Genomic DNA, 59995 nt, shown 5'->3' on the forward strand with positions numbered 1-59995 from the left:
GTGAAATGTCACTGAAGCCTTAATGATAGCAAGCGTGAGAGAGAGAGAGAGGAATGCAGACTTCGGTTAAGATAGAGTTCCTGCATGGCTGGAGGGTGGTTTTGAATGTCAGCCTGAAATAAGTAAAACACTGTACGACTGATCTCAGATCATCTATGGCCAACACTCAGATAAATGAAAACCAGATGATGTTTGAAGCATACATTAGGGCCCCACAACAATTCTGTATCTATATAAAAATTATAGTATATGAACTTAAAATACCTTAAATTTAAGGGTTCAATGTTAAATGTAAACCTGGACGACAAAACCAGTCTTAAGTAGCACAGGTATATTTGTAGCAATAGCCAAAAAAACACTGTATGGGTCAAAATTATCAATTTTTCTTTTATGCCAAAAATCATTAGGATATTAAGTAAAGATCATGGTTCATGAAGATATTTCGTAAATTTCCTACCGTAAATATTAAAATTACATTTTTGATTAGTCATATTCATTTCTAACTTCATTTGGACAATTTCAAAGGTGATTTTTTCAATATAATTTTTTTATATTGTCCTATCCCAACAAATATAGCAATGGAAAGCTTATTTATTTAGCTTTCAGATGATGTGTTAAGCTCAATTTAAAAAATAAATAAATAAATAAATAATGACCCTTATGACTGGTTTTGTGGACCAGGGTCACAAATAAAGCTATTTTTTGGTAAATAAGTAAATTGCTAAATTAACAGAAAATGTTTCAGATTTGTAGTAATAATAATAATAATAATAATAATAATAATAATAAATGATGATGATTATATAACCAGCAGTGGATGAACCCATTAGCCTGTCTCCTATAAACCTGATGACCTCCATGGAACAAACGAAAAACAAAGGGATTGCAGTGAAAGAGCACCTGAAACGCGGTAGTTTAAATACTTAATATTATTCACTTTTGTTACATTTGGCTTTGAGCCAAGAAAATTCCTAACGGAAACGCAAACCCATAACGCAACTGGTACTGTAAAAATCGGCATTTTTGTGTTTACAGTTTTATTGAGGTGCATTCTGGGAGAAAATGATTGACATCGCGGCCATTTTGGCTCTGGCCGCTCCGCTCCCATTGTGTGTGAGATAGTAAATACTGACACTGCCAGACAAGCCGAGCACATATTTCACTGCGCGAATTAAAACACGTTCACCTGAGGTAAGTGCCCCAATACATCACTGTCTCCTCTCTGAAATACTTTTCAACAGCTTTGTGAAACTTTCCTGTGGAATAATGTTTATTTTAAGCGTTAAAACGTTAAAATCTCATCGTCTGAAAATGAGAAAGCCGATGGCGAGACGCGAGAGAAAATAGGCTCTCCTTTTCGTGTCGGAGGACACACTGAAATCCGTCCCACTTTCGTATGGCTCTATTTACTTCGGTTAAACGGCGTAAATTCGCGGAAAAATTCCCTTCTAAGCGGTTATTTAGTTACCCAAGGATGCCTGCTACCGTATTGTGTTATTAGTTTTGCGTTGCATGCATTAGATTTTGAATTTTATTTCAAAGTTTACGTCCTCCCCTGTGCCTCAATGCACGGACTCTCTCCAGTTGCCGTTCAAATTGCAGCCATAATCTTGCGGTTAAGGGCGGGGCTTAGGCAGGCTGATCTGCCCCCACAACTGGCAAAACGGCCTGTGATTGGTTCGTTTATTCCGCTTCTCAATCTCTACTGGCTACTGCTTTATTGTTGTTTTACAGGCGTCTGTGATTGGCTGAAACACCGTCTTAGCCCACGCTGAGTGGTTACTTTTATTTATTAAGTTTAATGTGACGTGCTGGAGGAAGTGGCCTGAAATAGCATATGGGGCAGGGAGTCAAATACCAAAACAAGTGTAAAACTAGAGACGCTATTTTTAGCAGAGATTTACTCAATTTAATATCTCATCTGTCTGTTTGTGCTCAAGACTCAATGATGTATATTACACAGCTATGAGAGTAAGCATGATAACTTACTCCTAGAGTTGTTTTACATTCCTGCCTTGTATGTCATAACCCGCCCATGATTTACTGACTTAACTGTGCTCTAAAAATACTCTAAAGATATGTTCCTTTCTCTCAGGTGATACTGACTAACAATGGCCCGTACTAAGCAGACTGCTCGTAAGTCCACTGGAGGAAAAGCTCCTCGTAAGCAGCTGGCTACCAAAGCTGCCCGCAAGAGCGCTCCCTCGACTGGAGGAGTCAAGAAACCTCATCGCTACAGGTGATATTCCAGACTTGTAAACGTACACAGCGAACAAAAGAGTTGTGAAGACCCCTGTTTTAAGCGTTTTTGTTATCTGCAGGCCTGGTACTGTGGCTTTGCGTGAGATTCGTCGGTATCAGAAGTCCACTGAGCTGCTCATCCGCAAGTTGCCATTCCAGCGTCTGGTTCGAGAAATTGCCCAGGACTTCAAAACTGACCTGCGTTTCCAGAGCGCCGCCATTGGTGCACTGCAGGTGCGTATTATGGTTATTAACTTTTTTGCACACATTCCTGTTTGAGGATTTGGATATTCTTTTCCTTTTTTTGCTTTCTTACATGTTTATGCCTAATGAACTGACCCATTTTTGTGTGTGTTCTTGCAGGAGGCCAGTGAGGCATACCTGGTCGGTCTGTTTGAAGACACTAACCTGTGTGCCATCCATGCCAAGCGTGTCACCATCATGCCCAAAGACATCCAGCTGGCACGCCGCATCCGTGGAGAGCGCGCTTAAACTCACCCCTTCTTTCTATCGCCCTCTTTATTTCTTTCTGTCTCTCCACTTGTTCTCCTCCTGCTTTTCTTGGTAGAGTTTAGAGTATCAGTGATGGGGAGTAACTGTGTCTCAGTCTGCTAGTGCTGTCTAAATGACGCGTAGGGTACCTATATGTGCATGTAACAGGTGCTGCTGATCACACACACACGTGCACATACACACACGCACTCTCACACATTCACATTTGGAGCGTAAACGAGGTCCACCCATGCCCGCTTTAGGGCCACACATTCAACATGCATGTAAGGAGAAGAAGTTTTGCCCTGCGCTCACACTTACTCCGCTGTCCAGAGAGAAAAACAGGGTGGTGTCTGGGGTCAGTCTGCTTAAGGGGAGCGGAAACTTCCACAGCAGGGTGCTACTAAAACTGCCTCAGTCCACCTTATTGCCCCATTCCTCCAACTCACATATGTTTTGTTAATCACCCTCCCCTTCCTGTCCCCCTTGATCCACTTACATGTCCTGCTTGAATCCTTACTTGGCCCTTCATAGTGGAGGTGAGTGTGGGGTCAGACTTCTTCTCTGTGTGAGTGTCTGTGGGTGATGTGATCAGCAAAGCAGAATCGTATTCAACTGCAAACCAGCATCTATTGGTTAAAAAGTTGTTACTTGTAATATTGATGATTACTATTATTGTTGATATGGTGTCTTTTTTTCTTTTTTTTTTTTTTTTTTTTTACTACAATGCATACATGAAATGTTCTTTAGAAAAAAAGGATTAATCCACAGAGAATCAGTTTGAATTCGTTTTCTTTTTCATATTGTAGTGAAAGCCGATCCTGCTCCTCCTGTTATAACTTCAGGCAGCCACAGGGGGGCGCTCTAAACCAGCCTCTCATTCAACCTCACTGTTCAACTAACATCCTGCTCTCCCTTCCTTTCTTTGTCTCTCTTCCTCTTTTTCTGTCTCTCGTTTTCCACTCTTCCGATTCCAGTTTTGTCAAATTAAAGATCGGCATTAGAGTCACAGAGTGTAGCAAAAAATATTCTTTACGTTTAGTACTCTAGTACTGAGTCTTTTACTTTGTTTGGGTAGAGCTCCTTCCCTCTATTCGTGATACACAATGTAACCTCATGTTTGTGCTTCTTTTATTTTTCTTATTCGGAAATTTAAATAAGCTGATCTTTGTATTTTCCAAATTTCTCATATTCTGGTGGTAATAAATAGATGTTACACAAATGGACTTTTAACTGTCATTTATAAACACACCCAAATGCATCATGGCCTAGGCCTATGATCTAGTGTTTAGAAAATCCTTTAAATTTTAAAAGATTTTTAAAATTTTTAAAAGGTCAAAATTGAATCATGCTAATTAAAAAAAAATCCAGCAAGATAATAATACTGGTATGGCAGTAAACCATACAACGTTCAGCAGCTGTTACTGTAACAAGCTGAAATTGCAAATGCATTATTGATGAATAAGGATGTGAAAATAGTTATTCCACTGTGGAATTTCTCTTCGTGAAGCAGTATTTTAACATTAAAACAACTGCACATTAACCTTAAAGTTTAAAAAACAGATTCTGCGGTAAGAAAAAAAGGTTAAATTAAGTCTGTCTGCATTTTATTCGAGTCTCTAAGATGTTGCCAAATCCGCGGTTTTCCCGCGAAATTTGTCTACTTTAACACCGTTGCCACGGGTTTAAACGACCCCAATTACGTGATATTTTTCCACTGGAATGCGAATTTTACCAGTGGAACCGCGCCAAAGAACGTGTATTTTACACGCCGGAACGCGACTGAGGCTAGTTTTGGGTTTTTATGAAAACCTGGCAACCCTGAGAAGTTGCACAGCCTAATCATGAGAATGGTGGGAAAATAACATAAAAATACATAGTACTCTAAGCTATCGAACTTACTGTAAAGGCATGCTAGAGGGTCCACAAATGTGGTAATTAATAAATAAATAAATAAACAGTCCAGTAGGCCAAAAAGCTCAATGTGGGTGCTCCACCACACAAGAATTTGAACTGAAAAGTCAAACTTTTCACACCACAGCTGCAGAGATAGAAGATACTTATGTTCTCACCAAGATGAGATGGTGAGAACATAACTAAACATTTTTCTGTCTCTGGAGCTGTGGTGTGCCTGCTTTGATTTTCAGTTCAAATAAATAAATAACAGCAATCAAAATTTAGAATGCAAATTAATTTACAGAAAGAAAGCAACTTGCACATACAGTTGTTCACCATTCTGTAGGCTTCATTCATATATTAAATATACGCATTTGACTTTCACAGCAACTAAAACACAGAATAAATGTCAGTTACAGGGATCCTTAAATATCAAGGTGTTTGCTGGTTTAAACCACAGGCTAAACCACGATATTGACGTACCTTCACTGTTTTCTGTAATATTGTCACAGTTATAACGACCAGCAGAGGGAGCTGTTTCTTTCCAGCGATATACACAGCATCAGAAAGGCAGACAGGTACACTTTTTCGAAAAGAAAATTTATATCTAACACCTACTTTACTCTTCGACAACTGAGCTTATGCGTTTGCCTTCCCGTAATACACTGGTAAGGGAATAACTAAATTAAATTATTTTACTGTACACATTTTCATTACCGTTAAACATGAGCCTCAACAGCCCATGTAGCTAGGCCTGTATGATTTAAACGAACAGAAAAAAAAGGTTTTTTTTTTTTTTTTTTCAGAGTTTTGTTTTTGTCTAGTCCCTCGCAAGGTCTTTTTAGACAGAAGCAACTGTAATTTAACCTGTAACTACATTAACACACACCTGTCATTCAAAACCTGTATTGCCCCTCCATCATCTTAAATCAGATGATCATTCACAGTTGCATAGTTTCAAGTCTATGCGTGTGAGCGAGTCTGTAATATGCTAGAGTAAGTAATGTGTTTGTCAAGTTAAGTATCATATGCATCTGCATGCTGGTTTGTGGGTTATGTGTGTGTGTTTGTATGTGTGTGATTTGTTAGATTTGAAGGCTCAGCAGATTCTCCTTTTGTCTTCTTGCATGAACTACAGACAATCTGTCACAGAGAGAGATTAATATCTGGAGAAACAGGGGGAGGGTGAGAGGAAAAGAGAGTTGACTGAGAAAGACTAGATAGATAGATACATACATACATACATACATAAGTATATAGATATATAGATATAAAGTTAAAGAGGCAAAAAGTGAGGGAAAGAGACCAAGCAACTACTATATAATTTAATTTTTATAATAATAATTTTCACTTATTCTTTTTTAAAACGTGTTTTACACACAGAGAAATAAAGTAAAACAATGCCACTTTATTTCTTTTCTTCTGATGTATTTTCAGAAGAAAAAAATATGTTTATTTGTGACCTATACGTAAACATTTGCACACACGCACACACACACACACACACCCTTCGTCCTGGTAACAGTACATGTGGTTTTATTCAGGTCAGAGTGGGATTATGAAGCACTCAGGAGGGGTGGAGGGGTGGATGGAGAGAGAACAAGTGAGAGAGGGCATGAAAGATGGCACAGAGGAGAGAGAGAGAGGCCTGTGAGTATGTTTAGAGTTACAGAACTCCACATCCTTCACTTCATACAGGGATACTCATAAGAGATGTACATAAACAAAAAAGGGGGAGTGAGCAGAAATTAGAAAAAAAGAGAGAATAAGAAGTAATAAGAGTACAGATGGAGAAATCAGATTAAACAGATCACACTTAATAAGTCTCAGGAAGAAAAATAAATGTTATCTTATAAAATAAGATTGAAAACATTGTTAAAATTGACCCTGATCAATTGCAGTAAACACTGCATGTTTGTGGGCATTTTGAACTTGGTTATACTCTATAAAATGTTATATATCTACCAGTCAAAAGTTTTTGAACAGTAAGATTTTTAATGTTTTTTAAAGAATTACCTTCTCCTCGCCAAGCCTGCATTTATTTGATCCAAAATTTAAAATATTAATATTTAAAACAGTTAAGTACATTTTTTTCAGGATTCTTTGATGAATAGAAAGATCCAAAGATCAGCATTTATCTGAAATAAAAAGCTTTTGTAACATTATACACTATACCAAAAGCTTGGAGTCTTGGATATTTTTTTAATTTTATAATTAATTAATACTTTTTTTTAGCAAGGATGCTTTAAATTGATCAAAAGTAATGATAAAGCCATTTATGATGTTACAAAAGATGTTCTTTTTAAATGATAAATGCTGTTCTTCTGAACTTTCTATTCATCAAAGAAACCTGAAAAAAATCTACGTAATGTACATACAGTATATACTTTTAATAGTAACAGTAAAACAATGGCTAAATGTGAGAAACGGTTTAGAATAATTTACAATTAAATAATAATATTTTGTATCTGGTACAGTGACACTGACTTTTTTAAAGTCTTTTGAGGGGCCATTGTATTACGAGCTAAACATTTTCTCTTTTTTTTTTTTTTTTTTTTTTTTTTTTTACTTTTACTTTTACTTTTACTAGCCAGTTTGATTTTTAAGCAATTAAAGTTTTTTTTTCAGCACATTAACTATAGGTATGTTGCATTCAAATTTGGAAACCAGATGTCCAAATGCTTTTTGTTTTAATTTCGTCTGTTGTGAAATTGTGAAAATATCATGAAATGTAACTAACTAGTATGTTTGTGCTATATTGGGTTTTAAAAAGCACTTAATGTGACATTTTGTCATATAACCTAATGCAAAGAAATTCACACATTTCATTTTTTAGATGATAGTGTCTAAAAACTTTGGATTAATGACTGTAACTCTGATTGTGGGACCAATATGCTGTGATAGATGAGGAACGGATGATGGAATAGTCATAGAATAGTCATGGCAGACAGAGAGGGAACTGGAATCAACAGGAGGAGATGCACGGAGAGGTGTGGAGGAGGGAAAGAGAGAGAGGGAGCTTCAGTAATCCTGTTTAATTGCTTTAGGGTAGTATTCTGCCGACAGTAAGGAGATTGAGGTGCTCTCTGGGTCATTGGCTAAAATAACCCCACACACCCGGCTACATGGGCGGGGCCACACACACCACACCATCACAGCAACACGATTACCAGACAACATCATCGCAACCACCTTCTGGACCCCCAGATGCCTCCTCTGTGTGGGCCACCTGTGTATCCAACCCCAGGGTGTCACGGTGACTCAAGGAGAAGATGGTGGAGGAATGTGTGCCTTGCCCTTCATATTTCTAGACCCAAAGTACTGAATTTTTCATCCGCTTTCAGTTTAGTTGGTCAAAAATCAAGTTTGTTACAGTTTGAATGGCCATTTCCCTCGCTAATAACCAGGAAATCTATTAAAGACATGAATATTGTGTGCATATTGTGTTTAATTAATTTAGATTTAGTCCTTAAATATTTTTTTAAAGTAGCTTCTAAATTTGTAACTATTTATGCTTGTTCAGTGTGAGGGACTGACATAACCCACCTTATTAAAGTTCAGTTTGAGGGGATTTTTCCTCCTTTTGTCATGTCAATCATTAGTTCTGTGTGCTAATAAATTCTCCAGCCATGTTTTTATTAATGACAGTAGTACTTCATCTTGAATATTCATCGAGAAACAGAGTTAGACAACTCTTGTTAGACAAATCTTGTTGAACAAAGCCACATTTAATTATGTAGTTAAACTAAGAGAAAAAAAAATAGCTCCCATCTGAATGTATTCGCTCAAAGCAATATAACAACAATTGTAAACACCAACATTTTTTAACACAAGGTCACCCAAATAGAAAATATATATCAACAGCATGCATGTAATGCCATTAAATGAAGTTTAATTAGTAACGATTAACTAACAGAAAACAACATTATTTGATATAAGTTAACGTAATTTAACAATACATAAATAACAACAAGCTAAAAGCACAACACAAAAACTTCTAAAGCCTCCCAGTACAGACAAATCAAACCAAACTTATGAAAAAAGTAGAAAGAACTTTGTCCCGTTAAGAGCTAATTGTATCTGCAGAGAAACTGAGAGGTTTCCCTCCAATCACTGTATGTGCCTGTCTTTGTGTGATATGTGTATGCACGTGTTTTAGTGATATGTACTTCAATATGTTTTGAAATATGTTCTAATGTATGTGTTTGTGTGTGAGGTAAATGGTTAATAATGATGACTGATCAGTAGACTTGAGGAGTCCCTTCACTCTCAGCCAATCACAGAGCAGGTCTGGATTACAGAGGAACAGTCTTCACCTGTTCCAAAATGGGCACCCCTGTACACCTCTGAGATCACATGAATCCTGCTGATTCAGTCCTGTTCATCATCTGAATGTCTCCAGCATATCAAGCAATAGTTTTCTTTCATTTATTCTTCTTCCATCTTCTTGTTCTTTCTCTTCACTTGCTCACTTTCTCTTCTACAGCACCTGGAATTTATGGTCGAGGCAGTCCACGGTGCTGAAGTTGAGCTTCCAGGCCTGCTGGTCCTTGTAGTCCAGGCAGTCTACGGAACTGAAGCCCAGCGATGAGGTGCTGTATCCTTGGGAGGAGAGGGAGGGTGACTGGCTGAGTGAGCCACCCATTGAGGGCACGGTGAGGGGAGAGAGGGCGCCCCCGCTTGCGGACAGCTGACTGGTCATGGGAGAGAGGTACGGGCTGCAATCCAACCCACTGAAGTAAGGAGAGGAGCTGTAGCCCTGGCTGTAGGTGGTGGGCTGACCGTAGCTCATAGGATAGGGAGCAGGGCGCTGCACGCAGGGTGTGCCAGAGCCACACAGTGGGTCAGGAAGTGGGGATAGAGAGGTGGGACTCCACACAGAAACTGGTGCTGTGCCTGTGCTGGCACTAGGGGGCATGGCTGGGGCGGGGGCGGCCGCCACTGAGGAGCTGGCACCAGGGTCAGAGGTCAGCTCAGGGGGTGGAGAGGACTTCTTTTTAGGGGGACGGGGCTTGGGCTGACCGCTGGTCTGCTGTTGCTGTTGGCGGCATTTAGCGCGACGGTTCTTGAACCAAACCTGAGGGAAATAAGAGTGGGGTTAAAGGTGGAAATTTGGCTCATTTTGCTAAAAAGATCAAAATGGACTTGTTTCTTTTATATACTGTATCTCATGCTAGATATTCAGACCTGCAACATTAAATGGTCTTATAAACACAGACTGTCAGAGTTGTGGTTATTTTCAATACTTTGAGACAACAGTTTAGAATAGAGTCAACTTTAAATGCACACACTATTTAGTGAGTGTTAGATGCTGTGATGAATGTACTTGAATCTTTTGTATTTTACTAAAATCAGACATTAGGCCAGATGAGTTTAGAAAGATCAGTCAGGGACTCTGAGAGGTGTCAGAGAGATCACATTTGTCAAAGTTTGAGGTAGATAGGCTCACCTGAACTCTGGACTCGGGAAGGTTGATTTTCAGAGCCACCTCTTCTCTCATGAATATGTCTGGGTAGCGTGTTTTGGTGAACAGGGCTTCCAAAATGTCCAGCTGGGTGCGTGTGAAGGTAGTGCGCTCCCGACGCTGCTTCCTCGGAGTGGCTATTGGAAAAAATGAACATTACACGATAAAAAAACAACAAAGTAATTCACATTTAATCACAGTAAAAGAGAAAACATTTTGTTTTTACATGTAGATAGTATCAGTTCTAATTGTTTAATGTGAGCTTATAAGAGTTATAAAATATGGTTAATTTTGGTGAGACACGGACTATTCATTATCATCATACAACAATGATAAATAGATAGATAGACATAGATAGATAGACAGATAGATAGATAATTGTATTGTGACTGACGTCTGTCAGTAAGGACAAGTATATCAACAGTTTCTGGCGTGTATCACATATTTTATATGTGAGTGCTTTATTAATATTTACATTCTGAATCCATTAAGCTTTGCTTTTATTCTGTATGCTATACAATTATGATCATTAATTTATTTGCTACAACATGGAACCAAACGCGCGACTTTAAAGCTGTAATTAAACCGTCATGATTCATAATTGGCTATAAAGTAACTTTACATAATAAACAAGCAAACATACGATCACTTTAAAATTAAAATTTAAAATTCAAAATTCTGGCTAACGTTATACAAAATATTGACTGCGAAAAAAAGTTTTTGAGTTTTTTTTAACATTTTACAAAATACCCAAGATGAATTTCAAATATGTCTACATTCGACGTCGATTTTTATATAGTTATTCTGTGTTACATTGTGGGTAGTGCGTTTGTTACTACGTGAGCAAGTCCAGTTAATGTGGCTATCAACTGGTTAGGCCTATATTATATTAAATTCACGTTGCTTCAACTGTAAGGAAAAACGGGGAACACATCAAAATGAAACGGGAAAGACGAGGCTACCTTTCGGTTTTGCTTTTCCCTTTTCTCTTGAGTTTACTGACCACTAAAAATTAATCAAATGTCTGACACAAACATATTATAAATGATTAATGAGAATGGACTGACCTGGGTAGCCGACGGCGGTGTGGAGCAGGTCCATTCCTGAGGCGGACAGTGTTAACCCGTTCACAGCATAATGGGGCTGCTTTATGTAGGACATCATTCTTGGGACGGCCGCGTCTCTCGCACACTCTCTCTATTGCTCGCTCTCTCTCCCTCCCTCTCTCTCCCCTCTCTCTCACTCTCTTTTTTCTCTCTGACGCTTTTTTTTTACTGGTCGGGGGTCGCGCTCTGCTTCTGGTGGCCGCGTGTCTGAGCTCGCGCCTGGCGCGTGCGGTGCTCCTTCAGTGTCGCGGCTCTTCAAACACCTGTAGATTCTTTCCCGCTTCTCAGAGTCTTGAACGAGCTTACACTTCTGCCAGAGTTTAACAGTGGCGTTAATATCAGCCTGAATACAAAGACAGAAGTACTCTTCAAATGTGAGGTAATCGTAAAAGTAAATAGACTATTATACACACAAGTTTTAGACTCTGTCAGAGTTTTGGCGTTGGTTAAGGCGCGTGTCTCTTGGGCAGGACCGGACAGGAGCCGGGACACTATGAGCAATAAGACACCGAGCAGCTAATCAAGGGGCATCTCTCTCTCTCTCTCTCTCTCTCTCTCTCTCTCTCTCTCTCTCTCTCTCTCTCTCTATCTATCTCTCTATCTCTCTCTCTCTCTGTCCTTTGACGTGTATCTTAACACGTGGTATGACAATAGACGTTTATTTTTTTTACTTAAAATATAAGGTAAAATTGCAAAATCAATAGAATAGTGCCTGGATCTAGGTGTCTGGTTATGACACGTAATTCGATTTTCAAACGTTTTGTTTAAATTAAACAAATTTCCTTTTTTAGTTTTAAACCAGTGGAGTAACAAATAAAAATTATGATGGTATATCGACATATGGCGAATATTGCCTTTAAAACAAATTAACAAGGCTCCGGGCAAAAATAGACTACTAAAGGAAGTTTTAAAATGCAGCAGATATTTAAAATATTTAAAATGTTTAGATTTTTTAAAAAGACTGTAATCAAAAACATATTTAAATACATGGTATTTAAAATGTTGTGTAGGGTTGTTTTTAATTAAAACGTTTTTTTTTGTTTTTGTTTTTTTATCATTTAAGCATTATAAATAAATACATGTAACACACAGTAAATTAGATGTGTTAGAAAAATTGCCCCTCACAATAAATATACCCCTGAAAGTCAATTTCCAAAATCGTTCCCTAATAAAAAAGTAGGCTATATAAAACCATTTTATTTCTATTTTATAAATTGGTGTGGGTTTACAAATTGCGCACATATTAACCATTCCACTTGAATTTGCTGAATGTTTTTTCTTCGTTTCTTAATCGGCGCTGCGCAATTTTTTAATCTTTAAAGAAACCGCAATTGTTTACAAGTCAGATTTTAGACGAAAGCGCCATTTTAATCACATATAAGACACGAACACTCTTAAATTTCGTTCGTTTTTCGAATGTGTCAGTTGTTTCCGGATATTATGTAAGCTAAGTGTATCTTGTGACATTTTTCTTGTTAAGTAACACTTCTGCATAACAACATGCATAATCGAAATAATTTATTTGTATCATCGTTTATTTGAATATTCATTAATTAACTGCAGCTAGGCTACGTGGTCAGCTTAAAACCCTTTAACATAATTTCATGTCTAAACACAAAAACATATGAGCAGCATAATACCACAAAAATGTGTAACACCACATTTGGCATAATTATTGTAAATTTGTATTTGTTGTATTTGTATTACTCTTTAAACTTTATTTTTGAACTAGACACACACATGTACATACAATGCTAAATTAATATAATCTTAATATGCTTTATGTGAGAGAGGAAAGAGAGATTTCTCATCAGTCCATAAGAGGAGAGTAGGATAGACCTGTAAAAACCACATGGAGAAAAAAAGGGAGAGAAGAAGAGCTGGATGAATAATGAATAAAACAAGATGAAGACACAAGGATGAATGTTCTCTTGACCAGTGATGGAAGTCTGATGAAAGAAGAAAGGATAACAAAAGTTTGTTTATTAGTTCCGATGCAGGAAAGGATACATATGTACTAAAATGGAGCTAGAATTACGATGTATTCTATAGACATTGAAAATGGAATGTTTTATTTGAAAGTTTTATGTGTTTGAGTGTAAACATGTTAGTGACAGAGAGAGGGAGAGAGGCTAGAGAAAGGCGTCAAATGGCACTCAAGATGAACTGAGTGTGATAGGTTGGCTTAAAACAGACACAGTGCAGACAGGGTTATTTGGCTGTGAGTGAGGTAGATGTCATCCCTCCTAAGCACAACACTAACTCTACAGCCAAGGAACAAAGGGCAACAAATAATCTTCAGATTCCCCTAATTTATTATGACAAGCTTTTCTCTAAATATCAGAAATAATAGATGTATACTGTATAAGTACAACTGAAAATATACTTGGAGAAAATATGCCTTTATTATCTTGCCTAAAGATGCATGTACTGAATACAAAAATGAGAGACTAAAATATGATTTGCAGGTACTGTTGCTTTGAATTCTATCAGTTTGCTTTTTGACATTTTTTCTTTTTTAAAGGTAATTTGAAAAGAAATATGAGATGGAAAGATAGCTCAACTGAGTGGTCAAATGTTAAGAGGAAATGCAAACTCCTTTCTGATTCAGAGTCAGGATTATTTTGCGATACAAAAAAGCATTTATATGGGTGGGCCATCACCTAAAAAAATCAATAATGTAGACAAAATGATCAGTTGTCCATCCCTTTAATCAACCTCTAACCAGTGGTTCTCGATAAAAAATATATTCCTAATATATATTGTGATATTTTGTGAAATATGCAAGTAAAGCCTTGACAAACAATTACTTTGTTTGTCAAATTTCAGGACCTACAATTCTACAATGTCAGATGGATTTAGAGGCTTTTGCATCTGAGCTCTTCTCATATATATATATATATATATATATATATATATATATTTATAGCAAGAGAGCAGAACGGCGAAATACACTATATAATTTCTGTGGCTGTAAATGCTGATGTAAAAAAAATTGTTTTGACTCAGTAGTTGGGCTAAACTTCTGGGTAGGTTTATTTAACTTAACTATTGCTTTAAAAAATCACTATATTTCTTGCTTAAAATCAACCCAAAATAGAACATTTATTAATAAGTTGAATAAACAATAATTAAATAATAAACATTTTTTAAATTGCTTGTTAAGAAATGTTCACCTTTTGATTATTGCTGATGTGTCTAGTACTTATGTGTCTGATTTTTAATTTCCAACCTATTTTGGGTTCATTTGAATTTAGCCATACAGTATTTTTTAAATAATAGTTGAGTTTAAAAAACTACCCAGAAGAGTGGGTTAAACATTTAACCCAACTGCTGGGTCAAAACAACCTAGTCACTGGGTTTGTCCATATTTCATCCATGGCTGGTGAAAAACTAGTGAAGTATTTCAGCGTCATTCAACACTGAATTAATGAGAGGAGGATGGACAATATCATTCCCAAACAGCAACTGTTTATTTAGGGTGTTTGTCTTTTTATTTGTGACAAACTAATCATCAGTCAAGTTTTCTTGTCATTTTTAAATCATTTGCTCAGATTATAAAATGGTAGAACATGCCAGTATTTTAGCGGTTGTTGTTGTTGTTTGTGTGAAAGCAGTTTTAAAAAAAGCAACAATTTGTTGTTGTTGTTCTGTGTCAGTATAGGATGTTTGTATGTTTATGTGTTCAGAATCTGGGCTTGTGCGTTTGCAGAAGGGTAAGTTTTGTGGAGGGTGGTGCAGTGGGGGGTGGGGGGGACCAGTCCGTCCATCTGGCAACAACCAGCTACGCAGGCACAAGAGCAATTATGGAAGTGGACTAAACTCTAATCCGCAGGCACACACACACACACACACACACATACACTGCAGAACACATTAGCACAGAAATACACAGCCGACACAGTGACACCGCAACAAACATTTAATCTGAGTGGAGAGTTGGATAGATGAAGTAAACAAAATGTTTCTACAGAGGTAAAGGAAAGAAAAATGTGAAGATGGATTGGGGTGAAGGAGGGCGAGTGAGGTGAGAGATAGAGAGAAAGAAAGAAAGAGAGAGAGAGGGAAGGACGGAGGGAGGGAGAGAGAGAGGGGTAGTGGGCTGCATCATTGCAGGCACACTGCATCAGTTAATCCAGATTAGGCAGTCTAAAAAGGAGCGGCTTAATCTGCAGGCCAGCCAGTAATACACAGACCGCTGTCAGCACCAATCACTCACACAGATCTAATCCCCAAAGAAACGCACACGCCGGACACACGCACACATACACACATGCTCTCTGAACAATGTGAGTTAAGCATGCATGTATAAAATATGATTCACAATCAGACAACAGATTCATCAACTTCGAATATGTGTTAAATATGTCTACAAAACCTTTTTCAACTACTATAATCCCTCACAAACCAGTGATTGTAATCACTGTATAATATAGGTATCTAAAACAACAGGTGAGCAGTTTCTAATGCAGTGTGTAGATGTGTTTCTACTAGAAGATGTTGTGATGAGGCAGTTACTTTCTGATAAAAACTATATGTCCTGTTGTGCAGACTTTGGGTCACAGATTAAAAAGGTTTTAATGTCAGTGGGACTGTATGCTGAGGGCCCCAATAACTGGTTGACAGTTTGTCTGGCCCTCTAGTGGCGACTGTCCATTTATCTCATTTATCTCAATATTTCAATTCCGTTTAGTTCATTTCAAGCTTTGCTGATATGTACATAAACACTATTAAGGTAATACAATTCAGTAAGTTATTGATATGTACATAAATGTGTTCAAATATTGTATCTAACTTTGCAAAACATAATGTTTTTTTTTTTTCTGCAGTTTACTTAGTATCAAACCTTAGGGGTACTGGATGTCCCATAATTCAGTATCTAATTAATCTAATTTGTGTTTCTTCGGGATATCATACATAAGACAATACCGAATATATACAACCCATTTCAATCAAACCTATCAAAATAAATGTCTTTTTTAAACTTCAAATTATGATGTTGTTGTACTATTTATTTATTTATAGATATGACAGACAGACAGACTGATTAATTGATTGATAGACAGACAAAATTGTCTGTGATAGCTGCTAATTGAAATATCGTGTTTTAGTTAATTTGTGGTATAGTTTCTTGCGTATACAGGCACATCTGTGGCATTTTACAACAGTATACTTGATTAAAAGTAGGGTTAAATAAAGTAAATGCGTTAATGAATGTAATTCGCCCCCTGTAGGAGGCCACATTTCTTCTTCATCGGAAATATAAATAAATTATTAGCACAATAGCATTAGCCTCCCACTGGTTATGCATCTCAACTAATGAAAAATGGACAAAAAGGCAGTGAGCAAGATACAAACCGCTGTGCGATATTTGCGTTTAACCCTTCTCACGTAAGTTTAAAAACTTAAGCGTTCATAGAATTGTCGGCGACAGCTGATGACGACAGCCTCATGTCGAAATCTGATTTGTTAAGCGTTGCGAAAAACGCAGATGATTGGTTAAATTTACTCACAATCCCGCCCACATACGGATGTTGTTGTTTTTTTTTGTCACTGGCGTGACAGTCCAGTACAGTCCGACTGAACTTCGATTTATTTTTGGTTGTGATTATCTGTAACATGTTACCGGATATAAAAGGCATGTGCCCATTTGTGGAAGACAGTTTTAGTCGTTTTCCCTCGCAGAGTAACATATACGGACTATGTCGAGCTGGAGAGCAGGAGTTACTAGCTGCGACTCTGAAGGGGAAAGTAGTGTGCTTCAGATACCAGGACCTGCAGAGGAAGATCAGACCTGTAGCCAGAGAGATTCAGTTCACATATATACCAGGTGACAGCCAGCTCGTTTGCTTTAAAAGTCTTTTGTTTTAGCTGTACAACGTAAAAATGTATCTTCTTTCTGTAAATACAGTTGATGCAGAAATCGTGTCCATTGACGCCTTCAACAAATCAGCACCTAAAAGAGGACTGGTCGTAGGAATAACCTTCATTAAGGTGTGCTTCATCATTAAGTAACATAAGTAACGAATTATTACAAGCTGGATGAAAAACGTGTGCATGTATGTCTTTGTTGTTTGTATCTTTCTGTCTTTTTCCTCTCAGGACTCAGGAGATAAAGCAACTCCTTTTCTTAACATTTACTGTGATTATGAACCAGGGTCAGAATTTAACCTAGAGTCTATTGCACGTGAGTCTTATAAAATTATTCTTTTAATTAGCGATGCATTGATGTCTTGAGACCAATACACAAATTATGTGTGGTTTATACCTATAGTATCTTAAATTATACTTTAGATCAAAAGCCAGTGGTTGAAATGACACTTTATAGAAACAAATGACACCAAAATGTCATACGGAATAATCTGAGGCTTTTATCCTGTTGACAGAGAGCTGTCTGAACCTGGAGCTCCAGTTCACCCCCTTCCAGCTTTATCACACTGAGTGAGTGTGACATTTTGTTTTTTATTTATGTTTCTATAAAGGAAGCCGTAAGGTTTATATGGACTTTTTGAATAGATAAAACTTTACTTTTGAAAGTTGAAACTATGTTGATGTTCACGTTTGATTTGCAGGGTGCATTGTGGAGATGGATCCAGTGAGACTGTGTTTCTCCTCAGTGGGCATGATCAGCGCATACATCTTTACAAAGAGGTCAGCTTGGCTTATAACTGTAGTCAGAGTAATGGCTTGTTATTGTTAAGGTTTTGCTTTGTCGTACTGTCATACTAAAGATTTGAATTTCATTCTCACTGTCTGATAGTAGAATGCATCTCTGCACCAGTTTGAGGAACAGCCAGTAGAAAGACTCTTTCCTGAACTGCAGGAGCTGCCAAGCAAGTGAGCGTGTTTATTTTTCTGCAGTTCAAGTTTGGATAAGACATGATTTGTAAGATGTTTAATGATAATTAGAAATGATATTGTTTACATTTGCAGTGTGTTATGGTTAAATGTCTTGAGCATTGATCAAAATCGGCGCCTCACCACATTTGGATGTCAGAACGGTTCTGTGGGACTTTCTCTTGTCAACCAAAAGGGACCTGGTGAGAAACACACACGTACACAGTTTTTACTCTTAAAAAGTTATGTGGTGATGATAAAAGTTCTGGCTTTCTTTGTACGTTTACCTTTTTTTAGAGATTCTCCAAAACTGGCGCGTGCAGCACGACAGTCCCATCTCCACTGTACTGCTGTTCCCTTCGAAACAGCAGCACCAGAGCAATGACACAAACAGTGAGTGATACAGCCTAAATGATCCCCATCATCAGTTGTACTTAAAGCAGGGGTGGGGAATCTTGATCCTGCATGGCCGGTGTCCCTGCAGAGTTTAGGGTTGGAGCTAAACTCCACAGGGACACCGGCCTTCCAGGATTGAGGCTCCCCAACCCCTGACTTAAAGGGAACCCCATGTATTAAGACTTGTATGGCTTAATATAACGTAAATGATGTCTCTTACTGAAATATGTAGTAGGAAACCGATGAAAGATTTACATATTTCTGTGTTGTGCTGCGGTAAAACTAGCAACAGGAGGCGCCAATCACAGAGCGCACCCATTTCATATTATCGAAGTAATGATAGTCCCATAGTCCAAAATATGTAAAATAGCGCAGATCTTTCATGGGTTTTCTGCTACATATTTTAGTAAGAGATATCATTTATGTTATATTAAGCCATAATACTCGATATTAAGTTTTAGGTTCCCAAGGTTTCCTTTAAAACAAGAGTATTTAGGCCTTTGTCTAACAGGTCTAGAGTAGAGTACACTAGCTGTTCTCAATTTAAATCTATTTTAAAATGTAATTTATTCCTGTGACGGCAAAGCTGAGTTTTCAGTCTTCAGCATTACATGATCTATCAGGAAACATTCTATTATCCTGATCTTCTGCTCAAGAAACATTTCTGTAGTAGCCATGATGGATTTTTCAGGAATTTTTTGTCCAAAAACATTTTTAATGACTTTAGCTTAATTTTTTTTTTAATTCAAGGTTATTAATAACTGGTAAGGTCTCTTGTTATTGATCTCCTTTATTTGTCTTTTTTTTACAGGCAGTCAAATGGAAACATTTAATCTGTTGGTGACCAGTGCAATAGAAATGGCTGTTGTTTACAGGTTAGAGGGTCATTAGTCTGTTGCTTGTTCTGCACAGTTTGGTTGAGTGCAAATTAAATGCATGCATGTGTGTGTTCAGGGATGTGGAGCAGTATGGACTGAGCAAACAGCTGTGTTTGGCAGAAAGCGACCAGTGCGATGCAGTTCTCTGTGCTCTTGTTGTTGATCTGGACTTTGATGGACAACATGAGCTGTTGCTGGGAACATATGGACAGGTAGAGTTCTGGATTTAAAGTACAGAAACACTACAGAACAAAAGTATCCCACAGTTAAAGAGTTTAAACACATAGTGTTGGTAAATTGAAATTCAATTATGTGTACAATTTGTGATCTGCAGGACCTACTGTGCTACAAATTTCATCAACCAATGGGAGCTTTTGAAGATAAGTTACAGCTGCTGTGGAAACGAAGTTTTAAAAGTCCCCTGCTGTCACTGATTTATCTCGACCTGGATGGTGACGGACTGAGAGAGCTAGCCGTTCTTACCTTAAAAGGCCTGCATGTCCTACAGGTAACTACCACCGAGTTGTTTTACTATTATTATTTTGATGTTATTTTGAGTTAATTAATCCTCTGATTTTTTTCCCCTTCACAGCACAGTCTGAGAACAACCGCTGATCTTGTCCTTCACAGATTGTCCACTTTAGCATCAAGACTGCCTACTTCTTCAAAAGACCAGCCAATCAAAAACCAAGATAGCGAAGAGTCCATTTCAATCAGCAATGAACAGAGAACTTCAACCACCTAAAAATGACTTGTTGACCGATATTTATTTTTTTCAAATGTGGCCAAGGAATCCATCTAAACTGCTAAACTGCTCTTGCCTGAAGAGTGATGTCACCCTTCAGTAATGGATTATAATGCCAGACCTACTTTTCCTCGAATTTTACACCAGTGCAAAGACTATAAAGTTGATGCTGTTATGTGATGTATACACTGAAATGAAAATTACTTTTTGCTGGTGTTGCCAGACTTACTCAATCTTACATCCTAGTGATCACAATTGTGTCTACTGGCTCTGAGCAACAGGTTGTTCAGTTAAATAAACATCTGACAGAAAAATATATAATTTTGCCAGAACTTTGAAAGACACTATGTACAAATTTGACAAACCTGGTTTTCATTCCCTTGTTGATGAAAAAACTTTATTTCCTACTTGCTATTGCTAGTTGGTAGCAGGTGGTATTAATAAGACAAGTCATAGATATTGTTGCTCTGTTTTTAATCTACTGAAAGTTAAACATTTCATTTGGTTTCATGAGATTTCAGGCAATGTCAAAGCTTTTCAGGAAAGCGGTATTGTGGTTTTGCTGTGTTTCCAGTAGAGGGCACCCTCGGTTGACATTGTATTAGTGTCACAGTGCATTGAAAAGAGCCTGAGATCAGGCTTGTCATGTGACCTCTGTTTTTGCAGTCTGAAACTGCTGTACCAGTTGACTGTGTGGGTCTGCAGTTAGATACTATTTGACCCCCAGCAGTTTCAGACAACAATGTCTTGTGCATTAATGATCTGAGGATGTGTGGATTATAATAGTTGAATAAGTCTTTTCCTGGCTCTTCAGCTACAGATTTAAGAGTTAAGAATCAAGCTGTTTGGGAGTCAAACCGTTAGGCTCTACAACTAGATACTCTTGCCCTCTCAAAGAGTAGCTGTGAGAAAATGATAAATCGTCCATTTCTATATTTATTTTTAATGTAACTATATTTTGTTATACAGTGGTCTAAGATTACCAGGCTGACCAGTGATGATCATGTATGTTGCAAGAATACTCAAAGGCACATTACGTATTCTGTGAAGTTCTTTTATATGGAGAAAACACCTAGTACAATTACAAGACAACTATCATTCAAAAGTTTGGGGGCTGGTAAAATTTAATGCTTTCAAAAGACATTGATTTTGATCAAATAAATGCAACCTTGGTGAGTATAATGTAAAACAGTAATATTGTGAAATATTACAAATTAAAACAACTTTTGTTCTGAAGCAATTAGAGCCTTCTGTATAATATGATGCTTCAGAAATCATTCTAATATGTTGATTTGGTGCTCAGGAAACATCACTTAAAATTGTGCTGCTTCATATTGTTTTTGAAAGCCATGACGTATACATTAAGATTATTTAATGATGGAAAGTCAAAAACAGCATGTATTTGAAAAAGAGATACTTTGTAATAAATGACTTTACTGTAACTTTTGGTCAATTTAATGCATTCTTGCATAAAGTTAAAAAAAAAAAAAAAAAAAAAAACATCTTACTGATACCAAACATTTTAACTTGTGTACAAATGTACTACACTTCAAAAACAAATTTTATAACTTAGATCAAAGAGGTTAACTGAATTCATGCAAGTGGTGTAACCAAAATTTGAGCTCAACATTTTTGCTTTTATAGCCTAGACTACCATGTCCAGTGTATGGCCTTACTGTAACCATATCACAAATGTGTTGATCTGCAGGATTTTGTGCAATCCCACTGTTACAAGCCAACGTGCACAAGACACAAACTCTTCACAATGATGTCTTCACTAATTTAATACATTGTCACACAAATTTACTGTTATACAAGACCGGTCAACTGAAGAAAAAAAAAAAAAAAAAAGTCATAAAAAAATATTAAAAATCAAACAATACAAAACATCAAAGTCCAGTCTTATTCTGGAAATAAAGGTCATCTTAGTCCCATTTCTTTACCTCCAGGTCAAGAGTTAAGACATGCTATGGTGTTGAGCTCAAAAAGTTACTGGGAGTCAAAGGTTAGTGGTTGTTATAACGGGTTCAGTTGGCGTGCTGTGCGGTTGAAAAACACAGTTTAAGAGTGTACGGGTAAGGCCCACCTGAGGGGAAAGAAAAAAAAAGATACGATTTAAGTAATGTGATTTATGGTTAGAGCAAAATTGCTCAAACTCAGAACAGTATAAAAATGCGCGGCAGTCAGCCGGTAATTTCACTTACTAGGGTTCTTCATCTGGTAGTGGTTCATCATAGCAAGAGCCTCCATAGCATCATTTACCGACTCCCACTCCAACAGACCAGACGAACTTCTCTCACCTGCGGTTCCACCAACACAAGAAAACACACACATACAAGTGTATTTACATAGAACCAAACACACATACCCCACCTACACACTTTACCATATAATTAACACACAGCAAACTGATTGTTTACAGACAAACACATTAAACTCATTAGTAACTCACTCTTGCCAGTGAACAGTTTAACGCTGACTGGATTCTTGATTCCCAACTCATCACAAATCTGTAGAGGAAGATGCAGAAAAGATTATTAAACTAATTCCACACACACAGACATCATTAAAGCACAAGACACTTTTTCTCCGAATTTAAAACAGAAATTTTATCAGTAAAGCTTCATCAGGAAAGTAACATTAATGTTTTTAATTAAGACTACAAACATTTAAAAAAGAAAACATTCACAGATAAACAGTGCAACACTCAATAAAAATAAGAATTTGACTGACCTGACTGAACGCTTCAACAGTGCAGTCTGGTTGACCGTTGAAAAAGTGCAAGACGTTGCTGGGCTGCTGGATGCGGTTCTTGGCTGCCTGCTCAGCGGTGGTGAAACGGTTGTTTCGATTGCCATGGAAATCTTTAAAACTACAACTGCCATCTTCCAGTTGATACGACTGACCTGGCATTATGGCCTGCTGTTTGGATACACTGCAGACAAAAAGACAAAAAACAAAACAAAAAATGAACAATGTAGTATACACATGCAAATTTAATTTTACTCGTCTTGAACAGAGAAACAACTTTGTGGTCAGGCCCATTTACTAATTATAAAACTGCATACTCAAAAAACACTTGTATTGTACACACCAGACATTTAGTTTTTGTCCAAACAGCATGTTGTTGTTCAGATGTGAAATGGCTCTATCAACAGCATAGCAGTCTCCCATCTCCACCATTGCAGCACCCGGTTTACTCTTCATAAATTTCACCTAAGCACACACAGAAATTTTCAATACAATACAAGACAAACAACTACATGCACTACCACACAAAAATGTCTGGGGTTAGTACGAGGACAAGGACAACAAGGACAAATTTGGTAAAAAGAAATAACATTAAATGTATTTGCTCTTTCAAATAAAATGCTATTCTTTTGAACTTTCTATTCCAAGAATCCTGAAAAAATAAACGTATTACGGTTTATACTTTTTAAATGTAATTAGTAGGGCCCTATGATTTCCGCAATGCAGAAAACACAGACAGAAACACAGAACCCAGTCATAAAACTGAAATTTACTGCATAACGTGGAATGTCACAGAATTTGCCAAAATTTGGATTAATAAATCGAAAGTTGGTCAGTACACTTTAATCAAAATGTGATATGGACTAGTGTCTGTGAATATTAAGCCGCAAAAATACTATTTAAATATGAATCCTGCATGTTCTACATGTCTCTGTGTGAATGCCGCAATTGCACGTTTTCATTTACTACATACATACTGATTCTGATTATTAACATTGAATGAAACCAAGAAAATGGAATCAAGAAAATTACTGAAAATTACTTTTTGTTCAACTTTTTAATAAATGACTTAAATTGTGTATGTTTCATGATTTCAGGATCCAGAAAAATTAAAACAGAAAAAAAATGAAATTTGAAAAAAAAAAAAATTACTACCTAGATAAGAAGTCTTTCTTGAGCACCGAATCAGCATATTAAACTGATTTTTGAAGGATCATGTGACACTGAAGCTTGGTGTAATGATGCTGAAAAATCAGCTTTGCCATCACAAAACTATTCAGAAATTTAAAATAATTTTAAATTGTAATAATATTTAACATTACTGTTTTTACAGTATTTCTGATCAAACAAATGCAGCTTTGGTGACCATAGAAGACGCTTTTGAAAGACATCTAAAGTTGAAAATTATGAACTTTAAAGGTAGGGTACATTAAACTATGTACAATCCCATCACCCACTCACCCTTTCCACATTGCCGTATAGACAGAATATGTTGAAAACTCTGTCTGCATTGATCTTGGTGGGCTCAAGACCGTACACCATGACCACAGGAGAGTCAGCATGAGCGCTGTATTCCGGCGGAGGAGGCCCGTGTCCGTACTGTGCCCCACCATACCGAGGTCCGCCGCGGCCACGTCCCATTGGGGGCCCCATGCGCCTGCCCTCATAGTGAGGGGGTGGAGGAGGTGGTCCATAGGTGTCATCATAGTGACCATAACCACCCTGAGGGCCACCTAGAGACAAAAAAGAAAAGAAAAAAAAAACAAAAACAAAATCAAAATGAATATACACCATAAGCAACTATAATGCAAGAGGAACTGTGTTCAGTGCTTCTAGTGGAACCATTTGTGACCCTGGACCACAAAACCAGTTGTAAGGGTCAATTTTTTTAAATTGAGATTTATACATCATGCATTAAATAACTACATAAATAACTACATACATAAATAAACTTTCCATTGATGTATGGTTTGTTAGCATAGGACAATATTTGGTTAAGATGCAACAATTTGAAAATCTGGGGTGCAATAAATAAATAAATAAAAATAAAAATAAAAATAAAAATAAATACACAGAGAGATCTGACCAATCGCCTGACCAAATGAAGTTCTTAGCAATGCATATTACTAATCAAAAATGACGTTTTGATACATTCACGTTAGAAAACTTACAAAATATCCTCATGGAACATGATCTTTACTTAATATCCTAATAATTTTTGGCCTTAAAGAAAAATCAATAATTTTGACCCATACAATGTATTGTTGGCTATTGCTACAATTATACCCGTGCTACTTATGACCGGTTTTGTGGTCCAGGGTCACACTTGATAATGTCTATCAGACTGACCATATTCAGGTGGATGATCCCCCAGCAGTGCTGGCTGCCTCTGCCTCTTGTTTGGGTTAGCATTGGGGTCTGAGAGCGAGAGACAGAACAACAATACAATATCTCAACTACTGTGAACATCAAGAGTGCAAAGGCTGTGAGGTTCTGGAAGTGACATGCAGTGAGCATTAAGTGTTAACACTACTAAGTGACTGCAATACTAAGCCATAATGGAGATTCTGAATAACATACCAGGTTGACCAATGAGAAATTTAGCTATATTTACATTATCTAAGAAAATGTTTCATTCTCTCAGACCTCACGACCAAACACACACCTTGTGAATTGTTCCAATTGCCATCTGCATCGGTATCTGCACAGACAGGTATACACAGATTAAATTAAGTAATAAAATTATATACACAAACATAATAAAATGAATATATTTCGAAAATTAAATATGCATTACTCTTGGTTCAGACTATAAAAACCATAGGTTCCAAGAGGAATTCAAAACCACAACATGTACTAATAAAGGGTCTGTTGCAGAAATAAGTGGTCTTAATGAATAAGCAATAAGCAACAATTTGTCTGCCTGCAAGACCAAGACAAATGGTCTTGTCCAATAAAAATAACACCCAAACCACATCAATGTCATTATACAAGCTTTCACAGAAAATGATAGCATAGCTAGTACAACAATACATAGAGAAGCACATTAACCTACATATTTTAGACACAGAAATTTAAATGAACACAGAATGAATGAACAAACATTTTGCTTACATTTTATAAAATACTAAAAACTTTAGGAAGGTTTAAGGGTCTTTATGTTTAGGTCATCATGAAACCTTGTTGCAACCCATTTTACTTTCTTAATCTGACCTATTCCAATATTTCGGATGGAAATAAAATGTGCATTTGCAATGATGTGCACATAATACAAGCCCAGAAAAGTGAAAAAAAAAAAAACTAATTAAAAAAAAAAAAAAAAAAAAAAAAAAAAAAAAGAAAAAGGGGAAATGGGTGTCAATTTTGATTTCATGTTGACTTTAGCTAGAAAAATGGAAAAAGCTGCTGATTTAACAAGGTGGCAGGTATTTTTAAAGTTAAATTTTAAAAAAATGGAAGTAGATATTTTCTCCCATATTGTGACAACAGTAAAACATATAGCTAGAGAGAAAAACAAAAAAAACAAAAAAATAAAAAAAAAAACAGAAGAATTTGGTTCAATCTATTCATTTTTGATTGGAAATGGGCAGACCAAAAAAAGAGATTGCATTTAAAGAGCTTGCTTTAAATGGACTGAATTATTGCAAAAAGTCCAGCATACATCACCAGAGAGAAGTCTGTCATTTTAACGAAAGACAAAATTATGATATTTTGATTAAAACTTAAACGATCAAAAAAAAAAAAAAAAAAAAAATTAATCAACATGTGCACAGATGAATTGTTCTCAAGATTAATAACATGCGTTTAGAAAATAGAAAGAGTGAATTTTCATTTCACATCAACTGAAAAATGCTTGATCAGTTAAACTAGGAGTACTCCAAGCTTTCACTTCCACAGGAATTGCTACCTGCTAAAGATGAATGACATTAATAATATCAGTCAATTATGCCACATCATCCAATCTGAGAGTCAGAAAGGAAATTAAAAAAATCTGCATATATCCACTCATCAAGGCAAAAAATAAAAAAATAAAAATAAATAAATAAAAAGACAGGATTCTTTGTTTATGCCTAAAAGGCCACACAAGAGTGTTACTCAAAGGTCTTCATTTCATGCCAAAAGGGCATAAAATATCTTACCAACAAAGTTCCATCTGATCCAGCCTGGACAAACAGTTTGAATGAGCGGGGAAGAAAAGCAAACAAAAAAACAAATGCAGCAGGCACCATGGTGGAAGTGTGATGTTCTTTACCAGTCACCCCACTCCTGATGATTTAGTTTTCATTCAGTTCCTTGGGATATTTCTCCCAGTCCGCTGCATGCGTTTTTGGTGCGTTCCAGGCACGTCGGCGCTTACCGTAGAAGTAAAGGTGGATAGCAGACTGCAGACGGTGCTGAGTTTAGAAGAGACGCCACACCAGCGGTCAGACTAATCCACACCTGCGTCACACAGGGGGCGTAACACAGGGATCAGAACACGGTCAGCCGTGCCCAATGAATAAAACAGATTCAACACAGAGAGGAAGAGGAGGAGGAGGAGGAAGAGAAGGAGGGATGGAGAAATGAGAAATAGAAAGCACTTCAGTCCACAAAGAGACAGGGCTTGGGGAGGGAGAGCGGAGGATCTGACTGTGTGATCGGTGGGCAGCTGCGGTCCTTCCCATGTGTTACGGTGGTGTATTGTTGCTAATGTCGCCCATAGTGTCTTGTCTGGTGCATTTCACTATTTTTTTTTTTTTAGCAAGTTGATTTAGCAAGATGTGTTCGCGACACGTCACGTTGATGTCAGAGCATGTGGCCTGTGAACATGCGGTTTCGGATGTGTCACGGTGCGAAGTCGATGTCATCTCTGTTAGTTACGCTTTGACAAATATCTGCTCTTTGCTGGGTGAGAAGTGACGATCTCAACTTGTCGTGCTGCGCGCAACGAGACCACTGCCGTTGTGTTGGAGCAATCTTGACTTGTGTCGTGATGCGCCGATCTCTGCATAAATCTCAAACAATTTGTTTGTTGGTGTGTTGTCATGGCAATGTCAGTTTGGCATGTTGCCGTGGCAGTCTTGTGTTGTAGCAATCCTGATCTGGTGTGTTGTCACTGTTATGTCAGCTTTGCATGTTCGCATGATGTTCTCAGGAAAGAGGAGAGAAGCGAGAGCAAAAGTAGCCCAAACACCCAAGAAACATGACGACATTAGGCAGGGAATGAGAAGGAAATGTCTGTGTAACTCTTCTCTGTTGTTCTGTGTATCTGTACCACTTTGCTTCATGTGTTTGCTGCTTGATCAGTCGATGTTGATGTACGAAGGTCTTCGGTGATTGGCTGTAATGTATTGTCCAAAGAAATTAGACCCATTCCCCTAAAATGTGTCATTAACTCAGAGATGTCCGCCACCTTTGTAGAGAATGGAGATGTTAGCTGAATGGAAGGATATCTTGAATGTTTTTTTAAATATCCGTGTGACTTCGATACGTGTGAAATTGTCGCCTTTGAAGCATTTAAAGTTGTTGCGATTCCGTTTCATTGTTCCATGTGGCCTGATGATTTGCTGCGAGTGTATCTTGCAGAGAAACGTAAGTACATGGAAATGTTTTGTTGGATGTAAAATGTGCTCAGCAGCTAGTTCAAGCACAGGAGCTTAACGTATCACAACTCAGGAGTAAAAAAGCTCAGCAGTTTTACCCTCAGAGACCTGATACATAGACATTTTGCATAAGGAAAAAGTGGAGAACATGAAAATGAGCCACATATGGATCTCAATAAAGCTTCGGGAGTTCTAAAAATCACATTGTTTAAAGGGGTCATGAACTGAGAAATCAAAATTCCCTTAATCTTTTGACATATAAGAGGTCACTGCACTATAAAAACATCCTGTAAGTTTCAGAACGTTCTTGTTAGTCCAAAATCAGCCTATATTAAAGCCAATCTGCCAAAATGACAGGTTGTGAAATGTGCCACTTTATTGCACAAGAGCGTGGCTAAACACACTATTATATAATACTACTGTAGCCAAACACACTACCTCCGCAGAAGATGATCAACACCTGCTTTGCGGTCACTGCCTGTTTAGCCCCGTCTACCGATTCACGCCTGTGGTAAGTAAATAACTAGAGGGGCAAACACAGGTCTACACGGAAACCAAACGATAAAAAATGCCTTCCTCCCAACATTAGGAAAGAGCTGATGAACTTTATTTTTAAAAAAGATCCAGACCACGTCAATAAGAACTTGGTCCTTGGTTCACTTCATTTTACTGCAGATTAATTTACAAACAAGGCACAATTCGACGCAGGATTCTCAAAAAGATTGAAACTAAAAGATGATGCCGAGTCGACTATACTGGATCCGACAGTAATGCCGCATCACACAGGTGTGAGTAACTTTATTTATTACGTGGTCACTATTGCTTTGTTTGTTATTGCAGATCGTTTGATGTGTTGCGTATTTATGCGCTTTTAACCTAAAATCACAGCAGCATCCATCTATAAAGGATGTAGGCCAGGGGTCACCAAACTTGTTCCTGGAGGCCGGTGTCCTGCAGAGTTTACCTCCAACTTTCCTCAACAAACCTGCCTGGAAGTTTCAAGTATACCTAGTAAGACCTTGATTAGCTGGTTCAGGTGTGTTTCATTAGGGTTGGAGCTAAACTCTGCAGGGACACCAGCCCTCCAGGACCGGGTCTGGTGACCCCTGATGTAGGCTGTCAAACATGCACAACTGTCAGCCAAAAACAGCAGTGGGCGTCTACAATCTGCCACTCCTATTCAAACAAAGCATTCTGATGGGGGGGGGATAAAACTGAATTGTGAACTTTGAATTGTGACATGCACATTCAGATTCAGATAGCACATTTGCACACCATAGATGTGTGAATTTTGAGGTGCGACTTTGCACATTATTCTGCACATTTTGTTTATTGTCTTGCTCATAACTGGACTTGTTTCTGCATTCCACTTCAATTCTTTATATTTTATTATATTTCTATTTTTTTATTATTTTTATTCCATTTTATTATTTGTATGTAATGTAATTCAAAAGTCTTTTTATAGTTAAAAGTTTTTTTTTGCTATATTCCTCTTTGTTTCTAATTTGTAAAATTATATTTTTCTTCCTTTATACTGAAATGTTTCTTTTGAATGGTTAGGTCATTAGCAGTCGCATAAGCATTTCACTTCAAATCATACTGTGTATGACTGTGTATGTGACAAAAAATCTGAATTTGACATTTTTGAAAAAAAAAACAGGGCAGGAAATAGCCTATTACTTCTAAACTATGATGTTTTTGATGTAACAATTTGGAAGTGGACCTCAGAGAACAGTACAAAATAATAAAAAAGGCAGTTCATGACCCCTTTAAAGATTTACAAACATGTTCAAATGTGAATTTGATCCTACAAAGCAGAGCATTTACATAAACTCTGGCTAAAGACAAACAATAATAGGCTTGAACAAAGAAAAGCTAAATGCAATATCTACAATAGAACAGTGAACCTTAGGAAAACTGGTTCCTGAGTGATCCATTACATTTTGCATCTTCAACATAAAACCTGGTTCTACAACCACGTTCAGTGAAGTATTTGCCCTATTGCTGGGGTGTACAATCCTGCTCCAGGAGGGCATATGTGACCCTGGACCACAAAACCAGTCATAAGCAGCATGGGTATATTTGTAGCAATAGCCAACAATAAATTGTATGGTTTTGTGGTCAAGCGTCACATATGTCCAACTTCAAATTCCCCCTGCACACCCACTAGGAAATTTCTACTGATCCTAAATGGTTTAGTGTTTAACTGGGAATTCGAGCTAAACTCTGCAGTTTAGCTCTAATTGTATGCACCCTGCCCTATTGCACAGCACAAAAACGAAATCTCCATCATGTAATACGCTAGATGCAGTGTCATGCTTAGTGAATACAGGTGAAAGGGTGCCTGCTTCTAAGGATTTTTGTGTATATGACAAACACTTGTGCTTTAACACGAAACAGGTGACATGCGCAACAGACAAGTGTATGTCAATGAGCTAAAAAGGATGTGCGCTTCTGCCATCAATATGATAATCAGGCCGTCTCAAGTGCATGTCTTTGGTTTAAATGAACGGATGTGTTTGGTTTATTTTAAGGGCGCGGGTTCTTTTTGTGTATGTGCAAGAATGCGCGTTCATGTAAGAACGTCTATATGCAACTACAACTGTGTAAATATTTGCATTATAATCCAAACAGAAGGAACGCAAGAATGAAGCAGCATTACTAAAATAACATCCTTGGGAAAAAATCTGCTAGAGTGGTTATGTTAAACTTCCCAAGATGTCACTTTAGGATGCTTGTCCACACACCCATCCCCATAAACCATAAGAAGCACAGACAGAGTGCATGAGCTGTTATGTACCTTGGCCACTCAGATTGGGGTTGGTGTAGTCCCAAGTATCCTGATCGTTTTTGAAGACGTTGAGACGGGTTGGCTATACAATAGAAAGTGAGCTTTCATCAGTAATCAGGGTTAATATTGGTACATTTGAAATGCCTGTGACTACTACAGCACAAGAGGTATCATACACAATCTTTTGGCATACTAACCTTGGCATACTCAATTTTAAGGGTGCAGCAGCCCGAGTAGATGTCAGCTCCATTGAGAGATGCTTTGGCTCTCTGTGCACTCTGCACCGAGTCAAATGTAACCAAAAGTCAAGGAGAACAATATTTTGATTGTAAATAAAAGCATGCAGTGCAAACTATATTCTGACAGGGTTTAAGCTTTGTGATAAGCCCCATTCACTGTGCAGAAATCATTAAACCACATTAGAGGAGATTCTGTTAAAAGGATATTCAACCATGGCTTGAACTCCATTTTTCCTGAAGATCACAATCCTTTGCACAGGCCCGCAGTTATTACAAATGGTGTAGAGAACATCCTACAGACAAGAAATAATAACAATGAACAGAGAAAAGGATGAGGACAAGCTCAAATGCAATAGTAGACGGCTAGAGAATAGAGTCTTACCGTGGTAATGGGGTAGATGGGGTTCATGATAGTAAGGAGCAGTACATTGTTGACGCTCCGTGTATCATCAGAGTTGCTGGGTCTTGAGATTTTCTGACTGGTAGAGTAATTGATGTAAGATGGCCGGCCAGCGATGTAGATTTGATTATTGTTAGCATACGTCACTGCATTACAGGAGCCGCTCATGTCCTCAAACTCCACCAGTGCCTGACGCTTCTTTGGCATTAACACAACATAACTGAAAGACAGACGAATATATACACAGACTCTTAATAACAACTCTGAATTTCTATAACATTTCTCTCAAAACAAAATGCAAACCAATGAATAGCAAATTATGAACTTTATACAAAAATTGCCAAACGTAAACTTTAATACCAGAGAAGACTTTATTTAATATTTTTATAATCAACTATTAAATTCATTTTCAATTCAAGCAGTGGTTCTCAACTCAGCGGTATTAGCTTTCAGCTTCTAAGGATGATTTAAAATGATTCAATTACGTTTTTAAAAATGAAAAAATAAACTAAAATGTTAGAAAAACATATAAACTCTAATCAGAATCAACTTCTTGAATCGTATATAATCATAAGAATCATCGCGCTGAATCAAAAGATCAAAATTACCAGTTTCGGTGAATTAAAAATATTAAAAACAAACAGTGTTGTCATAATAACAGCAAAAACAATAGAGGAAATGTCTCAGCCAGTATTCAAAGAGGGCCTTCGAATATTGTGTTGGACAACAGGGAGAATTGAAGTCAAAAAGGTAGAGAGCCTCTGGTTTAAAGGAACTTTTGTTATCCCTGTTCTAAATTCACCCCAAATACACACTTTTAACTTGCTCCTTATAACTCACTGTCAGCAAAGAACAGACTTAAATGTGCACCACAAGAATCGAGGATGCCATTTGGCATTGGGCCGAATACTTTCCACCATTTGCGTTACCTTATGGTGCCAAACTCCTGTAGCGCCTCCACCAGGTCAGCTTCGGTAATGCCATCAATAAGCCCCCTTACATGCACCACAAGCGAGGGCAAGGTCTTGTGCGGGTCGTCATAACCCTCCTGAACATACAAAGGGAAGAGCGAAAGGTTAAATCAAACAATCGTGTAAAACCAGAATCCTTGTGAATGTTTAAAGCAAATATATCAGATATTTATTCATCTGTTTTATTACAGCCAAAACGATGTAAAATTCAGTATACTCAAGTAAATAAAGGTCGAGGCTAGCAAACTGAATTTAATCAGCATCAGACTCAGAGTACAGAGACTTGTCCAAGCTAGGATTAGTGTTTCGTACAAAAATCAATTCTTTTTCTTTAAAGTTTCGAGCACTTTGCAACATTTTCCATTCAATAAATGAGTAAAAGTCTGTTAACATACAGTACGAACGGTTTACAATACAGGTTGATCTTACTGACCAGAACAATGAATGAGCATTGAATAAATCACTTCTAGCCGAGCCACAGATACCCGTAAGATGTATTGGATGCTGTGAATTATATCTCTTATCTTATTGCTAGTACTTATCATGTTCTCTGCAAACGCATAATTACTTCTCATAACTGAACAGACGAACTAGCGTTGGCTACAAGCTAGCCTTACAGCATCAACATACTGAATAAAGGAAAAACGCGTTTCACGAGAAAAAAAAAATCAAATCTAACGCCACAAGCGTGGAAAATACAAGAAACTGAATAAAACGAAAGTACCGTGGCCATTCCGTCGCTTTCTGTTTTCTGTCTTTTTGTTGCTCTGCCTCCGTCGCCGTAATAATGGCCTGCCGCAGCAGCCATGTTGTCTCAAATGAAATGTTCTAATGGAACACAGTACTGCTGCAGCTACGGCAACCGGCAGGAGGAGGGGGGAACGCGAGAGGAAAAGGAATCTTGGGAAAGGTTGCGCTTCGACACCTACTGAGCAGCCTACCTACACACTGTTTTAGGGCTTTGTCGATGCGTTTGAACGGGTCCGGTCCATCAAATGCCGGTTAGGCTCACAGCTTTACTACTGTATTACAATGCAGTGGCGTCAACCTGATTGCGTAATAACTTTTGTTTCTCATTTTTCTCGACTGAGCCAACATGCAGGCAATGTGTTAACGAAGAGATGTCCTCAAAAATCACTGTTGGGTTTTAAATGTCTCCACACCTTTCTTCTCGTCTTCAAAAATGGATATTACAAACGAGAAAAATATATATTGTTAACTGTACAAAATATTTGGTTTATTTAGTTTCCGTCCACCTATACAATTTAAGCTGCTTCATTGTGCCTAGAATATCTAGAGAACGTATTTTTCCCTTAATAGCAATACAGACTACATAAATAGTCTCTGATGGACCATTTGATGTTCTACTGTTTTGATTAAAGAAGTGCAGTTAAAACAGTGATAAACACCTTTTATTTTTTTAACACCCATATTTGAGCACTGAGGAAAAAAAACATACCTAGACAGAAAAAGAAAAGAAAAAAATCCTGGGAAACTACAGTATTACCCAGGAGAAATGCAAACCCACCATGACTAAAACCTACACAAAACAACAAGAAATAGTCACAATGATGTAACTATAATTGAGACGTTCAGATGCAGAGCCATTTGAAATTTCCTTCTAAAATGAGCATTTTTATCAAGGCTCCTATGTGTAGCTTAAGTAATTTCCCTTTTTAATGGCAATGAACAGGTTATTTTCATTGCCATTAACGTGAACTAACTGAACATATATAGAAATTGTTTCTAGAAGATTTCAGACAGCACTTGGATGCTTTTCACATCTAAACACAATTATTTTGCTCAAAATATAGCTTTTTTTTTTTTTTTTTTTTACAACCTCTGCATACCAATTGGCACCACTGCACAAACTTGGCCAGAGAAAGAGACCAAACAGCTTCTGAAGGCATGTAAACACTCAGTAATATAAACAAATGGGCACATTTCAAATCAATACAAACTAAAAGCATAATATATTTTAAGTATATTAATAGTAAAATTAAACTGGTTGAAAATGTCACAATTTTTCCATTTACACTAGTATACCCCTACCTCATAAAAAATGAAGAAAACTCAGGTCAGGAAAATGGTCAGCAATAATTTTGCACAGAATCAGTTGGGTTTGTAAAGCTTTACTTTATTAAAAAGATCATTGCCATTTTCAATGCAAAAAAAAAAAAAAAAAAAAAAAAAAAAAAAAACCTCTACAAACAAACAAATCACAGCGTACTCTTCAGCTCATATGATACACTGACTAAATCACAACATAGCTCATTCACCACCTTACCCACAAATCACTGACCACAGGACACTGGCTCAACACTGAAATTAAAACAATGGAGCTCTTTAAAAAAAATATTTTTAAAGGTCTGAAGGAGGGGGAAGAAAAAAGGGGGAATATGTAGGATATGTAAAAAGGAAGAAAGAAAAAAAAAAAAAAAAAAAAAAAAAAAAAAAGAGCTGCTTGAGATGACAGTGATGCATTTACAAGGAGCTTTCATTAAAATGTGGGGCGGGAGAAGAAAAGAAATAGCTTTGTAGCTACAGTAGAACCAGTATTAAAATTATGGGGAGATAAAATGTATTTTAGCCCTGAGGCAAAGGTGGGGAATGGGGGTGAAGCATCAGTATTCAGATCAGTCAGCATCCGGTGTTGGACTTCTCCGTGGGCTGGCAGACCTGGAATGACTAAGACAAACAAAGTATCAGCATCTGCTCATTTTCTACAGGAATGACACAACAAAGGCGCTACTGTGCAAATTTGCATTTACCTGTCTTTCTTGTGACTGACCGAACGAGACCGAGAGCGAGATCTGGACACACTACGTTCCCTCTGTCTAGAACCAGATCGTGAACGGGAGCGAGAGCGACTACAAATAGAGAAACAAACAAATTACAACACTAGTACATCTCATTTTACACACGTAAACCTGAAAAAAATAAATAAATAAAAATTAGCATGAGCAAACAAAATACCTGTCTCTACGGACAGGTGTTCTGGATCTGGACCTGGACCTTCGGACAGGGCTTTTCGACCTGCGCACAGGTGAACGCGAGCGCCGCACTGGGGTTCTGGATCTGGAGCGGGCCTGAGAACCTGACCTAGAATGTTTAAAGGCGGGAGGGAAATTTAGAAAGATCCTACAGAAAGATTGCTTAGAGTTGGTGGAAGTTAGTGAAGCTGGCTTACCTGCTTCTGCGTTTTGAGTATGAAGGTGAACGGTACCGCCTGAAAAAGAGTGGAAGGAAAAAGAAAAATTATGAAATCAGATTGATGCATCTAGACTGTAAATCTTTCCAGACACAGCTGGAGCATGAGATGACTTGCCTTTCATTGCTACGGCTACGAGAGCGGTAACGCCGGCCACGAGATCTGGACCGAGAGCGAGATCCTGACCTAAAAAGACACAAAAACAAAATGAAAGGTTACCAATAAAACAACAGGGTCAGGCAGCAATGCAATAAAAATAAAGAGATTGACTAAAGTACCTGCTGCGTCGACTACGCCGCTTGCTGAAACGATAACAGTCGTAGGCATAATGACCACATTCCCCACACTGGTAACAGCGGTCGTTGGGGTCAAACTGTCTGCGACTGGGACGGCCATAACGGGACTTTCTGGACATACCATTAGACATCTCAACTCTCACGCGGGCTCCACAAAGCACCCTAGGATATTACAGATCAGAAGGTTATTTGTTTCTTTATGCCAAACAAAAGTGCACTCATACGTGTGACCCAGCAGTTGATGAATCCCAGCCCCGCCCCCCTGATATCCTTGTTTTTTCAGACCCACATACACACTTCACCTATTTGCAGGCTAAATTCAGATAAACTAGGGAAAAAAAAAACAACTGAACAGGATAATACCACATAAGTTGGGGCCTTTGTGAGCGGAAAAAGAACAGTGATAAACCGCCGACACTCACCCCTGCGGGTCTGAGCTCCCTGAAGAGGTCAGGGGGTTAAATGTGCTGCAGTAGCATCATGGCAAATGTAGGCAGGTAGAACTCAAGTTGACTCACTTTCCATCCATCCCCTTTACGGCATCCTCTGCATCTCTGGCATCCTCATACTCTACGAAGGCGAAACCTGGAGGGTTCCGGGCCACCCACACGCTCCGCAACGGTCCGTAGTAACTGAAGGCTCGTTCCAGCTCACCTTTGGCTGCACCATTGCCAAGGTCACCGACATACACCTTACAGTCAGTGGCGCGAGAGGAACTCCGAGATGAGTAAGACATCTTGCACCTGTAATACGGACAAAAGTTAAGAAATTAATTGGTGCCTACTTGAATCTTTCAGTAAAAAAAAAAAAAAATTGGCAGAACTTAATTTTAACCCTGCTAATGTATCATGCATGATAACCAATATCACAAATTAACACACATTTTTACTTTTTACAAAAGCTTAGAAATTAGAGTTTAACCATGGGGTTAAGAACCACTAGGGGTTTCTGAAGGTCAATGAAGATGGTATAAAAACTATATTTCAAAATATAAAATATCAAACTCACAACCTATTCAAGGGACAATCCACCAAAAACAAAAATTTTAAATTTTACTCAATTCATCTGTATGACTTTCTTCAACAAAACACAAATGTCCTATTTTGTCTATACAACAAGTTTTTGTTCTACAAAAGAAAGAACAAACATGAGAGTACATGACAGCTTTTATTTCTGGGTGAACTTTACGCATTATATAATGCAACTAAATGGCAATGTACCTAAGATTACTGTAAAGTCACTGGTTCTGTCAAGGTTAAACCGCCCTGCGGTAAATTTGGAGTTTCTCATAGTATTAATATTGCAATATCTTGTGTATATCATTGATCAGCCAGCGTGAATGAAAGTACGCTGGTCAAGTATGTAGTATAACCGTGCATGTGCTAAAAACATCGCAACTGGCGCTCAGCTGTTCCCTTATCACATGCATGCTTCCAAATCAGTCAAAACTTAAGATATGAAATCTATTAGGACATTACTATTAAGAGTAAACGTATGCATTTCCTCAAGCATTGTTTTAGTTTCGCTTTCCTCTGTAGCACCAGTCGCTTCAACTGTCGAACTACCGCCATGATTGACTGTTCAATCATGTTTATCAACACAAACAGCAAAATTAGCAAGACTCAAACAACCAAATCCACACCAGACAATAACACAAGAGCTTATAAGCATGATATGAATGAGAATGTAGCAAGTGGTTTGATTGTTAGCTAATAAACAAGATTAACGCCATTAACAAGTGCGCCAGAAACACAGGCCGCTCTTTGTTTGGCACGTTTTTGAATCAAACGATACACCTACCGAAACACAAAGGGCCATCAACTGGCAAACCAGTAAAACCCAGAGCACTCGTACAAGGTTTATAAACACAAGCGAAGAGAGAAGACGTAAGGCAATACACAATAAACAACGCCGTCAGTTGCACGCGGACTTACTGTGTGACTCGACGTCCTCGGTTCCGTGTGAGGGCGCGTGGACGTCTTCTTCTTCCGGTTGATTAAAGGCGCTTCAACCAAACCTTGGCCGACAGGTGAAACAGCGAATAAATACAAGCAGATACAAATCGGAAAATCACTGCAGCCGCTAACTGATTAAAGTCGTAGACATTCACATCAAAATAAAGCTCTCACCTAATCTCTTATCTCATGCTCCTCACGCTCTTGGCCCGGAAGCATCACCCGTCACCGGCTATACGAGCGCGGCCTTGTCGACTTCTCACTTCCAAGAAGGGGCGGTGTCTTTAATGCTTGAACGTGATTGGCTCTCACTGATGTAACTCAACGTAAAGGCGCGTTTTCCACTGGTTTTTAGTGGCGGGTATTTTCATTCATTCCAGTAGCTCGCATATTTTGAATCAGTTCACTACAAAAGATTCATTCATTCATTGATACAAGCAGGTTATATTGAATCTTTCACTTAACTGATTCATTAAAAACATCCATTTGTCTAAACGTCTCACTCACAAAACCAGACATAAGGGTAATTTTTTTTAATTAACTTAACTAATATTTATACCTAAAGCTAAATAAGCTTTCTATTGATATATGGTTTGTTAGCATAGGACAATATTTGGCCGAGATACAACTATTTGAAAATCTGGACGTGGGTGCAGGAAAAATCAAAATATTTAGAAAATCGCCATTAAAGTTTTCCAAATGAAGTTCTTAGCAATACATATTACTAATCAAAAATTAAGTTTTGATAGATTTACGGTAGGAAATAAATAAAACATTTTCATGGAACATGGTCTTAATATTTAGTGATTTTTAGCATAAAAGAAAAATCTATATTTTTGACCTATACAGTGTATTTTTGGCTTTTGCTACAAATAAACCTGTGCTACTTAAGACTGAAGCATTTATGCACCTAGAAAATTGTACTATATAAGTACATTGTACTATTGTAAGTATATATTATTGCTGTTTACTGTATATAAATAGGAAAGGGATAGACTTCAATGAAGGAAATTATCCATCTTATTTTCCCATAAGAGTGGGCACAGTAAATTTTATGGGACTGGCTTCCGGTCTCATCCACGTCCAGCTTTTTTTAGCTGTACAAAACTGTGATATTGCAAATTGGTGTGTCTTGCCATATTATTTTAATGTATTATCTTAATTATGAACACACTGGTTTGTAGTGCAATCAGTTTTACAGCTTACTGCACGTTGTTATTATTCTCGTTTTTTTACTAGAGTGGCTAGTGAACTGGAAGTATTGCCCATACGCTAACTTCCGTGTTGAAGAATAAGATAAGTGAATGAGAATGATTCAAGTAATGGTTCTTGGGAATGTGGTGTTGGGATCATTACTACATTATGCCAAAATAACTGTAATTTCATTTTTCATTTCTAAATGTAACATGCTTTAATCAAAACACCAAGAGCATAATAAGAACAAACATTTCAATTTATTATTGATTTTACTTACATTTAAATGCTGAAATAATACATTTGAGTGAATTAATGAAGTGACAGCCTACAACTCATTATTTGAGTAAATATATTAATGTGAATTATGATAAAGTGAAACTGGCAAAAGAAGTTCCGTTTCACTTGTTAAAGAGTTTTTGGTCATTTCTATGAAAAGCCATAAGTGCCTTTTCTCTCAGAGAGAGGCCTAGCATCTCTTCACAGGAACATCAATTACTGGTCATGAGTCAGCATATAAAATGACATTACAGTTCTGTCAAAAAAGTCCTACATCTTGCGGTGTGTTAAAATACTCCATGCCACTGAGGGTCTGGTGGTGCCAAAAGTTCGAAATACCCCAAATGCGCTTTGAAACCAAAGCCGAACATCAGTTAGAGACGTCCCTGACAGCAGTGCTCACTCAGTCGTTTGTTTCAGGTACATTTGTTTACACAGAATGTGATATCTACTTTATGTACATGTTACCATGGAATATACAGTACATTGCGTATTTCTCTCATAGCTCAGTTCTCACGTAACTCATTTCAACGGAATGCCATTAGTATAAGTGTCCCGTTGTTTTGTGTTTCTTTTTCCGTCCTCAGAAGCCAGTGATGTGACAGTAGGCCTCTAGGCTGGAGAATGTGATGTAGAGAAGCCACAAACCGATGAAAATAGTGAAGTCAGGACCTTTAGCATTTTGGGCCCACCCAGCTCTCCGCCCACCGATGGCCGCCGCCGTAGCATGAGCACACCGATGTTGATGAAGGCGAAGATGGTGAAGAGTGTGACAGAGAATGCAAGCGAGCCGGGCTCTACGTGAAACACCTGACCTTTGACCTCCCAGTAAATTGCTGAAATGGACCAAGCCACACCAATCCCCAGGAAAACATTAACCGCGTTGCTACCGGTCACGTTTCCAACCGAAGCATCTGCATACTGATCCTGTTTAGCAGCGACCTTGCTTGCAAATGTATCTAGAAATAGGAAGGGGAGATAATGGTTAGTTGGTTTTCTTTCCCATAATCAGTCACACAAGCTATGACACAGATTTACCTGGTATGGAGGTTCCTAAGGCAACGAACACTACAGCAGTGACTGTGTCACGGAGGCCCACTGTGCAGCCGAAATGAGATGCCAAATCTCCAATGACGGCGGTTAGCAGCCCAATGACCAAAATGGACACAATAAAGCAGGCCCAGCCGTTGCAGTATTCTGTGGGTGGAACGAATGCAAACAGAATCTTCCAGAACACTGTAGCTGTGTGCATGAAATAATCACAGCACGATGGTTGCTGCGGCTCCCCTCCTTCCTCGTCACCTTCTCCTGAAAGGAATGAGAGAAAAAGAAAAAGGTAATAATAATAAAATCACAGAAAGAATCTCTAAAACACAGCATAAATCATTTCACATATATAGAAACACGTATAAACACTCAAATTATTTGATTTTACCTGCACTGACTGTTACCGCCTCAATGAACTGTTCTCTCCAGGAGTGTGTGCCAATTACTTCAGCAAGATTAGTATCCTTCAACAGGCGGTCTACTGTATTCTAAACACATACACACACCATAGTGGGGCTCAGTGATTGAGAAATATATCCATTCAACAGCAATCAATCAGACTAATCGATTGCATTATAGAAGTCGGCACTTTTTTTTAATTCCTGTTTGTAATATTGACAGTATTCATGAATAATTTGCGCTAAAGAACAGTTCATGCTCAGTTCTTGTTCAGTGAAATTATCATTTTGTTTAAAGGGGTCATCGGATGCAAACTTTACTTTTACACGTTGTTTGAACATTAATGTGTGTTGGCAGTGTATGTACACATCTACCCTATAATGATAAAAATCCATGCGGTGGTTTTTAATTAATCCGTAAAAATAATATCCCCTTTTTCAAATCAAGTCATTCTCAGATGCCTGTCGGTGTGGCGTCACACTGACAGAGGCCGCTCCCACGATAGCTGATTGACATGAGCGTCTTACCTCAGATCAGCTGTAACAGTCCGACCTCTATTGTTTCGATGTCGGAGCAGGGATGTAAGTTAGACAAGAATATCTCAGATTGAGGTGTTGCGTTGCTGGATGTAATAATGAACATAGTGGTCGTCATTTACTCCCGACATCTGAGCCGTTGAAGATGCAGTGGATTACATTTGTTTGTGAAGGGAATGCGCCTCCCGATCTACATATATCCGTCTATGTTCGCACAAAGCATCCGATGACCCCTTTAATTGAAAAATCATAGGATACACTAGGTTGTGTATAAAGCTTTAGTTTTAAAGCTTTCAATTAAAGTTCACTTTTCAGTTAGAGTTCACTTCCAGAATGAAACTTTCCTGATAATTTACTCACCCCCATGTCATCCAAAATGTTTACGTCTTTCTTTTTTCAGTTGAAAAGAAATAAAGGTTTTTGAGGAAAACATTCCAGGATTTTTCTCCATTTAGTGGACTTCAATGCTGGCCAAGAAGTTGAAGGTCCAAATTGCAGTTTCAATGCAGCAAATTGATGTACTTTTTAACCACAAATGCTTGTCATGCACTAGCTCAACCTCATGCATTACATAATCATGCACGTGTGATGTAGGCGGAAGTACCGACTGTGTTTAAAAAGCGAACGTGCAAAGAAAGACAAACGCCCCTTTACAAAAAAAGGTAAAACATCCTTGTCAGACGAGAAGAAAATGACATGGAGTTTTTCGCCCTACCCTACGCCCTATCTTTTAACCCAAGGTACACAGACGAAGAACTAAACTAACTACTTCTACTAAGTAGAACTAAAGTCACTTTTCCAATGTGATTACGCAATACACGAAGACACACATGCACATTGCAGAGCTAGTGCAATATGAGCATTTGTGGCTAAAAAGTATATACATAAAAAAAAAAATAAAAAAAGATTAAAGATCCTTATTCTTCGACTGGGATCGTGTAAAGCCATTTGAAGCTGCATTGAAACTGCAGTTTGGACCTTCACCCCATTGGCCACCAATGCTCTCCATTATATGGAGAAAATTCCTGAAACGTTTTCCTCAAAAACCTTAATTTCTTTGCGACGGAAAAAAGAAAGACAAGAACATCTTGGATGACATGGGGGTGAATATATTAGGACATTTTCATTCTGGACGTGAACTTCTCCTTTAATAAACAAATTAAAACAGAAAGCTGAGATTTGTGATGAGGAAATGAGATTGAATTGCAAACGTCTACGATCTCCATGCATTTAGGTGTGATTCAGTCAGAGAGTGTTTAAAGGCTGAAGTTTAGGGAAATCTCAACACACTTCACACTGAGGCAAGTGGTCTACTACCGCATCTAAGACTCCATTAGGGGCCATTCCCTGTCGGACCTATGAGAGGGAAGGAATCAAAGCTTATACGGTTTCTGTCTGCCTGACAGACTAAATTGGGCACTCAGTTAATGTGCTTGTTACAGAAGCCCTAAGATGCCAATAATAAAAATAATCCATGGCTTCACAGGGCTTCCGCAGTTTGTTCCTGTATGTATACATATAACGTGTGTGTACCTTGAAGGCCATGCTCTCCTCTATAATAACCTCTAACTTGCTGTGTTCTCCCAGAATGGGCTTTCCTTTCTCTGCTATACGTCTGGCCTCCTCCACTTCTGGACCAGGGGTGGCTGGGGAAAACAAGAGGGAGAGGAAAGGATAAATATTTATATTAATAGTAATAATATGCTCACATGTGAGGTTTAACAATACTTTATGTGTAAAAAACAAAAATGTCATATACACTGCAGAATAAATGTACAAAGAGTTAGTAGAATCACCTTACCCTGATTCAAAAGCAGATCTATAAGCAGCATGTAAGTAGAAAATGAATCAATGAATGAATCAGTCAATCAAATAATACATGAACTGTTCATCAAGGCTGCATTTATTTGATCAAAAACACAGTAAAACAGTAATATCTATCTATCTATGCACTTATCTACAACAGTGCTTGGTCAATCGTTAGATTAATGAAAGAGGTTCCAAGTGGCTGATTTGCTCACTAATGAACCTGGTGTTAATTCTCTCTTTAACATTCACTGTTATTCGCATATGAGCTCATATTACATACACACACAAACGTGAGGCTGAAGTGTGTGTGTAGGTGAGTTGGATCTAGTTACTGTGAGTGACGCATGTCTAGTTTGTCCCCCTGTTGTGCCGTTGTTATTGATCTGAAACCGGACACTGGTCATAGAAATGTGTGTGTGAGAGAGAGGTGAGTAGAAGGCTATTGGAATCTCAATAGCTTTAACAAATGAAAATATACACAAGCATTCTTAGAAATCTCCCACACAGAGACTAATTTAAATACCGTAACATCTGTGATGATTAAAAAGAATAGTAACACACACACACAGACCTGAGATGCCTCTCTTGAGCCATTTGGGTTCTTCAAGGACAATGTAGAAATTTTCTCGCTTCTCATATTCCTGCATGTTAATGATGCGCACCTGCAGTGTCTTACTGTGGACACACACCCACACAAAGAGCAAAGGACAAATAATCATTTCCTCTTGGTTTTACCTCTGAAATATTAAAGGAGACCTCAGCATTTAAATCACATCAGAGTTAGGCCTACATGAATACTTTAACACACAGTGCATAAATAATTAACCCACACGCAGACGAACTGAGATGAGCGTTCAGTTGTGTACATGCTCTCCTCTCCACAAACCACTGCTGCATTGAGCATTTAAGATTTATGTCATTTGTTTTAACAATAACAGTACATTTATTCAGTTTCCATAATGTGTGTGTGTGTGGCATGATTTTGGCCTTTGTTTGTCTTGTGCTCTCTGAAGCATTGTACACTTGACAGCACAGATTTCATCTCATCAGATTTCACTTTCACATACTAAATTAATAAATAAAACCTACTAAATAAAATCATGTCAAAAGCGGATTCTAACCTTTTAAATAAAATCCTGTTGAGTTCAAATGTTTAAACATTTAAAATGTAAATATTAATGTGAATTTGTGGCCAATTTTTCATCAAAATACTTGTACTTTTAAAATACAAGATCTCATTTACAATCTAATGGGGTCACTATATATATCTCCAAATGAACTGAACTGAAGAACCAAAACAGAATTTTTATGAGAATACAGAGACAGGTGAAATTACTTTGTGTCAATGTAACCTTTCCAACCCAGAGTCCTGGATTAAAAAAGATTTTTAACAAAAAAAAAAAAAACTTTTGCTGCTCAGAAGCCACTGCTAGAATTTTGGGACTGAGAGCAACTTTGAAGTCGGAGTGGGATTCATCAGAGCACCTGTCAAACCAACAATCCAAAGTTCAAACCCACAGCAGTCCACACAGAAGACTGGAGAACATAGAAACGATGTGGTACACAAACATGTTGGGGTCTGAAATGATTAGGCAGGGATTAAAAAAAATAGTAGTAAAGGTGTCAAAAACAGGCCTTTACAACTGATACTTTATTACTTGTTCTGGGGTTGAAGAGACCTCTAGTGGTACAAATAAAAAGTGACTGCATAGTGACAAATACTGGTAACAGAGGATGTTTGTATGCTGAGTGATGTTTATGTATAATGAGATTTAATATTAGTGTATTACAGCTCAGTGTAGTATTTCAGAGTATTGCATTTTTGACTTAAGACTTTCATAATGCTTACTGTGCGTTTTGAAAATGTCATTAAATCAAATTCAAAAACATGACATATATATATTGACATACACTACCATTCAAAAGTCTGTATGTTTTCTTAAAGAAAAAAATATTATATTCAGCAAGGATGCATTAATTTGATCAAAAGTGACAGTAAACAAAGTTACCAAAAATTCTATTTCATATAAATGCTGTTCTTCAGAAAAACATTCATCAAGCTGTCCACAAATATATTAAGCATCACAAACTATTTTCAACATTGATAACAATAAACAAAATCAGAAATGCATTAATAGCTGAAAATGTGGCTTTGGCATCACAGTGATAAATTATACATTTTGAAAACAGTCATTTCAAATTGTTATAATTAACAATATTACTGTTTTATTGCCTAAAGTTTACTGTCAAATACATGCAGTCTTGGTGCACATTAGATAGTTTCAAAAACCTTTTGAATGTTAGTGTATGTTCATTTATAATACCTTATAACAAGCCATAAATGCACTACACATGTTAGTCACTAATATGTTTTTAAGATACTGAAAAATGCACAAATGTTAGGCTGTGTCAAAATTTCTCCAGGGCCCCAAAACCCCTTCAGACCCCAGAGGGTTAATGGGCCAATAAGCAGAGCTTTTAAGTGCTACTGTCAGACTGCTTATTGAGATACTTACCAAAATACTCCACAATCAATATAATACACATGCACTTGTGCATTAAAGAGCATTTACACTACATTTTTTACATATATCCACCTTATTCCTTAACGTGGAAGTAAGACAATGGGCGATACTTCTGGTTCATTAGCCGCTATAAGGAAATAACGAAAAGAATAACAACCTGCGGTAAACGGTAAAACTGTTTAAACTACAAACCAGCGTGTTCATAATTAAAGGAGAAGTTCACTTCCAAAACAAAAATGTACAGATAATGTACTCACCCCCTTGTCATCCAAGATATTCATGTCTTTCTTCCTTCAGTTGTAAAGAAATTATGTTTTTTGAGGAAAACATTTCAGGATTTTTCTCCATATAGTGGACTTCTATGGTGCCCGTGAGTTTGAACTTTCAAAATGCTGTTTAAATGCAGCTTCAGAGGGCTCTAAATGGTTCCAGCCAATGAAGAAGGGTCTTATCCAGCGAAACTATTGGTTATTTTCTAAAAAAATGACAATTTATATACTTTTTAACCACGCTCTGAGTGAACTCTGAGTATTCCAGTTCAAGACAGTTAGGGTATGTCGAAAAACTCCCATCTCATTTTCTCCTCCAACTTCAAAACTTTCCTATCGCTGAAGTAGTACCAACCCAGTGTTTACAAAGAGAACTTGTAAAGAAACGCCCTTTATAAAAACAGGTAAAACAGTGATGTAGGACGATTTTTAAGTCCTACATCACGCCCATAAAATTTACAAATGGCCGCACCCACTCTTATGAAAAAAATAAGGTGGATATAATTATCTAAATCTTACATAAATTAAAATTTTAGGCAGGAATTTGTGTGTATCTGAGAAGTTAAGAGAATATGTTCACACTTTGCATGTAAAGGTAAAGTTTTAAAAGTAAGGTAAAACGTTTACCTCGTCTGCTCATTGGTAAACTCTAGCTCCCCTTGCGTGTGCTCATAGTCAACGCCCTGTCGTGCAGAACCGTCCTCTGTGCGATATGGAATCACCACAGTCCCACGTACACCTGACGTCCGGTTCACCGGCACCTCCACCACACCTGAACATTCACCCACGCAGAGCTCCCGCTGACTAAACGCAAAGACTCCCGCATGGTCATCATCCATAATAGTTACAGTGGTTACGAAGGGTTCAACCAATCGGGCACCATCAGTGTTGGTCCCGCCCTCACCTTCCCGGAGGTTTGAGAGACGCACAAAGAAGTGTTCGTCTTCCTCAAACACATCATCATCAGTAATGCCCACCTATAAAACATACACACATTCATCTTAAGAGTCATGTTCAAATCAAACACATAGAGTACCATTCATTTATTTCTGATGTCAAAGATGAATTTTTATCATCATTACTCCAATCTTCAGTGTCACATGATCCTTTAGAAATCATTCTAATATGCGGATTTGATGCTTTCTCTCACCTTTATTTCTTTGCGTGTCTCTCCAGGCTGAAATACGATTGTCCCCTCACAATATTCATAATCTGCCCCAGAACTGGCTGACCCATTCTCTGTCCTGTAATCGACGTGGAAGGTTCTGGTGCCGGTTCCCCCCTGTAAGCAGACCCACAGACTGACGCTCCCACAGTTCTCACTGCACTGATACTGTCCCTGCTCAAAAGCGATGTGAGAGCAGGTGGCCAGGTCATTCTCAGCTGAATCTCCAGCGCTGCGTTTTGCCTGTTCAGCTGCTGCATGTTTCTTCAGTACGTTCCCGGCACCGATCATCATGCGCGTTGCCTGTACCCGGTAAAAGGCCCGGCTCTTATGTTGTTTCTGCATGGTGGCGTAGTTTGCCATCTCAATCAGCTGGTCCAGGTCTTTATCTGGATGCTTCTCTCTCAGTTCCTTAAGCATGCGTATCACCTACGACCACAGACAGTCATGGTAACCTCCAAACACTTTTCATTTCACTGTATATGTATATATGTAAGAGATGACATCCAGTTGGCCATTACTGTAAAACAAACTACAAACTCTGGTAGGGTGATCGGGTTTGTATCAACCTGCTTACTGCACATTATCCCACTAGTACTAGCATTACTATATTATCAGTTACTATACTGAAAGAAGTCTCTTATGCTCATCAAGTATGCATTTATTTGATAAAAAATACAAAAAATAATCAGTTATAATGTGAAATCGTGTTACAATTGTTAATAATTGGTTTCTATTTTAATATATTTTAAAATGTAATGTATTTATGTGACTGCAAAGCTGTATTTTCAGCATCATTACTCTAGTCTTCACTGTCACATGATCCTTCAGAAATCACTCCAAAAAGGTTCATTTGGTGCTCTAGAAACATTCTTCTTCTTATTATTAATTTTGAAAACAGTTGTGCTGCTAAGGTTTTTTTCTCTCTGTTTTGATTTGCTCTCTCACCTCCTCTCTGTCCTGTTCAGGTTCTTTGGTTTTCTCCATATTGACAGTAGTGGTGCTGTTTTGGTATTTTTCTCCCATGATGGCATCGATGCCTCGGGGTGCTAGCTCTCCCTCAATCTCCACGATAATACCATGACGTTTATCAGCACGGTAGCGCTTGTGCAAGTACTTGTAAAAGAGCAGGCGTCGGTCGGCGATCCAAGCCATTAAGACACACACAGGGAAGAAGAAAAGAGTGACCAGAGCCTCCCAGACCTCATACACACACACAATAAAAGAAGTTAATTAAATTAGCAAAGACATTTACCTACACAGATAAATAAACTAGTACGTAAACATGTTATGCTTATACACACACAAACACACACCTGTACAATGCCAGGGCTTATGACTGCCAGGATGAGGTAGAGCCAGATATAGGCGAAGATGCTCCAGGATGCAGTAATAAAGAAGACTCTGAGGTGTTTAATCTTCCTCACCTCTCCATCGGGGATCACCCACACACACACTCCGATTATTACAAACATGTTAAATGCAGCACTGCCGACTATGGTGCCGGGACCCAGTTCTCCCGACTCAAAACCATGTCCGCACACCTGTCACACAAACACAGAGCAGAGAACAATACTGCCATATCCAAAGTAATATCCAAAGTAATAGTGTATAATTAAATATACAACATATTTTAAAGTATGACATACACTTCAGGTGTAAAAAAATTGTCCTTGTCTGACGAAGAACCATGGGTCGAAAATTCTATACAAAATGCCTGCTAGATGTACACTGCTGTTCAAAAGTTTGGGATCAGTACGATTTTTAATGTTTTTTTTTTTTTTTTTTTTTTTTTTTTTAACAAAAACTGTAATATTGTGAAATATTATTTCGAGGTAAAATAACTGCTTTCTCTTTGAATACATTTTATAATGTATTTTTTTCCTTTGGTACAAGGCTGAATGTTCAGCATCATTACCCCAGTTTTCAGTGTCACATGATTCGTCAGAAATCATTATAATTTGCTGATTTATTATCAGTGTTGGAAACTTAATATTTTGTTGGAACCTGTAACACTTTTTTCAGGATTTTTAAAATAAATATATAGGTAAAAAGAACAGCATTTATGTCAAATAGAAATCTTCTGTAACAATATAAATGAATATATTTGTGCTTGTGGTCAGTAAATTTTTATTCTTTCTTTTTTGAAAGAAATTAATACTTTTATTCACCAAGGATGTGTTAAATTGATCAAATGTGATAGCAAAGATGGCAAAGAAAATAGAGAAGATTTCCATTTTGAATAAATTATGTTCTTTTTAACTTTTTATTTATCATAGAATCTTGAAAAAAGAATCACAGGTTCCAAAAAAATATTAAGCAGCACAACTGCACTCTCAGAAATAAAGGTACAAATGATATCATTTGGGCAGTACCTTTTCAAAAGGTACACTTTTGTACCTATTAGGTTCTAATATGTACACTTTAAGTATTAATACGCATTTTGAAAGTACCAAAATGGACTCTTTAGGTACCTTTTGAAAAGGTACTGCCCCAGTGACAGCTTTTGTACATTTATTTCTGAGAGTTGATATTGATAATAAAAGTACTAAATCAGCATATTAGAATGATTTCTGAAGGATCATGTGACACTGAAGACTGGAGTAATGGCAGATGAAAAGCCAGTCTTGCAATACAGGAATAAATCACACATTAATATATATTAAGACGGAAAAGCATTATTTTAAACTGTAATAATATTTCACAATATTACTGTTTTTTCTGTATTTTTGATCAAGTAAATGCAGCTTTGATGAGCATAAGAGACGTCTTTAAAAAAAAATTTAAATCTTGCTGATCCCAAACTTTTGAATGGCAGTGTATGTATTTTTTGTTAAGTTATTGTAATTATTTTATGGATTTTTATTCTATTTTTTGTACTGGAATTTAAACCAATGATAACTGAATGCCACCGGACAATCCAATTGTATTACTGTTCAGGTTGCTTAATTTCTTACAGTTTTAGGAAAGACTGAATTCTTATAAAAATTGGACATTTCTGGGGAATCATTTCTTATGTCTTCAGAAGGATTTCTAGGAAAGTAAAATGAGCCTTGTCTGGCAACTTAAATATTTAACTGACCGTGGCTGTGTCGGACCCCATTTAGTTAAATGATGTTTTCACATGGATGAATAATGGCTTAAGTCATCAGTGTGATGAGGTGAGTGTTTGTGTTAGTTTGATAATTAACCTGAAGAAGAAGAAAAAAAACTAGGCCTTCACATCTTTTGTGTTAAACTACTGAGTGATGCCAGTTGCAGGTTTGCTTTGAAAATGTGTGCGAACCTCTATTACTGACAGCAGGATCTCAGGGGCTGATGAACCCAGGGCCATCAGAGTGAGGTTGGAGACAGTTTCGTTCCAGATTCTTACTGTCATTACTGTTTTTTCTCCATTTGCACCTGTCACAGTCACCTCCTTCTCCTATATGATAAATCATGTATATAAAAACATCATCAACATCATTAGTCCACCAATATGATATCACACTATAAGTCATCTTTATCATGATAAAAGTACACAATCACATACACTGTGGTCCAAAATTTGGGATCAGTAAGATTTTCAGTAAGTTTTTAAAAAAAAATTCTCTTATGCTCATCAAGGCTGCATTTACTTCTAAGTAAAAAGTAATTGCTGAATTTGTTAGGTTTTAGAGGAGGTGTACTCATTTATGCTGTGCACTGTATATAATACATTCATATACATAATATATAATAATACATTCTAATATGTTTATTATGTTGCAAACAGTTGTGCTGCTTATCATTATTTTGGAACCTGTGATTTTTTAATGAATAAAAAGTTAAAAAGAACAGCATTTATTCAAAATATAATGTTTTTCTAATAATATAAGTCTTTGCTCTCACTTTTTATCAGTTTAACACAACTTTGGTGAATAAAATGTATTAATTTCTTTAAAAAAAAAGAATAAAAATTTACTGACGACAAACTTTTAAATGGTAGTTTATATTGTTACAAAAGATTTCTATTTTAAATAAATGCTGTTCTTTTTTTTTACTTTTTATTTATTAAAGTTTTTTTTTTGATGTAGTCTTGATGAGCATAAGAAACTTCTTTAAAAAAAACATTACAAACATACTGATCCCAAACTTTTGAACGGCAATATATATATATATATATATATATATATAGTATACAGTACATCAATTAATTGACTTTTTGTTGTTTATTTTGTGCTGCTGTGTACCTGTGAGGTGATGACCTCAATGGCAGCCATGAAGCGATCAGCGATGATGGACACACCCAGGAACATGTAGAGAAGAAATGCAAAGTAGATCACTGCTCTTACTGCCTGCATTGCCAGTGGGGGGTCATGTGGCAGCCACACAGGAAGTAGAATCCCTGGTTGACATTTGACTTTCTCAGAACAGGACCTTTTGGGGCCATCTGCGCTACTGTTTCCATGAGCACTTCCACCTGCACAAACCTGTGGAGAGAGGAGGAGAAGGAGGAGAAGGTGGAAGAGTAGAGGAGGAGCCATGACCAGATATGGCGACCACAATGGCTCTCCTCTTGAGGTTGGGAGATTGACAGAGAGAAAAGAAGAGCGGTGTTATTTCATACAAAAAGCATGCTCAATCAATCATGATATATATTTATTTTTCGGTTATATAATTAATTGGTAACATAAGAATGGTTTTACAAATTATTTACAGATTACAGAATACCTACAGGAATTCCACTTGTATTTTTTTAATGGGGCACAATGCCTATATGTGCATACCATGTGAATAACAATGTGAGTGAGTGTGTGAGGCCATCTCAGTCCTAATCTAAACCACAGGCCTTATCAGTGGTTCATTAGCCATGCCTGGCCTACTCCAACCTGGATCCAGGAGACAAATACTACAACTGGACTGGCAGCGGTGGCACCATAAAAATGAAATAAAGTCATAAACACACAGCATGCTTTTAGCTTTAAATACGTAAATGATGTATAAACTATTAACTACAGGGAATGCCAATGCTTGCAAAGTAGCAAAAAAAAGTCTTTCATATAAAAATTGCCATAAAAATGTAACTTGAATGGAAACAAAGGGAGAAAGAGAGAAAAAGACAGTAAAAAATGCACTGCGGCAGAAGTCAGTAAGACGTTTTTTAAGAAGACATTCAATCTGATGTCAGATTGTTCTAATGTTACAAAAGAGATCTATTCAAATGTTCACTGATTTCTAAATAAATGCTATTCTTTTGAACTTTTGAACAAAAATATATTAACCATAGGGCCTTATGAAAAATTGTCTGTGAATATTAATTCGTAAAAAACACGATTTAAATAAGAATCCTGCATGTTCTGTGTGTCTCTGTGTCAATGAATGAGTGGCGCAGACGAACAGTTTTGTTTACTACACACATACTGAAGTGTGAATGATGCTTGTGGTGTTTTCAGTCTCTGCTGCCTCAATATACGAGTACATGAACACATAAACATAATCTCTAGAACTGCTCTGAAAGTCACTTAATGAGAATTTTACAGTTTGTCTTGAGAAAAACCGTCGCCATATCATGTACAAACAGAAACTTACAGGTCTTGTAACCCGTCAAAATGAAAGTTAAGTTTCACTTAAAGAAACTGTGACAGAGATATATTACTTAATGTAATGATAGTACTAACACTAATAATACAATAATTATGAAAACATTATTTTTTAAGGGATATTTACCAGAAAGATGTAAATACACAGCACAATATTTCTGAAAAGAAATAAATAAAATAATAATAAATTAATAATACATTTCTTATAAAATTCATTATTTAGAGATACTTTCGATTATTAAAATCCAGAAAATTAATGTAAAACACAAAATCTGGTACAAAATAAAACTGAATTTGAGGGAAAAGAAAATGGATAGGGCCCTAAAAATTGATTTTTTGGTAAACGTTTAATAAATTGCTGTTAAAATGTGTATGTTTCTTGATTTCAATTAATGTTAATTATTTTTTAATTTAACCATTAATTTAACCAGAGTTTAGAAAAATTAAAATGGAAAAAAAATGAATCCAGAAATATTAAAAAATGGAATTTGGGGAAAAATAAAATAGATTTTTTTAGGGCCCTATAAGAAGCACAGTGTTTTCAACATTGATAATCATAATAATTGCTTCTTGAGCACCACATCAATATATTAAATGATTTCTCAAGGATCATGTGACTCTAAAAACTGGAGTAATGCCTGCTGCAAATTCAGCTTTGCATCACAGGAATAAATTACTGTAAAATATTCTAACAGAAAACATGGTAACACTATTTAAGGACAATTCCAACTATTATCTAGTTGCTTATTAGCATGCATATTACTACCATATTGGCTGTTTTTTAGTACTTAAAAAGCACATATTAATACATGCCTTATTCTTCACGACCATATTTTAGATCCCTTACCCCATACCTTAATTTAACAACTACGTTAGTATTAATAAATTAGCAGTTTATTGAGGGAAAACTACGGTGGCCGAGAGAGCTCAATGTGCTGCAACTTAATAAAACACATGCAAACAGAAAAAAACGACAACAAATTAAAAAAAAACATCTTCATCAGTTTGACAACACAGGCGTTGCAAATCCTTGCAACGCAGACACAAATACAGAAACGCGCTGCAAATTCTCACAACACAACCAAACACAGGAACGCGCAGCAAACACAAATGCGCTGCAAATAGCACGGACCACAACGGAAATGTTTCAGGGGGACCTCAAAAAGTGACCAACCCAGCTGAGACCTGATTATTATTATTACTATTATTATTATTATTGTTTTTATTCAGTTTCATAATCGAAACAAAAAAACAAGGCAACATTGCACATTTCAAATTGCAAATTCAACTGCAATAATAATAATAATAATAACAGCAGAAAGAGAAAACACACAAAATAAACACAAACATACAAAAAAAAAAAAAAATTCCATGGCAGTTACATAAACTTGAAAAGAGAGGGTTTCAAGGTAAATTTTAAGATTAGTGTTACAAAATGTAATATATAATGGTTTATTCTGACTTACTTTTGACTTGTGAATATAAAAGTTTGCTAAGACAATTAAGAGATTTATAATATAAACCTGTTTATCAGAAAAAGAGGGGTTTTGAAAACGTAAAAAAATATCATAAAAATCTAAATTAAGGGGTTTGCTTAATTTCTTTGTTATGTCTATTTTAAAGTCAGTCCAAAATGAAATAGCATAAGGGCAATAGAAAAATAAATGTTCAATATCTGGACCTGATTATTTGTTCAGTGGCTTTTGGTCAGAGAGGTGTTGTCTGTGAACTAAAAGGTGAGTTTTTTGTTTAACATCCTGATCATAAGATTCATTGGTCTTTTGGATATTATTAGACTAATCTGACGAATTGCACACTTAACTGTGAAACGTTATTGACTTAATTGCAAATAAATATATAAATAAATAAATATATGCAAATAAATATAACGTTCAAAGTTCACGAAAAAACAACTGCAACGCTTTATTAATAGTTAAAATCAGGTCAAAATTCAGGTCCCAGCTGGGATCGTCACTTTTTGAAGTCCCCCTGAAACATTTCCGTTGTGGTCCATGCTATTTGCAGCGCGTTTGTGTAATTGCAGCCCCTTCGTGTGTTTGGTTGTGTTGTGAGAATTTGCAGCGCGGTTCCGTATTTGTGTTTGCATTGCGAGGATTTGCAGCGCCTGTGTTGTCAAACTGATGAAGATGTTTTTTTAATTTGTTGTCGTTTTTTTTCTGTTTGCATGTGTTTTCTTAAGTTGCAGCGCGTTGAGCTCTCTCGGCCACCGTAGAAAACTCTTTTAAAGTGTTACTAAAAACATTTAAATATTTTTATTTTAATCTTAATTTTCCTACAATGTATATATTCCTATATGTATATATACTAACAGCTAGAATATGACTAATTTCAAGTGCTGACACGCACCAAAAGCTCTGACATAACACATCCATTTATACATTTTTAATCTTAATTTCTCCCTTGCTTATTTTCCTCTAATCGTTTCTTCATGTCACCCGTCACCTGTGTGTTGTGTGGTAGAGATTGAGAGTGACGTGCTGGACTGAAGCATGTGGTCATATTTCACTTTCTAAGCTGCGCTATGGTTACCTGGACATCAGCTTTAGCGTGCTACTCTACACCACTGTCCAAAAATAACCTGGCCATCACACCTGGCCCTACAACACAAACACAAATACACGTGTATGAAAGCATCTTGTTTTTGTAGATGCTGGGTGATGGCGTATTTGTTTGTTTGTGCATGTGTCAAAGTGAGCATGTATGCATTTACTCCCTTACAGTTATGTGTGTACAGGTAAGTGTGTGTGTGTGCCGAAACTGAAATGTCTCCGATTACCACGATGACACTGTTTCAGTCTGTCAGTGCCGCTGATAAGTGATTGGCCGGATTGGCTTACACACAGAGCTCTGACAGCTTAATAGGAGTTAGCACCTTTTAGTGGTTAAGATTACCACCACCAGAGAGAGAAAGTGACAGAGGGAGACAGAGAGGGAGATAGAGGGAGAAAAGGAGAGGATCCGTTCTAGGAAACGTGAGAGTGACAAAGGAAAACGAAGAGGACGGTTAGGTAAAGTGAACGAATAGGAAACATCCGCAGTTTTACTAAATGCCTCATTTTCATCCGATTGGCTAAAATACACATTTAATAATTAACTACTTAAAATGATAATAACTAATAATAATATATAATTAATAAATGTTGTCAATACTCTAAAGAAAACAAAATTAAGGTAAAAAAACAAATGAGTTTAGTCAGCATCCATCTGATTTTCTATATGAACTCCATTAATTTATTTTAAATTCACGGCCACAACATCATTCCATCACACTAATAACTACTGATCTGCTGCTGCTCTGTGGATTGAGAGGCGTTTATGAGAGTGAGTGTGTTTTAACACCTTCTCTCTCTCTCTAAGAGGCTCTATCGTATTTGCCATCCAATACTGATAACACACGCTCACACGCACTAGACTACGTAATAGTGGAAGGACAACGTGAAACAATTGACCTAGAGTTGTGTAAAGCAGCCACATGCACAAACTCTCTCAGAAAAGCATGATATACTGTATACCTCACCATATATTAACACCACAATGCTGTCCTTTATAAACACATACACAACAATGCAAATCCAAACACACAACTAAAGAAATTAAACTAGTTTTATGCAAAGTTACTTTTTATTATATTTTGGATCAGTCCAGAAAGGTTCAAAGATACCTTGGTTCTAGAAGCCTGTATTCTAACGTTGTGAACGTTTAGTTTAGTCAATAATGGTCGGTCACAGAATTCTCTCATAAGACCAATCGATCACAATAGCACTTAACCATAGCCAGTCAACTTCAATTGAACCTGTCTGTGTGTGACCCACAAACAAAACACCATTTAAGCCAGTCTTTTGTGTGTAAAGACTGGCTAAAGTGAGTACTAGAACACAGTGTTCCAGCTGTCTCCAAGGAACACCTGCCAATGAGGTATACACACGGACACGCACACACACACACACACACACACAGGTTTGTGTTCGTGAATTGTGGGGACATTCCATAAGCGTAATGGTTTTATACTGTACAAACTGTGTTTTCTATCACCGTACACCAACCCTACACCTACATCTAGCCCTTACAGGAAACTGTGCACATTGTTACTTTCTCAAAAAAACTTATTCTGTATGATTTATAAGCCTTTTGAAAAATGGGGACATGGGGCAATGTCCTTATAAGTCACCCTCTTCTTGTAATACCTATATCATACCCCATGTCATTATACAAATTTGTCCTGATATGTCACACAAACACACACACACACACTGTGATCAGGGATCTGATCCTTTCTCATTTCTCCTCTCTTTCTACTCACCACCAGCATCTACACACCTACTATCAATACTAAAAACAGTTGTGCTGCTTAAAGGGATAGTTTACACAAAAATTTAAATTCTGTCATTAACTACTAACCCTCATGTTGTTCCAAACTGAGAATTTCGTAACACAAATAAATATATTTTTGATGAAATCCGAGAGCTTTCTGACCATCCATAGACAGCAACACAACAGTGGTTCGACCTTAATTTTTTTGAAGCTACGAGAATTCTTTTTGTGCACAAAGAAAACAAAAAACCCCAACTTTATTCAGGAATTTCTTCTTTTCCATGTCTTCAGTGCATGTTCACGAGAGTACCATGTCGCACCGACTCGCACGCGTGTGGTGCTGCTGACGCAGGAGCAGCTGTTTGGACGTAGAAACCGGATGCGCTGTGCCTTGTTTTAAATCAAAATAATGCCCACGGATGTGTTTGGTACTGTTATGAATGCGTTTCGAAGACTGACACGGCGGAAGAGAAGTAATAGTTGATTAACGTCAGCGCACAAAAAGTATTCTCAAAGCTTCATAAAATTTAGGTTGAACCACTGATGTCACATGGACTATTTTAATGATGTCCTTACTACCTTTCTGGGCCTTAAACGTGGTAGATTATGCATTTTAAATATGTTATAAATATGTGATGTCATAAGGGTCATTTTTTTTAAAATTGAGATTATACCTCATCTGAAAGCTGAATATATAAACTTTCCATTGATGTATGGTTTGTTATGATATGACAATATTTGGCCGAGATACAACTATTTGAAAATGTGGAATCTGAGTGTGCAAAAAAATCAAAATATTGAGAAAATCACCTTTAAAGTTGTCCAAACTAAGTTCTTAGCAATGCTTATTACTAATCAAAAAGTAAGTTTTGATATATGTACAGTAGGAAATTTACAAAATATCTTTATGGAACATGATCTTTACTTAATATCATAATGATTTTTGGCATAAAAGAAAAATAGATCATTTTGACCCATACAATGTATTTTTGGCTATTAATACAAATACACCCGTGCTACTTCAGACTGGTTTTGTGGTCCAGGGTCACATATGACATCAGCTTGTAACATGGACCAACAGAACAAAGATTTTTAACTAAATACTTTGATATAAACATATGCTCTTGGGTCTGACCTGGTAATTCCAACAGAACCACACTGTCACGTGTCCACACTGACCGGTGCACATGCACACAGCCAGTGCAAGTGACTGACACACTAACATGGGCATTCGGATTGAGAAACTCTACTCTTGCTTTCATGGTCTCCATCCATGCATTAAATAATTAACCTGTTGCAGATCGATCTAAGATCAGGTGGTTAACTAATGACAGGTTTAGATCAAGTGTTCGGATCGGAGACTGCGTTTGATCATTTGACCTGGAATCACGTGATTGACCTGTTGCAGTTTTGCATTTTGCATATTACATGCTCCTCCATAAGTGAGATGCACCAAACCGAGACCAGCAGATCACTTCACAGATCTAACACAAGGCGAAGCAGATCAACAGAAGTGCACATATATAGACAAATAAACCAGACTGCATTAGACTGAGCGAGACACACATACATACACATTCATCAGACTGCAGCAGGAAGGCTGAGAGCTCAGGTCTTGCGGTGTGTGTTACGGTGGCCCCTCATCCTGGCCAGCGTTACTCTAGAAGGATCCGCAGTCTCAACTTCACCCGCCACTCATCACGACACTGCCGTTATGCAATATTTAGCACAGCACACACACACCAGATACACACTCATGCTCAGACAAATGCTGTCTAAATCAAATTTTGTCTGATACACATGAACATAAACTTGTGGACTGGAAAGACTGAAATACTAAATAAAACAAAACATTTGTGGTGGGATGACACTTTTTAGTGAACACTGACTGCGGTTCTAGGCTGAGATTCATCTATACAGGAGTTGTTGAACATTCAGCATTTTGATTTCCTCTCAAATTCTTCAATGAAACACTGAATATGTAAATGCAGTTCAGGCAGCTCAAGTCAAAACAATCTCAAATGACTTACTAGTGCCTCATGGGGTGGTATTTTGAGGTGGGTGGACTCAGGTAACCTCAAGAGGCCAGATTCAGGTATGGCTCTGAGTGAGAGCCAAAGTGATGGCAAGACTTCAGCAGCAGCTGCAGAGCTTCAGCTCAGGACCTGCAGCATTTCATTATCGTCCCCTCTGAAAGAGATGAACTGGAAGTTAAGAGTGTGTCTGTTTTGGAAGCTGCGATAGAAGCACACCAAAGAAAATATAGTGAACAATTTCACAATTAATATACTGGAAACATAGAATGATAAAAGTGTACAAATACACTACACAGTTAAAAAGTTTGGGGTCTGTAAGATTTTTTAAGAAAGACATTTAGAATTTTATTCAGGAAGGATGCATTTAATTAACCTTATAACGGTCACCCGTCCCCTCAGTGGGACGCCTAAGTTTACTTCACTATATCCTGTGAAAGCCATTTTAAAATCGGCCATTACATTACCATAAATATGGGACTTCAAAATCATATCACAAAATGTATTCGTTCATGAATTATAACAATTTAAGTTTGGATAGTGCACTTTCACATCGATGTTCAAAAATGGGGGTGACAGTTAAAGGGTTAATCCA

At 37.3% G+C, this 59995-nt stretch overlaps 6 protein-coding genes across 9 annotated transcripts; 2 read left to right on the top strand and 4 right to left on the bottom strand.

Moving 5' to 3' along the window:
- Positions 1-1032: 1032 nt before the first annotated feature.
- h3f3c (H3 histone, family 3C) lies at positions 1033-3451 on the top strand. Its single transcript, XM_051111017.1, has 4 exons — positions 1033-1191; positions 2096-2239; positions 2322-2475; positions 2605-3451. Exons 2-4 carry the CDS (start codon positions 2112-2114, stop codon positions 2731-2733), a joined length of 411 nt encoding a protein of 136 aa, XP_050966974.1. The 5' UTR covers positions 1033-1191; positions 2096-2111; the 3' UTR covers positions 2734-3451.
- A 4699-nt stretch (positions 3452-8150) lies between these two features.
- crx (cone-rod homeobox) lies at positions 8151-11691 on the bottom strand. Its single transcript, XM_051108980.1, has 3 exons — positions 11161-11691; positions 10079-10230; positions 8151-9706 (listed from the first exon to the last, which is right to left on the bottom strand). The coding sequence occupies exons 1-3, from the start codon at positions 11255-11257 to the stop codon at positions 9110-9112; spliced, it is 846 nt and encodes a 281-aa protein (XP_050964937.1). The 5' UTR covers positions 11258-11691; the 3' UTR covers positions 8151-9109.
- Positions 11692-16727: 5036 nt separating this feature from the next.
- On the top strand, positions 16728-20274 carry kptn (kaptin (actin binding protein)). Its single transcript, XM_051110028.1, has 12 exons — positions 16728-17029; positions 17111-17193; positions 17302-17386; positions 17586-17640; positions 17772-17850; positions 17963-18036; positions 18133-18239; positions 18334-18429; positions 19244-19307; positions 19387-19522; positions 19645-19818; positions 19903-20274. The coding sequence occupies exons 1-12, from the start codon at positions 16819-16821 to the stop codon at positions 20053-20055; spliced, it is 1317 nt and encodes a 438-aa protein (XP_050965985.1). The 5' UTR covers positions 16728-16818; the 3' UTR covers positions 20056-20274.
- An 819-nt stretch (positions 20275-21093) lies between these two features.
- hnrnpl (heterogeneous nuclear ribonucleoprotein L) lies at positions 21094-33753 on the bottom strand. 3 transcript variants are annotated; one of them, XM_051110026.1, is made up of 14 exons: positions 33514-33749; positions 32748-32866; positions 31801-32038; positions 31624-31711; positions 31377-31471; positions 31189-31261; positions 25472-25507; positions 25156-25224; positions 24268-24539; positions 23150-23271; positions 22789-22990; positions 22508-22565; positions 22260-22355; positions 21094-22141 (listed from the first exon to the last, which is right to left on the bottom strand). In XM_051110026.1, exons 1-14 carry the CDS (start codon positions 33595-33597, stop codon positions 22083-22085), a joined length of 1611 nt encoding a protein of 536 aa, XP_050965983.1. In that variant the 5' UTR covers positions 33598-33749; the 3' UTR covers positions 21094-22082. The 3 variants fall into 3 exon arrangements, with proteins under 3 accessions (XP_050965983.1, XP_050965982.1, XP_050965984.1); XM_051110025.1 differs by having other exon boundaries at positions 22260-22364; positions 22505-22565; XM_051110027.1 differs by lacking the exon at positions 21094-22141 and having other exon boundaries at positions 22252-22364; positions 22505-22565; positions 33514-33753.
- A 1448-nt stretch (positions 33754-35201) lies between these two features.
- On the bottom strand, positions 35202-38528 carry srsf7a (serine and arginine rich splicing factor 7a). 2 transcript variants are annotated; one of them, XM_051111230.1, is made up of 9 exons: positions 38426-38528; positions 38231-38313; positions 36815-37039; positions 36279-36458; positions 36118-36186; positions 35980-36018; positions 35766-35891; positions 35561-35659; positions 35202-35477 (listed from the first exon to the last, which is right to left on the bottom strand). In XM_051111230.1, the coding sequence occupies exons 3-9, from the start codon at positions 37030-37032 to the stop codon at positions 35426-35428; spliced, it is 783 nt and encodes a 260-aa protein (XP_050967187.1). In that variant the 5' UTR covers positions 37033-37039; positions 38231-38313; positions 38426-38528; the 3' UTR covers positions 35202-35425. The 2 variants fall into 2 exon arrangements, with proteins under 2 accessions (XP_050967187.1, XP_050967188.1); XM_051111231.1 differs by lacking the exon at positions 38426-38528 and having other exon boundaries at positions 38097-38236.
- A 1158-nt stretch (positions 38529-39686) lies between these two features.
- slc8a2a (solute carrier family 8 member 2a) lies at positions 39687-59519 on the bottom strand. The gene is given in 15 exon segments (XM_051111262.1): positions 39687-40384; positions 40387-40683; positions 40763-41032; positions 41160-41259; positions 42997-43062; positions 43240-43352; positions 43508-43525; positions 44087-44190; positions 46937-47286; positions 47460-47903; positions 48423-48677; positions 48791-49018; positions 50761-50898; positions 51686-51925; positions 59398-59519. Coding segments are annotated over 14 exon segments (2571 nt in total). The 5' UTR covers positions 51797-51925; positions 59398-59519; the 3' UTR covers positions 39687-40307.
- Between the last annotated feature and the right edge of the window lie 476 nt (positions 59520-59995).

This window comes from Labeo rohita, chromosome 5, assembly GCF_022985175.1.
Source record: "Labeo rohita strain BAU-BD-2019 chromosome 5, IGBB_LRoh.1.0, whole genome shotgun sequence".
Classification (NCBI taxonomy): domain Eukaryota; kingdom Metazoa; phylum Chordata; class Actinopteri; order Cypriniformes; family Cyprinidae; genus Labeo; species Labeo rohita.

What these genes read in the sequence shown, in the direction of transcription:
- srsf7a (XM_051111230.1), bottom strand. Translation starts at nt 37,032, where the DNA reads ATGTCTTACTCATCTCGGAGTTCCTCTCGCGCCACTGACTGTAAGGTG. An exon ending in CGGCGTAGTCGACGCAGCAG is followed by an intron (nt 36,187 to 36,278) that starts GTACTTTAGTCA and finishes GTGTCTTTTTAG; the next exon opens with GTCAGGATCTCGCTCTCGGT. An exon ending in CGTAGCCGTAGCAATGAAAG is followed by an intron (nt 36,019 to 36,117) that starts GCAAGTCATCTC and finishes ACTCTTTTTCAG; the next exon opens with GCGGTACCGTTCACCTTCAT.
- h3f3c (XM_051111017.1), top strand. Translation starts at nt 2,112, where the DNA reads ATGGCCCGTACTAAGCAGACTGCTCGTAAGTCCACTGGAGGAAAAGCT. An exon ending in AAGAAACCTCATCGCTACAG is followed by an intron (nt 2,240 to 2,321) that starts GTGATATTCCAG and finishes TGTTATCTGCAG; the next exon opens with GCCTGGTACTGTGGCTTTGC. An exon ending in CCGCCATTGGTGCACTGCAG is followed by an intron (nt 2,476 to 2,604) that starts GTGCGTATTATG and finishes GTGTTCTTGCAG; the next exon opens with GAGGCCAGTGAGGCATACCT.
- kptn (XM_051110028.1), top strand. Translation starts at nt 16,819, where the DNA reads ATGTTACCGGATATAAAAGGCATGTGCCCATTTGTGGAAGACAGTTTT. An exon ending in TCAGTTCACATATATACCAG is followed by an intron (nt 17,030 to 17,110) that starts GTGACAGCCAGC and finishes CTGTAAATACAG; the next exon opens with TTGATGCAGAAATCGTGTCC. An exon ending in GCATACATCTTTACAAAGAG is followed by an intron (nt 17,851 to 17,962) that starts GTCAGCTTGGCT and finishes GTCTGATAGTAG; the next exon opens with AATGCATCTCTGCACCAGTT.
- crx (XM_051108980.1), bottom strand. Translation starts at nt 11,257, where the DNA reads ATGATGTCCTACATAAAGCAGCCCCATTATGCTGTGAACGGGTTAACA. An exon ending in CACCGCCGTCGGCTACCCAG is followed by an intron (nt 10,231 to 11,160) that starts GTCAGTCCATTC and finishes TTTTTCCAATAG; the next exon opens with CCACTCCGAGGAAGCAGCGT. An exon ending in TTCCCGAGTCCAGAGTTCAG is followed by an intron (nt 9,707 to 10,078) that starts GTGAGCCTATCT and finishes TATTTCCCTCAG; the next exon opens with GTTTGGTTCAAGAACCGTCG.
- hnrnpl (XM_051110025.1), bottom strand. Translation starts at nt 33,597, where the DNA reads ATGGCTGCTGCGGCAGGCCATTATTACGGCGACGGAGGCAGAGCAACA. An exon ending in TATACGGCAATGTGGAAAGG is followed by an intron (nt 23,272 to 24,267) that starts GTGAGTGGGTGA and finishes GTGTGTGCTTAG; the next exon opens with GTGAAATTTATGAAGAGTAA. An exon ending in CTACCAGATGAAGAACCCTA is followed by an intron (nt 22,142 to 22,259) that starts GTAAGTGAAATT and finishes CTTTCCCCTCAG; the next exon opens with GTGGGCCTTACCCGTACACT.